This window comes from Pyrus communis, chromosome 6 (assembly GCF_041283825.1).
Source record: "Pyrus communis isolate YQ-2024b chromosome 6, ASM4128382v1, whole genome shotgun sequence".
NCBI classification, from domain to species: domain Eukaryota; kingdom Viridiplantae; phylum Streptophyta; class Magnoliopsida; order Rosales; family Rosaceae; genus Pyrus; species Pyrus communis.
The window spans coordinates 17,989,386-18,061,474 of NC_142570.1; the positions used below are offsets into that span (position 1 = coordinate 17,989,386).

The window sequence follows — 72,089 nt, forward strand, 5'->3', positions numbered from 1 at the left end:
GAGCCTTTTGGGGCCTTTTGGAGCACTTTTGGGCTAAGGATGGATAGCTTATGCTTGGAGCCAAAGTGTTGGACGAAATTGAAGGCCTTGTATGCACTTTAGGACATAAAACAAAGGGCCTAGCCCATTCTCTTCCCAAAAACCATCCTAACTCGTGCATAACCTACCAATTCCAGCACCATCCACACCTTGCCGTGGCCTCCCCTTGCATTTCCAGCTTTCCCACTTCATCATTGCAGCACATTCTCTTCCATATTCCCTCTTTAATCCACATGCATCTTTAATCATTCACTCACATGCTTTCCCAACAAATAATTCAGCCACATGCACCCAAACAATCCTTTGTCGTGGCTTTCACATTCATTTCCAGCACAATCCTTGGTGTGCCGTGCACTCCCATCCCATTTCCAGCTTTCCCCCTTCATAAAACAATCAGCCACACTTCCACATGCATTCCCTCTTTAATCATTCCCTCCTAACTGTCATTCACATGCTCTCCCATCCATTCTCTCCCTATAAAAACCATACACACTTCACACCATCACATAATCCTTGCCGTGCATAACATTCCATTTTTCCAGCATTTTCTCCTCCATTGCAGCCACTCCAACCACTCCCCATCCCTCCAAAACACTACCTTACCATCACACATCCATTCCTCCATACCAATACCACCCCAAAACCTATCCTTAGACCTTGTGCCGCAACAAAGAGGAGGAGAAGAGGGGCCTAAACGTTCATACATTTCAAGTTTGAGTTGTTGGAATTTTTAGGTGTTTCCTTTCCTTGATTTCAATGGTTAAATTTACTTATCTTTGTCTTGTACGTATGAGGAACTAAACCCCCTTTGGCTAAGGGTGTATTCGAAACCATGATTATATATGTGAAATAAGTTGATTACTTCCAGTTATCGTTGCATAAGTCGTGAATACAATTTGCTTAACCGTTTGATTTAGAACTTATTCTTGTATGTTGATTGAGAGTGCACGCTTAAGTTGCATGCTTGAATTTGGTGCTAAGATATAAGTTTGTTTCACCTAATCGTTATGAGTTTATATTCACAAGTAGTGAAGGTCGCTAGTCACGATCATGTTAAGTAGATTCCTGGCAAGAGTATCATGCTTTTCATAGTTACAAATGCCTTGTCGATGCTTATGATTTCCAAAGAACGTAATGATTCTAACTTGTATCTTTATCATGTTGTTCATATAGAGAACTTGTTACGAATAATTTGATTGCGATGCATATTCATCCAATTCAATGATTCTAGGGAAATCTGAAGGTTAATTTAAGCAGACCTAATTAACTTGGAGCGTCGAGGTTCATAACTTATTGAATTGATAACTGGAAATTGATTTACGTTGCATATATTTCATGTGTGGAGAAGAACCCCTTAGCTATTCCATCATCCATTGATTCATCACAATTTCGTCTTAAAATTTGTTTTCTTTACAATCTGCCCATTTAGTTTAAATTCATCCAACCACAATCCCCCCATATTTTGTTGAGTCGTAGTCATTCGTATTTGTTTTATTTTGTGTTTTTAAGCATTTGGAGTCATAAACACTTTCAAGTTCGTCCAAACTAAGTTCTAGTTTCTGTTTGAGTCAATTCGATTGTTTTAGGCAGTTTTGAGTGTTTCAAAGCTGTTCTGAGTCATAGTAGTCTTGTTAAGAGTCTTTAAGTTTAGTTTTTGTGTTTTTGAGTCAATTCAAATTAGATTAGCACCCCTAGTTAATCTCCGGTTAGAATGATCCCTACTTACTTCATTACTACAATTGTCACAAATAGGGTTTAATTTGTGTGTCACATTCGTATCGCATCAAATTTTGGCGCCGTTGCCGGGGATTAGCAAAGTTGCTAATCCCTTGTCTTGAGTCTTGTTTAAATTGTTTAGTTTCTGTTTTGTTTTAATTTTTTTTTTTTTTTTTTTGCACCGTGTGTGTGTGTTTTGTTTTTGTGCCGTGTGTGGCACCTTATTTCCTTACTTGTGCCGAGTCTATTAGATTGATTGCTAACCTTGTTTGTACTTGTGTGCAGGTACTAGTTTATGACCCGTGGCTCACAACCTGTTCGTGAGCATATCTCCGACTTTGACGGTGATTTCGAGAGGACTTTGAGAAGGAAAAAGAAATCGCAAGCGTCTAATCCTCCTAGTCCCGAACCTGAATTAAAGGAGCAAGAAGTTGAAATTGAGGTTGAAGAGGAAGTACCAACCATGGCAGTGGACAATCGAACCATCAAAGAGCTTTTTGCCTCGGGTTTGGCCAATGCAGCCCCTCTTTGCATTCAATACCCTAGGGCAGCCCCTGAGAAGACCGATGAATTTGAGTTGAAGTCCAGCTTGCTACATCATATACCCAAGTTCCATGGGTTATCAATGGAGGACCCCAATAAGCATTTAAAGGAGTTCGAAGTCGTATGCTCAAGTATGACACCGGTGAACGTGGACAGCAACATATTGAAGATGAAGGCTTTTCCTTTTTCTTTGTTGGAAAAGGCCAAGGATTGGTTGTATGAGTTGGCTCCCGGAACTGTCACATCATGGGAGAGTATGAAGCGAGCCTTCTTAAAGAAGTTCTTTCCGACATCACGAGTCATTCTTCTTCGCAAGAAGATTAGTGGAATTCATTAAAGCCAAGGTGAATCTTTTCTAACTTATTATGAACGTTTTAAAACTCTTGTTGCTTCATGTCCACAGCACCAAATGAAGGAGGAGCTACTTCTTCAATATTTTTATGAAGGTCTTCTACCACTTGAACGGCAAATGTTGGATGCATCCGCGGGAGGAGCTCTAGTGGACAAGACACCTAGGGATGCCAAAACTCTCATTGCTAATCGAGCACTCAATGCACAACAATATGAAGGTGTTGGGCAGAGAGACACCCCACGGCCACAGCATGTAAATGAGGTAAGTTCTATTTCTGAGTTACAATCCCAGATGGCTAACCTTACGTCTATGTTATCGCAGTTTGTTGAAGGCCCTAAAACGCAAGGAACTACAATCTGTGGTGTATGCTCCATTCAAGGACACCAATCCGATCAATGCCCTCAATTAATTGAGAATGGTGGATGGGAGAGCGCAAACGCAATTGGGTTTCAAGGCCAAAACCAACCAAGGAACGATCCGTATTCAAACACCTATAATCCAGGATGGAGAGACCACCCAAACTTCAAATGGAGGGAGCCTCAACAACCACCACAACAAGGAGGCTTTAGACAACAACCCCCGGGTTTCTTCACTAAGCCATTCGCACCCACACATGCTCCACAACAATCTGCCCCAAATGCTTCAGGTACGTCCCTAGACAATGATACACTTCTTAAGTTACTAACTAATTTGTCTCAGGGGCAAGAAAATCAAGCCAAAGTAATGCAAAATCAAGAAAAAAGGGTGGATCAATTGGAGAAACAAATTGGGCAGATTGCGGAGTTTGTATGCCAATTCCGAGACCCAGGCAAGCTCCCAAGCTCAACCATTCCAAACCCAAAGGGAGGGTTCGAAACCGCCAATGCAATCACCTTAAGAAGTGGCAAGGAAGTTGGAACCACCTCACAATCACCAAAATCAAGCCAAGAAGAGGATGAAAGGTTGCTGCAAAAGGAAGAGAGCAAGGGCAAAGCCACGGCAAGAGTGGAGCAACCCTTGCCGCAACCACTTCAAGCTCCTAGGCCGTCCAACAAATGTAAGGTAGGTCCAAACTCAATTGTTTCTAATGTGATTCCACCAAACGTGCCCTTTCCTAGCAGGTTTATGCAAGCCAAGATAGAGGAGGATGAAAAAGACATCCTGGAGACGTTTAGGAAGGTGCATGTCAATATCCCACTCCTTGATGCAATAAAGCAAATTCCAAAGTACGCTAAGTTTTTGAAGAAGATTTGTACAACAAGGAAACGGATTCGGGAGAAAGATGTGGTACATGTAAGTGAGAATGTCTCTGCAATATTGCAAAGAAAGTTACCACCTAAATGCAAAGATCCAGGTAGTTTCACCATCCCTTGTGTAATTGGTAATAAAAGGTTCGAACATGCTATGCTAGATTTAGGTGCATCAATTAATGTCATGCCATACTCTGTTTATGCATCTATGAATCTAGGAGAGCTTAAAAATGATGGTGTCATTATTCAATTAGCCGATCGATCTAATGCATACCCGAGAGGAGTTTTGGAAGATGTTTTAGTGCAGGTAGACCACTTGATTTTTCCTGCAGATTTCTATGTGCTTGACATGGAGGATTCAACCCACTCTCCACCATCGCCACTCTTACTTGGACGACCTTTCATGAAAACAGCCCACACCAAGATTGACGTGGCCAGGGGAGCCTTAACTATGGAGTTTGGTGGTGATACGATCAACTTTAAAGTTTCTGAATCCATTGAGAATACTAATGATGTTCGTTCTTGTTTTTCCATTGGTACAATGAAAAATATAGGGCAGGAATGTTCAACACCAATCAAGAAGGATGTATCTAGAACCACCATCGAGGAAGGAATTAGAGTGAAGCACAAGGAGCACGCCACTACCCTAAAAACACCCAATATGGCCGTGCCTAGTGATAAAATTGGGGAGATGGTGGCGGCCCTAGGGGCATTGCCACAACATCCTAGTAAGTCTCAAATCCCAATTCCAATTCCCATTTCAACTAATAGGTTGTTACCTTCTTTGGTGCAGGTACCCAAGCAATTTCAAGGTGGTGGGAGCATGTACATGGACTTTCGGAACCAAAACACCATCATCAGGGAGGATCACTATCCCTTCCCATTCATTGAGCCATATCATGAAAGTGTTGAAGTGCATGTTGTGGAGGAGATCCCACTCCATGCCGTGGGGTCTAAGTAATGGGGAATGAGCATACTATCGTCCGGCTGCAAGACGTAAAAGAAAGCGCTACTTGGGAGGCAACCCAATACACTGAATAAAGCATGTCCATTGATCTCCGATAAATTACAAGTTCCAAAAAAAAAAAAAAAAAAAAAAAAAAAAGGTAGGCTGGAGCCTTCACAAAGGTTGTTTACGTGAAGCCCCACTACTTGGCAAAACTCCAGGAGCGGGAGGCATCGAAGATAGATCATTCGAGGCCTCAATACTTGGTGGAACGCTAGATGACGCAGGAAAAAGGTGCCTCTGGAAGAAAGCCGCAAGCCTTTGACGGTCACTTTGAATTCGACCTTCAGATTCTTGCAGCTGATCAAGCTTCCTCTTCATGCTTGTCGAATAATTATTTGCAAGCACGTGCAAACCTCTATTCTCGTGCTTAAGTTGTTTGATCTCTTGCTTAAGATTTTCCACCTCCGCCATCAATGATTCAACTTGACGGGATCGAGCAAGTAGGCGTTGGCCCATGTTGGACACAGAGCCCACACACTGAACACTGAGAGCTAGGGACTCTTGAACGGTCAACTCATCGGACCGTCCTGAAAGCAGCCTACTATCTTTAGGAGTGAGGAGGTTCCTAGCTACTATCGTAGCTGTTGTTGCATCCTTCATCACGGAGTCTTCACCTGTAAGAGGGCCATTAGAAGATAAGAAAGACGGGCACCATACATTAACCTGACGCGGCGCACCCGGATCACTGCTGAGACTCAAATCTAAGCAAATGTTATATGGGTTAGCCATTTTCAAAGATGTTAAAAGAGAAGGGTTGGATGGAGTAAAATCTCAAAGGGCCGGAGATGATTTTCACGAATGGGCAATCTTCAAAGTGTGCATGTTAGAGGTGATCGATACCACTATAAAAGGAGAGGCGACACAACCACCGATTCAAAAAGCTGGATTTTCCTGCGCAAAGCCGGATTTTCCTGCGCAAAGTTCGTCAACACTCTTCAGACACAATCTCGGGTTTTTAGATAACGCGTGCAACTTTGTCAAAAGATCTCTGACAAAGTTGAAAACGCGTGGAGGTCATTATCCCAACTACACACTTTTGCCGACAAGCGTGGGTGACAGAGCCGCATCCGCACTACTACTTGCCATTAAAATTCCTATATACGTCAACATTCATGGCAAGACATACATCCAAAAACGCATTACTTTTCTTCTCGGCCGAGAATGTAGCTGCAACCAAACCTCTCAACATGCTCAGTTTTCTTCTTCCCTTGAGAACACCTATTCAACCATTGATGTACCCCCAAAGAAGATACCAGATGCCTGGAGTACAGATAAGGCAGGAGGAAACGGTAGATCGAAGCATGTGGAGACAAGCACAACAAATACATGTGCTGATTCATTCGCTGCTTCTTCAAAAGCAAAAGTATCTCATATCATCAAGGGGCGAAAGCAAAGGTATCTCATATCATGCTCTTTTCCTGTCTTTTCCTTTGTCCTTGTTCTTACTCACATAGCAAAGTGAAAGAGAGCAATCAGCCGGCACTTGGAGTCAGTCTTCCGATCTGGAACCGACTACCTGGAATCTATTCCCTGGTTGCTTACCTAGCGTTGCTCTCGAGTAGTCATCTTCAACGGTTGATACACTTCCAGAGAAGGGACCACATCTGCTTGGAGAACAGCTAAGACGAGTGACAATGAAACATCAATCTTGTGGATAGTCAGCAAACGCAACAACTGCATATGCTGAGTTATCCTCTAACCCTCTTCAATACGAATTGGAAAGATTGAACAAAAGAATCCTCCAGCCCAGTTCAAGATTAAGCCTGTGGAAAATCAACGATTAGAGGAAACCAAAAGAATCCTCCAGCCCAGTTCAAGATTAAGCCTGTGGAATCACCAAGATCAAGCCTCAATGCAATCACCAAGGAGAAGATGGAATTTACACTCCATAACCAGATTTGCGTCCCTAAACTCTTCTCTTTGTTAGTTACATTCTGCCATGTTTAGTATGTTTAGTTGTTGTTTATGTGTTTACTTTTGTTTGGTGTGATTTTAGGCTTAAAACATTGAGGACAATGTTTGATTGAAGTGTGGGGGGGTAACATTCTGTTTTGAGATATTTTTGCATGAAATTCGTAGGGTATTACCACCTAACATGTCTAAACTTGTTTCCCACTGTTTTAAGTGTTTTTAACATGTTTTGAAGTCTTTTTATGTGTTACTTTGAAAAAATCCGAAAAACAGTTTGAAACAACTAAAAAGAGTCAAGTTGAGTCAGTTTTGTGTTTGTTTTTGTGTGTTTGTGTCTTAGGATACCTTCCAACACAATGATGAGGATTTGATTTTTATGTGCATGGCTGTTAAAGAGACTTATAAACATGGATGGAAGTTTGATATATTCTTGGTTTATACTTGGTTATAGTTGTTATTTATGAATTCATGTTTAATCCCAAAGAAAAAAATAAGTTTTTGTAATATGCTTGAAGGAAGGAACTTAGAATAACATTACAACCCTGAGAGACTTGAGCTTTAAACATTCTTTGGAGAGTATTAATTTGTGATTCTTGTTTTCAAACTCGTTGCATGATCTCATTATTCTTGCTTGGTTGCTAATTAGAAGGCGTTTCATCATTTAGTTCCAAATGCTAGAACTTGCATCCATTCCATTCAAAGCATGATTGCATAATATATATCAAGATGAAGTGTGTAGTGAAGCCATCAACCAAACAGCCAACCCATGCACTATATATTGTAGATCATACCCCCATTGATCCATTGTTAGCCTTTGTTCTTTGTTTACCCATATCATCCCTACCTAGCCTAGATTAGGACCACCCATACCCTTGTTCTTGAAGCATAGTAAGCATGACTTAGAGGGAATCCTTTCAATTTTGCAAAACAACAAGTGTGGGGGAATTTGTGTGTGTGTGTTGATATGCCACGAAAAGAAGTAAGGCATGATTAAAAAAAAAAAAAAAAAAAAAAAAAAAAAAAAAAAGGATGAAATAAGTGAAAATAAGCTCACATGTTTGTGGTAGTTGAAGAAAGAGTCCAAAACGTTGAATATGGCCCTAAGAGTTGTGAGAATTGTTCCCTTGTGTGTCTAAGTGAGTTTCTGCAATCATAAGTGATTCTAAGTGTCAAATTTCATTACTTTGCTTGTTATTGCTTAAAAGAACGTTTGTTATCCTTACCTTTCATTGTTAGCCAATCACCCTTACCCCGTTACAATCCTTATGCTTCAATCTTGATCATTATGTTTTCAATAATGTGGAGTTTGGAATTGATGTAAGCATATGGTGTCTCTGGTTCTCGCATCTAATTAGTAGCATTCCTTTCATGAGATCATATTCATATACATTCCAGAAAAGTGCTTTCCTTGTTATAAACATATGTGAGTGTTTAGTTCCATATTTACATCAATCTTCTCACATATACTTAGTGTAGGGTGTGTAATCAGAAAGTCTGTGTGAAAATAAGAGAGTATCTTGTAAGGAATTAAGTGAATTCTCTAAGGCATCTTACTACATTCAAATGTTGTTTTAAATTGATTAAATGAGAACTAGTAAGGAGTGGTTATGATTACGTATGTGCCTAAGCATAAGGATGACTAAAATCTATGTGAGTAATGTTCTTGAACATGTCATGTGCATTAAGAATCCCTGAGACCATTGTTGGAAGGTTTAAGTTTTGTTTTGTTTTTCTGTTTTGCTCGAGGACTAGCAAAAGCTAAGTGTGGGGGAATTTGATAGGAGCATATTTATGCGACTTAGTTTGCTTGTTTTCGTGCATTTATGTTATTAATTCTTAGTTATTTTAATTCTTCAAGCTTCTTTTGTGTGTTTTCAGGATCATAAGACGTATTTGACGAAAGGATGCATTTTGGAGCCTTTTGGGGCCTTTTGGAGCACTTTTGGGCTAAGGATGGATAGCTTATGCTTGGAGCCAAAGTGTTGGACGAAATTGAAGGCCTTGTATGCACTTTAGGACATAAAACAAAGGGCCTAGCCCATTCTCTTCCCAAAAACCATCCTAACCCGTGCATAACCTACCAATTCCAGCACCATCCACACCTTGTCGTGGCCTCCCCTTGCATTTCCAGCTTTCCCACTTCATCATTGCAGCACATTCTCTTCCATATTCCCTCTTTAATCCACATGCATCTTTAATCATTCACTCACATGCTTTCCCAACAAATAATTCAGCCACATGCACCCAAACAATCATTTGCCGTGGCTTTCACATTCATTTCCAGCACAATCCTTGGTGTGTCGTGCACTCCCATACCATTTCCAGCTTTCCCCCTTCATAAAACAATCAGCCACACTTCCACATGCATTCCCTCTTTAATCATTCCCTCCTAGCTGTCATTCACATGCTCTCCCATCCATTCTCTCCCTATAAAAACCATACACACTTCACACCATCACATAATCCTTGCCGTGCATAACATTCCATTTTTCCAGCATTTTCTCCTCTATTGCAGCCACTCCAACCACTCCCCATCCCTCCAAAACACTACCCTACCATCACACATCCATTCCTCCATACCAATACCACCCCAAAACCTATCCTTAGACCTTGTGCCGCAACAAAGAGGAGGCGAAGAGGGACCTAAACGTTCATACAATTCAAGTTTGAGTTGTTGGAATTTTTAGTTGTTTCCTTTCCTTGATTTCAATGGTTAAATTTACTTATCTTTGTCTTGTACGTATGAGGAACTAAACCCCCTTTGGCTAAGGGTGTATTCGAAACCATGATTATATATGTGAAATAAGTTGATTACTTCCAGTTATCGTTGCATAAGTCGTGAATACAATTTGCTTAACCGTTTGATTTAGAACTTATTCTTGTATGTTGATTGAGAGTGCACGCTTAAGTTGCATGCTTGAATTTGGTGCTAAGATATAAGTTTGTTTCACCTAATCGTTATGAGTTTATATTCACAAGTAGTGAAGGTCGCTAGTCACGATCATGTTAAGTAGATTCCTGGCAAGAGTATCATGCTTTTCATAGTTACAAATGCCTTGTCGATGCTTATGATTTCCAAAGAACGTAATGATTCTAACTTGTATCTTTATCATGTTGTTCATATAGAGAACTTGTTAGGAATAATTTGATTGCGATGCATATTCATCCAATTCAATGATTCTAGGGAAATCTGAAGGTTAATTTAAGCGGACCTAATTAACTTGGAGCGTCGAGGTTCATAACTTATTGAATTGATAACTGGAAATTGATTTACGTTGCATATATTTCATGTGTGGAGAAGAACCCCTTAGCTATTCCATCATCCATTGATTCATCACAATTTCGTCTTAAAATCTGTTTTCTTTACAATCTGCCCATTTAGTTTAAATTCGTCCAACCACAATCCCCCCATATTTTGTTGAGTCGTAGTCATTCGTATTTGTTTTATTTTGTGTTTTTAAGCATTTGGAGTCATAAACACTTTCAAATTCGTCCAAACTAAGTTCTAGTTTATGTTTGAGTCAATTCGATTGTTTTAGGCAGTTTTGAGTGTTTCAAAGCTGTTCTGAGTCATAGTAGTCTTGTTAAGAGTCTTTAAGTTTAGTTTTTGTGTTTTTGAGTCAATTCAAATTAGATTAGCACCCCTAGTTAATCTCCGGTTAGAATGATCCCTACTTACTTCATTACTACAATTGTCACAAATAGGGTTTAATTTGTGTGTCACATTCGTATCGCATCACCTTAAGTAGATGATTAAATCAACTTCAAAGAGTAATTTATTCTACCCTACAAGAGAAAGAAAGCTACAAGATATTTTTCCCCCTCCACTAGCAATCTTCTACACTTGCCCGTGCAAATGACTGTCTTTTGTTGCTTTCTTCGTCCTTGTAATTTTTTAGGGCCTCGGGGGCTTGAAATTTGGCTCAACGAAGGTCGAGAACGTGTCAAAAACTGGTCGGGGAGCCACAGCATAGCTGCAGCAGTAGGGCTGCTTGGCGCGACAGTTGCTGGCTAGGCCAGGTGCGGCTCGGCTTGGGATGAGCTGATGGGCATTGAGCTAGACCTGGCACGGGCCAGGCTGGCATGATGGATTGGACCGAGGAGGCGTAGGCCTCCTTTTTGCTAGGCTGGGGCCTGTGTATGATAAGAGAGAGGGAGGGAGGCGTGGGGGTGCTAGTCCCCCCTCCATTTGGATTGGGCCATAGGAAGGACCATGCTTGGTGCGCTGGGCCGCCTAGCATGTTGGACAGAGATGAGAGATGTGAGCTAGCACGGCTAGGATCTCTTGGTTGCTACCTTTGGGCCATAAAGTTTGATGTTTCCTTCTTCTTTTTTTTGTGCAGTCGTTTAACAAATTTTCCTCGCGTCTTTGTAGAATTTCCTCGAGCATGTCTTCTTCAAGCCACAAGGATGATGATGGTGTACCACCGTTGTATCGTCAAGGCAGGTCTTTAAGTAAAGTGGGCTACTCTAAGGCTACTCACTTCAAAGTTAGCTCCAATAACTCGTTCAGAGATTTCCTCGAAGTGTATAGGCATGCTATTTCGTCTCGGGTGCATGTGAAGCTTGTCAAGGAAAGTAGCAGCCTTAGGCCGAGCTGATAGGCATGGGCTAGACCTAGCATGGGCCAGGCTGGCATGATGGATTGGGCCGAGGAAGCATGGGCCTCATTTTTGCTGGGCTAAGGCCTATGTGTGAATTGCGATTAACATGTGAACCAATTTCTAGGATAAGTAAGACAATGCCAGTACTTGCGATGCCTTGTGATAACTTAAACTCTTTTCGTTCTTAATGATTTCTACTTGTTAAATCTATGAACACACCGTTCTAGATTGCATGCTAGGGACTAAGTTAAGTTGAAGACGTGATTCTCTTAACATACTACGTAAGAAAGAGTAATAGTTTATGTTCTAACATTGAACCGACCTGAGCATCTTCATCCCAAAAAAAAAAAGGAATTTGAATGAAACATAACATGTTTGCATGATTATTTGGTGGTGGATAGCAATTTCCTTAACTCGTTTTCTAAATTTGTGAACTACAATCTGTTTTTATTATTTAAAATCCGTTTATGTCATGTTTTTGTTTGATTTAATTAAAATAGAAAATCAACTCCAAAAATCCCATGTGAGTGTACCTCTGTGTGTCTAGTGTTGGCATATAAAATTTCGTTGAATTTAGATAAGTGTAAGTTAGTCTAATAGTTATTTGTTTGGTGGTTGGTCAGTAGGGACATTAGCTCAGTTTTTGTGACATTTTAAGTAGTTAGATAAAACAATCTTCTGCTGGAAAAACCCTTATTTTCGTATGCTACAATTGACAAATCCTAGTGTTAAAAAGGAAAATCAATAGGACATTTGTGTGATACTTTGTGGTGTGCTTTTAATCCTATCATTTCACAACATTATCTTTTAAATTTAGTGAATTATTAATTTAGCACGTTATGTTGAAGTCGGGACCGGCCAAACCAACTTTTTAGCCTAAATAGTCCATGAGATTAGCATAACTCCTGACTTCGGTTCCTGAGACTTGAAATCGATCAAAGTGGTCCCTAAGTTTGTTCACCCTCAATCTTTTGGGTCATTCTGTGAAAAATTATGTTAAATAAGGATTAAAATAACAAAAATACCCTCAATTTAATAAACAATATCCTTATCTAATGGAGATTTTCTACAAAAGGACCAACGCAATTGATGGTGGCCAAACTCAGGGACCACATCGATCAATTTCAAATCACAGGGACCAAAGTGAGGAGTTATGTCAATCTCATATACCATTTTGAATAGAATGCACCAAAAATATTATTAACCAAGGTTATTAATTTATCGGGTACTAAATTATCGAAGTTCTACTATAGATATGAGTTTTATTAAGTATGTGAGATCTACTCAACAATATGTGAGGTGAGGTACTAATAAAACAACCCTACTACATTTTTTTTTTTCTTAGTGTGTGTAATTGATTTTTATTCCTATCTTAATGTTCTTAAGTTTCATGATTTCACCGATAGGACCTCGTAATATTATTAGACACTCTCACAAAATGCTTAAAATGATCAAGAATGCAAAGATTTCAGATTTCACACATAGAAACAATGATGTTGTACTGAAAAAAGTTGAGGTTTCACTATAAAACCAATTGACAATATGGGGAGTAGCGATGTTACTTATAAGTACATGCAAGGTCCCTCCTCATCAATGTGGGATTCATTCTCAACATGCCCCCTCAGCTAACAAATTTTCAAGCCTAGCACGTGTGACAAATTTGGTGATGTGGAGCACGTGTGGCCATTGAGATTCCTACATGGGACAACTACTCTGATACCATGAAGAAAGATGAGGTTTCACCAAAACCAATTGACAATATGGGAAGTAGTCAAAATACTTATAAGCACATGCAAGGTCCATCCTCACATCAATGTGGGATTCATTCTCAACACGCCCCCTCGTGTGTGACGAATTTTTAAGACTAGAACTTGGACAGCACAATCCAATGATGTGGAGGATGTGTGGTCATTAAGATTCACACAAAGGACAACCTGCTCTGATACCATGAAAAAGATGAGGTTTTACCATAAAACCAATTGCCAATATGAGGAGTAGCCCAGTTACTTATAAGCACATACAAAGTCCCTTTTTCCATCACTATGGGATTCATTCTCAACATGTACACTTTAAAAAGTCATATTGCACTATTTGGAAAATTAATTTCTCTTATATTATCATAAGAAATGAGTGCATAAAATTTTCTAAACATGAACATTGAAGAAAAATGTAAATAACAACAACGATAAGGTAATTCACACATAGAATAACATGCTCCGATAAAAGTCATGATCACTTTTGTTGAGAACATGTCTGATAAAGTGATGATCACTTTTGTTGAGAACGTAAATTGTGGTTGCAAATTCGATTTAAGATTCTCAAACCCTTTGGTTGAGCAAGGGGAAATTGTGTGGTCTTTGAGTCCATTGTCTTGATCAAACCTTTTTACTTTTAAACTAAAAGGCCGAAACTGTGCAGCCTTCTGCACCATTTATTACCAACCTTTATTTTTACAGCAGATTCTATTTGTGTACTTGTTGCCAAGAGTTTCCTTTCGCAACGGTTAAGATAAAAAATGCCCACTTTAATTAGAAAAGAGAAAGTTAGGATAATATCATGAAATTTTCTATGTTACTTGAGAGTCTTGATACTTCGGGTTTTTTAACACTTAAATCTTTTGTTAAAAGTACCAAAATCGAAACCTGACTGTTAAATTTCAGGTAGACGGGCCGAGGGCTTGCTCCAACAACACCGATATTGTTCCCACTTGGCCACCTGCTCAATCCGTTAGGTGTGGGGTTTTAATACAAAAGGCTTAAGTGTTAGTTAGAGTGGGGTAATTCTATTTAAAAGGCTTGTTCTCAAGCCTTCTGGCCAATGTGGGACAAAGGAATTCTAACACTTCCCCGCACGTGAGACCCCATTTTATGGGTCACACGTGAAGTTCCACACATCAGCAACCACGTGGAGCCAAGCCGGGGCTCACCCGTTCTCGCGGGGCCAATGGGGACCCACCCATTCACGTGGCATCTCTTGGCCTACGTGGAGCCAAGTCGGGGCTCACCCATTCGCGCAGGGTCAAAGGGGACCCACTCGTTCACATGGCAGTACAGGCCCGTCCTTTGGCTCTGATACCATGTTAAATTTCAGGTAGATTGGCTAAGGGCCCACTCCAACAATACTGATACTGTCCCCACTTGACCACTTGCTCAATCCATTAGGTGTGGGATTTTAACACAAAAGGCCTCGGTGTTAGTTAGAGTAGGGTAATTCAATTTAAAGGGCTTGTTCTCAAGCCTTTTAGCCGATGTGGGACAGAGGAATTCTAACACTAACAGTAGTCTAGAGTATAAATACTCTAGATCATCATAAAGTTTTTGTAGTATCATGCACATGTCTGCAATCAGCATATATAATTATTTTTTTAAAGAAGAGTATGATGTTTCCTTCATTAAAAGAAGACATTACAAATAAATATCATGAAGAACTCGGGCCCAAAAGGGTCCTTGCAAACTGGATCTAAAACAATTTCAATAGAGCAGCACCAATCGCAAAGCAATGAGTAGACTTCAAGCACTCGTTGAAAGTCGAGTTCATTGGGAATCGTAAGCTTACACAGATGAATAAAGTTGTTAAACCTCGTGTTACATGGAGATCATGAGAGAACAAAATCTCAAATCATATTGCGACAGAGAGTACAATGCCTATGGGTCTAATCGCATCACCTATTCACCACGATCCTAGAATACCAAGTGAAGTAGATCAAGAAAATCCAGCTTCACCTTTCACAATAGATCCAAAAGAGAAGTAGCACACCAAGATAAAAATTAAAATGAAGCAACTCTCCTATACAGAGAAATCAAACTAACAAACTCCCATAAAGAGAGAAATCAAAACCAAACTCCAAGATAGTTTCTGAAACATATTAAACAGAAACAAAATCAAAAGACCTACGGACATCCAAGAGTCATAGCACTTTATTGGCCAAAACCATAGCTAAACCTTATGGCAACAATTCTACACCAAAACAAAATAAACCGAAAGAAAAGAGGGAAGAGACCAAGAATTATTGTGAAGGGGTAATATTAGGGAGACCAAAATTTTAAACCAAATTTGAAAACCAAATGATGTGCTACCGATAGGAAATAAGCACGTTAACCAACACTTAAATAATAATCTAATTATCCATAACAACATTATTTAATTTACAAATTTGATTTTTACAAAATTTGATCTTTGTAGTATTATTCATTGTGAAGAAGATTGTCAGTGACTTCAAAAGAAAGCCAAAGCCAAAGGTATATGTGAAAACATGATTTGGGCATCGTTAAGTTTGGGCTAATTAGAGTGAAGTTGATTCGGATACAATAGCCTATGTACGTATACTTTTTATTAGGGAGTAAGATTCTCTTCCCCACTAATCTCTCTCCGTTTTCATCCTTTCCTATTTAAATAGTTACAATTACGCCACGTCTACATCATGTTTTGAATTTTTTATATGGAGAATAAGGCAAGTGGCCCTTTACCACAATGGTGGAAAGGTGTTGAGCCCTTGTATGACGCCATGACTTCAAACCCCGCTGGAATAAAAAAATAAAATAAAATAAAATAATAAAAAAAATAAAAAAAGACAAAAAGAAGAGTGAAAGAAGGAAATGGTAATAGGAGATGAGAGAATCCTACTCTTTTTATTAGGGTTCCAAAAATCTACCGTCTCTGCTTTTAAATTTTTACAGTTAGGCAGGTGCTCTACTTTGACATTGCATGGACCAAGAATGATATTTGGGTTAAGTGAAAGGGACAAGACTTGCCCACAGAATATTACAATGCAGATTTGAAAGTTTGAAAGCAACCTCTGATACACAGAGATAGAGATATGGGGGGGCAATTTGTCTGGGAGTTGTTGTAATTTGGGTTTTGTTTCTTCTGACTTGAATATTTTATTTACATGTATTGCAGATTCCAGCTTCACAGGGAGGGGAGAGGGGAATCCAGACACTGTAAAATTATTTGGTCCATGAACCAGGTCCTTTCCCCCTATCTTTGACATGCAGATGGCATGGTACAATGAACAATTTGTTATGCAGATGGCATGGTACAATGAAACAAAGTCTTTCTTTTGGGGGAGTATGGGGACGGTGGGGTTGAGGACGTATGAGTTGTGTTGTCTCCAGCCATGGTACTAATAAGCATCGTCATGATGTAGTTTTACGTCATCTTCTATATTTGTATGACGAGACCACTAGACCTGTATTCTTTTACTTGGATTGAAGAAGATTGGCAGCTTGAGTTTTCTCTTCCTATTCATAAATCATCTCCCTATTCTTAAGAAAATATTTTTGTATTTTAAGTTTCAAGATTCGAGTCTTTACATTTGAGTTTTTAATTTCACTACATGTATTGGAGATGGTTCAGTTTTTTTCTTTTTTCTTTCTTGTTCAATATATTTTTTTTTTAATTTGCGTGGGGTTCCACTTTGACATAAAATTTCATATGAAACTCAAATTTAGTTGCCACTTTGGCTAGAGATTTATATATGAGTTTTATGTGAGTTTTATGTCTCCAGTGCATTGACAATGTGACTGGATTTACAATTTCAGTATAAGTTACTCAAAAGTATCCAACATGCAATGTATTTGTAGACGTCAAAATTTCGATAAAATAAATGTTCACCAACACATTAAACTTTTGACATGTCAAGGCTTACGTGGCATGCACTGTGTGTCCCACAAATCGTACACATGGTTGACTCATCAAAACTAGACGAGTCATCAAGAGTGAGACGTGTGACATTTGGCAAAAAGTAACTAAGGAATTATCTTTATTAATTCTTTAACTAATTTTAATTTCATTCAAAAAAATTAATTGATTTAAATTTAAAACAAATGAAATGCCAAATTGGAGAAGATTGGCCAAATCATGGATGGTTAAGGATGAAATGTGACTGTTTTATTTGATTTAAATAAAAGATTTTTTTGACTAAATCAAAGATTAGTCAAATGATGAACCAAACCAAAAATCAGGTTCTTTTGTGAGTTAATTAAGTCCAAATCAAGCCTCAGTCAAGACTTGGAGAGCCTATAAATACGAGGCTCTAGGAAAAAAAAAAAAATAGGTCTCCTCTCATACACACATTCTCATACCCATACGCTCAACTCCTCAACATTCTACCCATTTATAAAACTCAGAAATCTCATTGCATTTTTTGCCAATCATGTTATTTGCGTTTCGATTTAACAACTTGAGACTTTTCACTTACAAGTAGGAAGACAAACCAAAGAAACCCTAGTTCTAGCTATCATTACTCAAAATATTGCATCACTTAGCCACTATTTAAGAAGCATGATGCGTGCTTTGTATCTTCAAAGCATAGAGAGGACAATGACATTCACATGCTGCTTAAGAAGCATCGGACTTGGGGATGATGTTGCTGCCTGAACACATTTACATCTGCCTTGTTGTTTTTACAGTTTTTATCTACCATACATCTTAGATTTCAAAGTAGCTAGGGTTGTCCCCACAGATATTTGGGGGCATTTATATAGATATAATAGGTAGCTAACAGATCAAGTTGCCCATTTTCTGTTGTAGTTATGGTTGTAACAAATGCAAATTGTAGTTGGATGTTGAAATAACATTCATCAAAATGGAACAGACTAATGAAATCGACCCGTAAGTGAACAATATGTACTACTAAAGCTTCTTTATAATAACTACTATTTCTGGGATGCAGTAGCATTGGTTTCAAAAAGCCAGAATATGGAGCTACCAAGACTTTTTAAACACAAAATTTTGGCGTGGCATCGGTATTTGGTAAAACCTATGTACAAATTACATTAGCCACCCATTTCATGACCATAGCTCACCAGTTGTGACTGTTGTTGTACTCAACAGCTAGCTGCCTACATTTTTTTAGAATGTAACATTGCAACTAAAAATCTTTTTTTTTAAGGTTTATGTGTCAACTGATAAGTATATGATGACGATTCCCAAAACCAATTAAGAAAAATAACAGCAAAGTCATTTCATTATGACATTTGCAAATTTTCAAGGATTACTAAAAGTATGTAAACCAAGGTGTGTATTTAAAAAAGTAAGTAAAATGAAATTAGACTCGAAAAACCACCATTTACAGAAAGAAATACATATCAAGCTTGCACTTCAGTTGGTTTAGAATATCTATATCCAAACGCGAGATCTTAAAATTCAGTTGGTTAAGAATATGGGTGATTTTGTATAAAATCAAAAAAATTATCATTTTAATTATAAATACGTCAATGAGACTTTCAGGTGCACCATAATACCCCAATCAAATAAAATTTACAATTCATACCATTAACAATCAAAAGTCTCTACGGCTCAAACAACTCTACTCTTCAAACGCATCTACGCTTCACACCACGTGACTACTCCTCTCACACCACACTAGGTAAATGGTGACTGTGGAGCCTAAAATAATCCCAAAAATTCTAGAGGCAACGTGTGGACTTTTGCTCAAGAAAGACAAGATTGCCATCATTAAATGGGCAGGCTCCTCAGATACTCCCACGCGCAACTCACACCCTTGAAGGTCTCTGCAGCTGAATATGATTGCGCACAGCTCACCTGCCCTTGTCAAGGAAAAGTCAAAGCATTAAAGATAAGGATTAATTACCCCAATCCTATCTTTAATACATTCCCAATTAAAGATTGATTCCAATCAAGTAAGTATTCCCTATTTAAGTCAATTAGGGATTTACTCCATTATCTCAAGATATTATCTCTTATTTAATATATTGAGAATATTTCTCCATAAAACCTTGGCATATAGGATGCCGCCATGTGTAGGGTAAAACCCTAACACCATGACCGGCCACTCCCTTATATATATCCCCAATTCTACCAAATTTCAATAATCTTTTACAACCCTAAAAAAGCTCTAAACACTTACTCTTCTCAGAGAAAAAAAACTTAGGTATCAAAGATCCATTGGCATAACCCCCCCCCCCCACCCCCAACCTTAGGTTTTTGACAAAGGTGTTGATTGTTTTGCAGGTGCATTTTCGTCAAAGCTAGAGACGGCGGAAGTTTGCATCAACAAATTGATGCTTTCATTGAGAGCCAATTCAAATACTCGAAGAAGCCTCTTGGATTTGGTTTCTTCAATTTTCTGTTACATTGAATTTCTCACACATCGTATCAATTAATTTTTCCTAGACAAGTTTCTTCATCAATCCCTGGAGAAAGGATACAATGGTTAGAAATGCATAAACCACGACGAACAGAACCCCATACCTACAAGGATTTAGATCAGAAAGCGGAGACGAGGATATAGCCCCACGACGGCGATCCTCATGACTCAACGCGATGGCAGGAAAAGCCTTACTGTTACGAAGCCACACCATCGTCGCGGTCACCACTTAGCAGCCCACGGTAAGGACCATCGCAATAGCAGCGGTCCAAGTTGAGGCCCAGGCATGCGTTACAGTGACCCACCGCACTGCTAGGGCACCAACAAGCTACAGGCAAGAGGCCCAACCCACTGCAGTTGTAAGCCATGTTGCACAGCAGACCCAAAACCAAGCCCAATGCGCCTAGTCAACAGGCCATGCCATAGCAGCCCAATGGCCAGAAGGGCTCAATCTCGTGCAGGCTGAAGGCGGGCAGGTGACGACCCAGTGCGTAGCGTACGGCCTAGCCACCCAGCCGGGTTAGCCAGCCCCGCGACCCACTCTGAAGACCCAGTCCAATCCGAGATCACCTCTGACGATCGTGATGTTGGCCAACGGTTTTACGATCGACCCAGGGTTATTTTCACCCTACTTTTCTACAAAAATGCCTGTTCCAGGCTCAAGCTTTGTACATGCAGTCCATTACACTTCCACCACACATGGAAATGCCCATTATCCAAACTCTTCCAACCTAAATAGCGAGCATCACCTGCCCCAGCAGGTTGCCAATTTGACCAGCACCCTCGTCCAGCAGACCACTCCGGTAAACCAGCTTCTTTAGCCCATCGAGTCACAGTGCACCCCAATCGAGGTGTCCCAAAACAGAACAAGGGCAGATGATCGTGACTTATTCCAGCAACGTCCAGACAAACAGCCGCTCAGCCCGCCACGAACCATGCATTTGGGTAGTGTGCACTCTCATTTAGACCCTCAGGAAAACATCTTCTCATGCTTCAGTGCGTAGAGACATTCATTCCAAATTTAGTCCACGAGTTGGTGTGCATTCAAGGTTAGCTCCACACTCTGACGAGCACTCCGGACATTCCAGATGAAGCGTCCACATGAGGCTAGGCCCATAAGGAGATCCTCATGCGAGGCACCGGAGTAGACAACCACATAACAGACCAAGGAGAGTGTGACAGCAGTCCAACTCAAGTTCCACTAGCAGCACCCGCTAAGAGCGATGGCAAGCAGAATAGACTGAACCACATGCACCGTGACTAAGGCACAGACGAGTAGGACATGCAAAAGAGCATTATAGACTATCAAGTCAACACAAGGGGCAGCCGAAGGCTCCGCTGCCTCACCAGGCACAAATCCAAAAGGAATTCACAGTTTTCCTTAAGGAAAATCATGACGTTTACGCATGGGCACCCTCTAACATGCCTGACATTGATCCAGCGATAGCTTGCCATAAACTGCACGTCAACCCCACTACCAAAGCTGTGATCCATAAAATGCAACATTTCGCACTCGATCAAGTAGCGATTATTGAGGTAGAGATCGATAAGCTAATAGAGGCTAAATTCATTGAGGAAGTGGCGCACTCAACATGGCTAGCCAATGTCATGCTAGTGATGAAACAAAAGAAAGGCAAATTGAAAGTATGAGTGGATTACACCGATCTCAACAAAACGTGCCCTAAAAATAACTATCAAGTTCTCCGAATCGATATGTTCGTTGACTCAACATCCGGGAACCAGCTGCCCAACATCTTGGACGCATACTCAAGCTACAATCGAATTGCCATGCACGAGCCTGACAAAGAGAAAACCACATTCATGATCGAGCAAGGCACATACTGCTACAAGGTGATACCCTTTAGCCTCAAGAACGCAAAAGCTACCTGCCAACGACTTGTCAACACGATGTCAAGAAACAAATTAGAGTAACCATGGAGGTCTACGTCGATGATATCATGGTGAAAGGCAAATAGCGGACAGACCACTTTGGCAACTTGGCAGAGACTTTTAACATCCTCCAATAATACAAAATGAAGCTCAACCCAGTCAAGTGCACATTCAGAGTCTCCTCAGGCCGGTTCTTAGGGTGCCTTGTAACCTAACGAGGAATCGAAGCTCATCTAAGGCAAATTAGAGCAATCCTGGACATGAAGTTTTCCACAACTTTGAAGGAGATCCAAAGTCTGACCGGACGAGCAGCTACACTCAATCGTTTCCTTTCACGATCCACCGACCGATGCAAGCCTACAAAGAGACAAATGGGACAATGAGTACAAGAAAACATTTTAGAACCTGGAGCAACTTGACATCACCTCCAATATTATCCAAGTCAAAAGCAACAGAGAATCTATACATCTATCTGGACGTATCGGATGTAGTAGTGAGCTTTGACCTCATACAAGAAGAGCTGGAGGCCTAGCTGCTTGTATTCTACACATCCAAAGCTCTCCTCGTTACGAAAACCAGATACCCGAAGATTGAAAAGCTAATTTTGGCACTAGTTGTTGCAGCTTGGAAGCTCAGACCTTACTTTCGGGGACACCCGGTCATCTTCATCACCCAGTACCCACTGTGATCAGTTTTCCATAATCCAAAAGTTTCTCAAAAAATAATGAAGTAGATGTTAGAACTTGGCTAATACGGATTAGCATACCAACCCTGCACAGCGATAAAGGCCCGGGCATTTGCGAACTTCATAGCAGAGTTCACCCTGAGCCTGAATGATGCAGCAACTCAGCCTTGAAATGCCCCAAAGGCACATGAGCACACCGTGTACCAACCTCACTTGCAAGAGATTTCTGGCACTTACATGTCGACGGATCATCCAACTACAAGGATCAGGAGTAGGCCTAGTTTTCACTACCCTAAACGGTTCTATGCTCGAGCAGGTGATCACTCTAAGCTTCAAAGCCTCAAACAACGAAGAAGAGTATGAAGCCCTACTAATAGATCTCTGACCAAACCTCAACCCTACTAGCGGTGAAAAAGCTCGTGATCTATTTCGATTCATAGCCGATCACCAACCAAACCCCAAGGGAGTATGCAGCGAAGCATCCAATGATGGCTCGATACCTAGAGAAGGTACGAGAGCAGCTAATGACGTTCTAGGCATACACACTCATTCAGGTTCCACAAGCAGAAAATGCCCACGCAGACGCACTATCAAGCATAGGCTATGCCCTAGACCATTAACTTAAACGTTTCATCCCAGTCGAGTACTTGGAAAAGTCGAGCATAGATGCAAAACAAGCAGTCGAGGTGGTGCAGATTAACATAACTCTGAGTTGGCACGATCATATCATCAACTACATAGTCAATGAAACGTTCCCCGCAGACAAACTAGAGTCTAGGAAGCTCCAAACATATACAAGACGTTACTACATGTGGAACGGTATACTCATTCATAGATCATTCTCAAGACCACATCTCCGCTGCCTATCGCATCCCGACAACCTGAAAGTTCTTAGTTCAATCCATGAAGGTGTATGTGGAAATCACTCTAGAGGTCACTCTTTAGCACAGAAAGCTCATAACGCATGCTATTACTGACCAACCATGCATCAAGATGCCAATAAGTATGTACAAAGGTGGGATAGCTTGCCAGCGCTTTAAGCACATGCCCGCCCTACTTGCCAGCAAACTCTACCAGCAAATGAGCCCTTGGCTTTTATGCAGTGGGCGATTAACCTCACCAATGTCGTCTGCCACTGAGGGCAAAGGCATGATGATCATGGCGACTGACTACTTCACGAAATGGGTCGAAGCTGAACCTATGACAACAACTACCCAAACGGACATAGAACGCTTCATATGGAAAAACATCATCTGTCACTTTGGCATCACAAACAATGGTTCCTAGTTCGTGGGCAAAGACTTAGCCATGTTCTTCGAAAAATATGGCATCAAGCAACATATGTCCATGCCCCGATATCCGTAGGGCAATGGGCTAGCCAATGCGTCCAACAAGACCATTCTCGAATGCCTCAAGAAATCCCTCTTAGACAAGAAGGGCAAGTAGCCAGTAAGCTCCCTGGTGTTCTATGGGTGTACCGCACCACGAAGAGACAAGCAATCGGCGAAACTCTATCCTCCTTGGCATTTGGTTATGAAGCAATCATTCATTCCAACATCGTGGTGTTCAACACCAACACTGTACTGCCGAATTCCGAGCAAAACAAGAAAGAAATGGCCAAAACTTAGACTTGGTAGAGGAAGATCACAAAAAGGTTATCACCCACATTGAAGCCTATCAATAGCAGCTCTTCTCCAACTACAACAAGAAGGAAAATATCCAGCAGTTCTAGCCAAGAGACTTAGTCCTTAGAAAACCCTTCATAACAGCCCACCAGGAAGGCTCCAAAAAGATGGCTCCTATGTGGGAAAGTCTATACAAAATCAGCCAAGTAAGTAGGAAGGTCAACTACACCCTCACTACTATATATGACAAAGATATTGAAAAGTAGTGGAATGCCTACAACTTGAGAAAGTACTTATGTGTAACCTCTCACCATTCCAATAAAATTCAAAGACTCAAGCAGCTTGACGAACAAGACCTTGCATGCCGAGGATTATCATTTGTTAGGTTATGTCTGCCTACAAGCAAAGTTAATACATTTCTCTATTTTCAATGAAGATAGAAGGAATTATTCACAAGCATGGGCCAAATGCATCCTAACTGACCCCCTCGCCAAAGCAAAAGACGCCTTTGCCCTTACAGACATGGTGTGTGCTCTCCCATCAGGAGAGAGTAAACTGATCTGGGATATCTAGACATGGATGGGTTGTTCGACTACTCAGTTCCCTTGAATGCATCGACTACCTACACTGGACAGCTTCCAGAATTAACCACAATAGACTTTTTCCTAAAAAGTCTTAGCCAATTAAAGGATTCAATTCTGCGAAAGCCTGAGTCTCTAACCAGAAAAGACGTTAAGTGTAGGATCCCTGCCCATGAAAGAATTCGCGGGACTAGATGGTTCGTCCTCGACGTGCAATCTTCATGAACGTAATTCAACTCTAAAGTGTTGCAATACTAGTTAAGCGATCTGCAAAATCAATTACAATTGTTGCCCAAGAGATTCGTATCGAGCTGGGATTTCGCATAAAACTTAAGCCTAAAACGCTTTCGAGAGCCAAGCCAATGCCTAAAGTGGTCACGGATGTAGTCTTCTTTTGTAAGTAAAACGCCCGGCCGACGACCCACTACGCGAACCCATCTGCTTATTCAAAAGCAGGTTTTTGGCCAATGGTCTACAATTTAAGTTTTGCAAGAGCTAAACCGAAATACACAACTATAACAACTACGCCGACTCCTCTACTTTCTACGAGAAACACGTGTCTGATCGTTGACTCTATGAATTAGAAATTTCACAACATGCCCTGGGAAGGCCAAGGCTCGTGAAGCCGCTAAAGCTGACATTCATAACTATAGCAGCTACACAAACTCACATACTTCCTACAGAGGCTACGAGTTCGGCCGTCGGCTCTATAAGTTAGAAATTTTGCATTTTTTTCCTCATGCAGGTAAAGCTCCTTGAGCATCAAAACCAAGACTAAAGCCTAAAGTGACGATGTGGGATTGATCGCTTCATCAAAGTAGTCAACCCAGCCGCCCATCCTATGACAAAGTTTTGGAAGTTGCATCAAGCAAGCAAGGCTCTTGAGGCCCTGAAGGCAAAACTACAACCTAAGTGACGACATGGCATCAACTGCTTCCTCGAAGCTCGCCTAGCTGCCAGTCCAACGGTAAAGTTTTGCAAAAAAAACATGACGAAATAGCAAGGATGAAGCAAAGTAAGGAAAGTTGTTTATTAAATTTCTAGCAAATTAATCAATTGGCTTGAAAGCCAACGAAGTTCAAATAAGGCAAAACGAAAAAGAAAAGAAGAAAATTCTCGAGTCTAAGCAAAAAAACTACTCATTAGCAGCTTACACAACCACTGGTTCCTCAACTGCCACGCCTCAGCAGCCACACCGCTCTTAGCAACCAATGCTTCCATCAGCTCATCTTCAGCTGCCCCTGCCTAAACTGCCTGATCCTTAGTTGCTCAACCAAAGGCATCATCAGACGAAATGTCAAGCAGATCAACTGGAGAAATGAAGAAATTCTCGAAGTCCTTCTCGAAAAACTCATAATCCGACGGCCTACCTTGGAGATGGTCTACATAGCTTAGCTTGTATAAATTGACCTGACAATAAGCAAACACCACTTCGGAACCGACCTTCTCATTCTTCAGCTGCACATTCTCCTCAACAAGCCTATTCTGAGCTTCATGCAGCTCATCCAGTTCCTTTTTAAGGTTCTCACTATCAGACCACGCACCTTGCAGATCCATTTCCTTGGACTCAAGCTTACTGGCAACATTTTTGAGACGAGACACTTCAGCATACATGAAGACAAGCTACTCGACCTTGGTGAAATAAGCAAATCGTAGCTCCAAATTCACACGCTCAAGGTCCTTAACCACTAGTGCAACGAGACTAACTTATTCTCTACAGCTTCCAACATCGCCTGAGTCACACTAAGCTTAGCCTTCAAATCGACGACCTCCTAATGAATGGTCTCCAGCTGCATAGAAGTAGAGGTAAAGACATCATACCCTTTCAAAATGGCTAATTCAGATCTGAGCCTCTTGATATTTTTAGCAACTAAGCAAAGCTGAGCCGTCAACGCCATTTCGGACTCCTTAGCACACTTGACAACATCCTGATCAACGCGTATAGACTCAGCTGGCAGGATCAAAGTCTTATGCATTGTAGCAAACAGGGAGGACCTCCTCAAGTAAGTAAGATGCTTCGCAAAAGAGTTTGAGCGGACGAAAACTTTCCTAACGCTATCAACAAACTTGGCGCATGGATCGATGTCCTCAAGCGGTCAGCCTTTAGCAGCGCATAAACCTAAGAAAACTCCCTGGCTCTAGACTCAATGGATTTCTCACAATTGCCCATACGAGTAGACTTCGTCTTCTCAGCAGACGAATCAGTCATAGCAAAAGGAAGAATAGGCCCATGCACCACTTTAGTAGCAGAATCCACATTCCTGCTCTTCATAGAGGCGAGCCTCTCAGAAGCAGAACTAGACTTAGCTCCTGACGCGCGCTTCAACACAAACCCAGACACTGGGGGCACCATCAGACCTTTCTGCTAGGCAATCCTCTTAGCAATGGTCGTGGACACCTTCGAAACAACAGGTTTCACAGGCTCAGACTCAACAATCTTTTTCTTCCCCCTGGAGAATGTCAGATCAATGACAAGCTTTTTAGCAACAAATGAGCCTCCGCAAGCAGCAGAGGAAGTCATTGGCTTCTTCTTAGCCGAAGGCTTACTAGCAGGTGAGAAATATCTCTTTTTTCCACCTTCATTGGCAACAGCCTCTACAGTAGCGATCGAACTAGCAAACGCCTCCTTTTTTATCCACATTATTTCTTTTTTCGAAGGCAGCCCACCTTTCTCCCAACGAAAAGGATTAAGCAGCCAGCGCCACTCACAGTACTCAGCAGGAATGCCCATGGCAATGTGCACTTTCTTCATATCAGCCGAAGTTCTTGGAGTTGAGCCAAAATTCGAATCTACACAAAGAAAGAAGGACAATCAATAAATTGAAATCATGGAGCAGCTCAACAAAAATTTAAGCAAGCTAGGAATGAAGCAATTCACTTACCACTTATAAAGATTGTCGAAACATGCAACTCAGGGGAGGAGTCAAACTCCCACTTTCCACTTATCTCCAAGGTATCTTTCGCCCACTCATGATCACATTTGCAGGAACATCGAGCAACCTATGGTGAAACCTCAGCTGCCCCATGCCTTCCTTGTGGCCAATTTCAAAGAAGTACCAGAATTCATTTATGGTCAAGCCAAGATCAAAGAACCTACTTAAGTTCGAAAACCCCACCATCGTAAAAACTGCATTCAGGGAGCAGTGAACAGGCATGCATTTCATGGAGCATATCACCTCCTAGAAAAGACATGGCATAGGAAAATTAAATCCCAACATAAAGCAATAGGAATGAAGTTTGATAGCCTTCTTCCTAGTAGTGGCGTCTTCGCCACATGGTTCATAGTCGCTATCATCCTTCACTTGCTTCACGCGAACCCCTAACAAAATCGCATGCTTGTACGTCTCAAGAAAATCCCGAAACAACTCATCAAAATTGATCTTGGCATATGCAACCTTGAAGTAGCCCACCTTGCCGAAAGAACCACCTTGATGGTACAAGGGTGGAGGATATTCGGCATTTTTGCAATCGGAGAAAGTCATCTCAAATTTTTTGTAAGAAGGTAAGAATTAGAAGACAACTCGCGAAAAAAAAATAAAAAAAAAATTATATATATATATATATAAAGGACCGCAAAGCCTAACACCCCCGCGCCAGGCCCCACAGCCCAGCTCACAAATATGGTGAGGACACAAAGAGCCCGGACCCCTGCCACCTCTCTCTCACTCCTAGCACGCCCAATAAGGCCCAAGGCCTCTCAGCCCAACCTGCCAGCAAAAGAGACCCGACCCATGTCGGTCTCTCTTTCCTTTCCAACCTCCATAGCAGGCCTGAGCCTACTCATCCATGCTTAGCCCATGCCAAGCTCGAACCCAAATAGGCTAGAGTCTTTCGACTCGCCCAACTCCACGCCCCTACGCTCCAAGTCGTGGCTTCTACCACCCGTCACCTCGACCCAGCCCAGCCGAGCTCCACCACTGCACCCTATGCACATATAACAGCCATGTGGCACCCTTGCCACGTCCCTCACGCCACCTCGGCCTTACCAAGCCAATTTTTCAAGCCCCAAGGCTCCAAAAAAATTAAGAAGAAGAAAATTCAAATTTTTCTTACATTGGTGCAGCACAGAGAAGAAGAACAATAACGAGAGATAACTCTTTACAAGGGCAAGAGAAGAAAAAAGCTAAGGAAAGGGGAACAAATTTCCTGTGGCTTCTCTGTTCCTTGTTGGAATAATGATTGTTCTCCAAATTCATTTAATCCACTACTTAAGGTAGAATTAAATAGGTATTGGGGGCAATTGGTTTCCTTTTCCTAGAAGAAGTCTATCTCCAAATCAAGGAAAGAAATCTAGTTCAAATTAGGAAACAACTCTACAAGCCCATGCAGCTTGGGATTTTTACACCTACCACCTTTTTCCTACATGCAACCCAGCAGGCATAGGGGCATCAGCTCACACCCCTGAAAGTCCCTGCAGCTGAATACCTCACACACAGTTCACCTGCCCTTGACAAGGAAAAGTCAAAGCATTAATGATAAGGATTAATTAGCCAAATCCTATCTTTAATACATTCTCAATTGAAGATTGACTCCATTCAAGTAAATAATCCTTATTTAAGTCAATTAGGGATATTTACTCCACTATCTCAAGATATTATCTCATATTTAATATCTTGAGAATATTTCTCCATAAAACCTTGGCCAATAGGATGCCACCATGTGTACGGTAAAACCCTAACACCATGGACGGCCACTCCCATATATATATATATATATATATATATATATATATATATATATCCCAAATTCTACCAAATTTCAGTAAGCTTTTACAACCCTAAAAAAGCCCTAAACACTTACTCTTCTCAACGAAACTAACTTAGGCATCGGAGATCCATTGGCCTAACCCCCTCCCTCCCCCCCCCCCCCCTTTTATATCATGGGTCCATGAGGCTTAGGTCTTTGATCAAAGGTGTTGATTGTTTTGCAGGTGCATTTTAGCAGGAACCGAAAAGCAAACTCTTCCTCTCGAAAACGAGCTAGAAATGGCAAAAATTTGCATCAACAGTGACTAGCTGCTCGGGCCTGGTTTTGAAGAATGAAACGATCTCAAGAAATTCACACTTCTGCCTGAGAAATCACGATCAAGGTTTTTTTTTTTCTTCCTATTTTCTTCTTGTTCTTGAATTTTTACATTTTGGTTGTTTGAGTCGCGTTTTTGAGAGATTTGGGGTAATTTTGCACACTACATCTTTTGATTTTGAATTTGAGTTTGTTGGATACTAAAATTGGTTTGGAATATCAAAAAACATATGCAAAGCACACTACACCACATATTTAGTTTGAATTCCTTGTGGTTTTGCTTGAGTTCATTGTGTTTTTGAGAATTTGTACTTGTTTGAATGTTAAAATTAGTTTGGGTATACCAAAAAGCATATGCAAAGCACACTAGGCCACAAATTTAGTTCGAATTCCTTGTGTTTTTTTTATGGATTCATTGTGTTTTTTGAGAATTTGAGCTTGCTTGGATGTTATGGTTTGGACACATCAAAAAACATATGGAAAGCACACTAGACCCTATATTTGCTTTGAATTCCTTGTGTGTTTGTATGGGTTCATTGTGTTTTTAAGAATTTCGGTTTATTTGGATGCTAAAACTGGCTTGGAATATCAACAAACATATGTAAAACACACTACACCACAAAATTCATTTGAATTACTTGTGTTTTTTTTTTTAATAATCGATATTATCTATGCTAAAGGGGAGGGAGATGGGCTTAACTTCACAATGGACGAGCAATAATGTGGTTCAAATTTGTCTTTGGCGAGAATCAAACCTAAGACCTCTCACTTACAAGTGAAGAGGAATATCACTAGACCATAGTACTAACTGGCAATTATTTGTGTTTTTAGGAGTATGAGTAGTTTAGATGTTAAAATTGGCTTGGACATATCAATAAATATGAGCAAAAACACACACCACAAATTTAGTTTGGAGAATTGAGTTGTTTGGATGCTAAAATTGGTTTGGGCATATCAAAAAACATATACAAAACACACTGTGTTAGTATATGTCGATTTAGACATTGCGTTGCTGTGTCTATTTCTTGGTTTATTTTTTACATTGCGATTCAGATGTTGTGTTGCAATGTCTTTTTCTGGTTTATCTTTTACATTTGGACTTAGGCTCTACATTTTAATTAGTTTCCACCTGCTTTTGCTTTTATATTTGAATTCAAAATCTGCAATGTAGCATCTGTTTTTATAGTTATATGGATTGAGCTTCTGACTTTATTAGATGAAAAAACAAAAACATACAATATTCATATCACCAGCACAAACTTCATATTTTTTTCGTTTACAATTAAAACATGTCCCCAAAAACAACTAAAGGGAAACAAAAACAAGTGAAAGGCAATATTTCAAAAACGAAAGCAAAAGGTAAAGAAAATAAAAAGGCATATTTTTTTTCCCATTACTCACACGCCTCATACGCTTCACACCCACTCGTCTGATTTTGCATTTGGATTCAAACACTGCAACACAGAGTCCATTTACTGGTTCTATTTTTATATTAGTTTTACATTTGAATTCATACACTGCAATGTAGTGTCCATTTCTTGGTTTTATTCTTTCCATCACTCACGCGCCTCCTACGCTTCATACCTCACGCGACTCCTTTTAGATTTAGATTCAAACACTGCAATGCTATGTCTATTTCTTGATTCTGAATTGTAAACCATATAACTCTTTGCAAATGCACTTGTAATTTAGCAAGGTTTTGATGGACACTACCCTTAAAAGAATCTCCACAACCAAAGCCTTTGAAAGTTGTTAGAATATGTTACATCTGTGGATGCAAATTTCTTCCTCATTGTTCTTGGACAAAATTGCACCTACAAAACAAATAACATCTTAGGTCAAGGCCAAGAACCTCACACGCCCATGATGAATTTTTGGGGGGGGGGGGGGTGAGGGGCCAAAGTTAGAATTTAGAGAGAAAAAGTGTTTGGAGAATTTTGAGTATTTAGCAAGAGTGTAGACCTAGGTTTTTAGAGAAAATAGGGTAGTATATATAGGGCATGGGGGGAGAAGGTGGCCGGCCCTTTGTGGTGTTTTTGAGTGTATTTTATAGTTAATTGGTAATTTAAATAACCATTAATAGATTAATTAGGTAATAAATCTATTAATTAGCTAATTAACATAATTTAAAGGGAATGTTTTGGGGGTTACCTTGTGGAGAAGATGGATGAAATAGGTTTTGAATAAATACCTATTTTGGGCACTTTTGACTTGATTGTAGGATGATTGTCCGCTGCTCGCGCGTAGGAATTCTGGTGCTCCTCAAGGGTAATTTTGTCTTTTCTGTCCAAAAATCCACGTACCAACCCTTGATTAATTTTTGCTCCACAACATCCTTTTTCTGTTTAAGAATCTTTTTTATCTGGATAATTTTCAAATGAAGTTTAAGAAATTGAATGGTTCTAATTTATGCAGTAAATATACGTTATTCAAAAGAAGTATTTGTATTGCCCGGGGAAGATTTCAATCCCCTTTCTTTATAAAAACAATAGCCTACTCTAAACTAGTCTAATTATGAGAAAAATGATTCGACTTCAGATATACTACCAATTTAGCTCAGTTAAATACAAATTAACTAGAAACTATAAATAATGCGCGAAAAATCTTGGAATATTTACATCATAAGTCAGTTACTCAAAGAACGCGCGAAATCGGCCTAAAGCAAGCCCCGCGCGCAAATGCCATCGTGATTCTTCTGTTTTTGTTTTGGTTTTTCACCTTTTACCTTCTCATCTCTCTTTTAAATCACTCTCTCTCTCCCTCTCTCTCTCTCTCTCTCTCTCAAAGTTAAAACTGAAAGCACGCTGCACACTTTGGCTTCTCTCTCTATAAATACAGTTCTCTCTCTTATCTCTGTGTGCCTTGCGCCCCTTCTCTCTCACTCTGTCTGTTGAAGAAATACCCTCTCGCACGCAGGGGTTTCAGAAGAAACTGAGTTTTTGCGAAGGAAACTTGCATAAACAGAAACCAAGTTCTTCTGGGTCTCCTGCATAAACAACAATGTCGATTTTGAAGGACGAAGATCCTCGCATCCACGGCATTAAAACCAAGATTCGGGTCGTCCCAAATTTTCCCAAACCTGGTTTGTTTTTCGCTTCCTCTCTATATATTTTTCATCCCGTTTAAACATTTTGCTGTAATTTTTTTTTTTTTTTTTTTGTGTATTTTTGGCTCATCAAGCTGTTTAAAACTTTGATAAGCTGAAGTGGGTTTTCTTTTTAGTGCAGAAAGTGATGACCTTCATCTATTTTTCTTACCAAATAATCAAAGGGTTGTTTAACTATGGGTTTTGTTTGGTTGATTTACTGGGACTGGCATATACTGTGCAGGAATTATGTTCCAAGATATCACAACTTTATTATTGGACCCAAAAGCCTTCAAGGACACCATCGATTTGTTCGTTGAGAGATACAAAGGCAAAAATATTTCAGTGGTTGCAGGTAAAAAAACATGAAGACTAGTTTTTTTCAGTAGCAATTTGTTTGTAAGAAGTATAAACGCAATTGGTGGATTGCCCTTGCCCTTCTTCTTCATCTTGCTGCATTCTGGGTTCAAACTCGCTACCTTCCCTTAGTGCAAATTAGAGTAGTGATGTCTTTTGTAATAAATGTGCCAAAGGCCTAAGCTTTTGATGAACTTTTGATAACAGTGATTAACTTGAAGGTGGTGGGGTCCATGGTTAGAAGAAAAAGTAGGTGTGAGTGATGAAGAAATGCTGTCTACTGTTATATTTGCATAAGTTTCTCCTTGTCCTTTAGAATGCTTCTAAGAGACATTATGGAAATGGAAGTCACAATGGGTTTTGGGAGTGATTTTTTGTTTGACTCTAAGCCTTGTTAGTGGGCTGTGCCACTGATGATAGCTCTCCCTCAAGCTCGTTTCTTTATTCTCCTTTGTAAATTTCTTCACATTTGCTCTCTCTCTCTCTCTCTCCCCCCCTGGCATGTGGTCGGGTTCAATTTGCGTGGATGGTGGTTGGTGATGCTGCCCACCTTGTTAAAAGTGGACCCCCCATCTCAATTGGGCCGAATTTTTTGGCTTCATTATAATGTGGGTTTGCCCAACTTTACCGTTGGATGATCCTAATTTACTCTCTCTTCATGTTGCCTTTGTTTATTTCCTTAAGGTTGTGTTTGGTATGTCGTACTATACTGACTATTTCAGCCATACATACTAATCTTTGCGTCGAGCATTGTTGGAGTTTATTATCATGATGTGAATAGTTTACTGTAATAAGGTATGAATGATTTGCTGTCTTGGCTTGTTTCTGTAGATAGCTTTTGTTTTGGCCCTTCAAAAATTGATAGAGGAAGTATTGAGGGTTCACTTTATGGATTGGAGTTACTTTTGTTTGGCCCTACAAATTTTGGTAAATATTACATTGTGGAAGATTATGAAGAAAATTACACTTTGCGTATATGGAGATTGTAAAGTCGCATTGATGTCTCGAGGAATCCATCGTGATTGACTTCAGTACTAATTCATCATAGCTAATGTACTACTTTAGGTCCTACATAGTTGAAAATCTAATGTCATCTCATTATTGATGGGGCTTGATTCTCAGTTATTATATTCATTTCCCAAATGATTTGGTCCAAAGTTGTTTATGTATGTTTTGTCATGATTTATGTACACTAGGATTTCTCTATTTGTGCGCTTATGTGGACTTAGGCTCTCTTGTTGTGTGAAAGCCTTTTTATCTATTTAGTAGTCTTCTCCTGTTTATGAGTTCGTAATTGTATCAGAGACATGTTAATTCCAGGTTTTGCATTCAGGAATTCTGTTCAAAATACCTTCTTTTTTCGTTTGACATCTTTCTATATCCTTGACTACTGTTTCTGTCAAGCCAGGGACCTGGATATAGTTGGACAATTGAGAAATTGTTTGTCTCGTTTCTCACATTCTGCGGTACATTGTGATTATTTGTGCTGGTGTACGTCTATTACTCCGTTAACAAAGCTAATTATTGTCTACACAGAATTTGTGTTTTTTGGGGCCTTTCTAAGTTAGTGGTGTTAATGTTGTGTTCTTTTAAGTCTCAAGCTGTCTATTAGAATGACAATTTGCCATACCCTGTGATCTTCTGAAATATGATGTTTCTGTTTTTGTTTATTCCAGGAATTGAGGCGCGAGGTTTTATCTTTGGTCCTCCAATTGCATTGGCAATAGGAGCGAAGTTCGTTCCCCTGAGAAAACCAAAAAAGCTGCCCGGTAAATTTGATTCTATTAGATATTTTGTGTACGTCTCTTGGTATAAGTGACTGTATTTTGACATGTTTTATAATAAGCAATTTTTCAGTTTGTCGATACAGCAAAGTTTGCTAAGTCTCTTAGTACAGTGACCGATATATGTCTTCACATTTTAAGATCAAGTGCAAGAGAGTAGTGATATATACACCTTAACATTTGGGTTTGTCCAGTTGGTCCTTCGAACACACTGCTTGGAATTGCCTTCATTTGGAGCAATTCATAGTCCTTGATAATTTAAGATGCTCTGTGTTCTGTTGTGGTTTTGTTGTCTAATCTTGCATAAAATATATCTGTTTCTGTCCTCTCCAGTTCTTGCATGTCTTTCACTACGCCATGGTTATAACGTTAGATATAGAATCTCTCGGATTAATTTTGTTCTTAAAGGGTCGAGGATTATCTTTGCTTTCTTGTTTCCGTGAACTATAGGGCTTATTTGTTTGTTATATACTCTACCTAGATTGTTCATGATGCTCTTGACAATTAGGAGCATATATATTTCAAATTCTAACATTCCATTATGGTCATCTGGCATCAGTTACATATAGTTTTGCATCTCCTTTTCCCCTTGAGATGAAGTTGTGGCTAATATTAGGATTGTTGTAAAACTTTTCTGTTGGGGCAGGTGACGTTATTTTTGAAGAATACACTTTGGAATATGGAAGGGACTGTCTTGAGATGCATGTTGGAGCAGTGGAACTTGGTGAGCGTGCTCTGGTGGTAGATGATTTAATAGCCACAGGAGGCACACTCTGTGCTGCAATGAATTTATTGGGTAATCACTCTTTTGATAATATAAACAAGATGTTGGTTAAGTTATTGGAACAACTGATAGTTTATATGGGACTAATGACTGGTGCATCCGTTGGTGATCTGCGTCTAACTTTCGTATTTCAATCCACGTTCCAGTTGTGTTCTAAGTATCAATTTATTATCTCTGCTTGACTTTCTTGAAATACATTATTTGGATTTGTGGATGCTCGCAGACCTTTGCGGTGATTCTGTATGTTTGATTTTAAATGAAATGTTTATCTCAGAACGCGTTGGAGCAGAAGTGGTCGAATGTGCATGCTTAATTGAATTACCAGATTTACAAGTGAGTTGGTTTGACTCTTGGCTTTCCTCAGTTTGCATTGCTATTTTTTGAGCCACCATTGTCCATTCAGTGACTTCATGTTTGGATGTTGCAGGGACGTGAGAGGTTGAATGGAAAGCCATTGTATGTCCTAGTTGAGTACCAATGACCGTGGCGAGACTATAATTCATCTGCATCGGTGCTGCATGACAAACATGTACATTAGAGGCACATTGCGGGCTCTCCTATCTCCGGAATCTGATTTGATTCACCCCATCCATCCCCTTTTTCCCAGTTTCAACGACTAATGAATTTTGATAAAAACTTCGGTTATTGAGACTCGTTGTTTTAGCTAGTACTAGTAGCATGAGGGCATCGATTTAGGGAAAGCGTTTCTTTTGAGCACTGCTGTAGGACTCTGTTTCTTTGTTTTTCCTCAAACCGAATTGATGTTACCCTTGCCCTATGATTCTCGCAGTTCAGAGCTGTATGTATAGGCATGGGTTCTTATTATTCTGGTACTTAAACGGAGTTCCGCTGTTAACCACTACCAGTAGAGGGAGTTCGGTTATTTGCCAGCCAAAGAAAAAAAACTAGAGAGTTTGGGCTGAGTTTAGATATCAGTTGGGAGAAAACGGTGAGATGTCATCCACCACGGGATGGACCAATGGTTAGGATAAATTCTAAGTCCGTATTTCATACGGTACGTTCTGAGTTTGATTCCTTGTGCTGGTAGATTACACGATGGTCGTTAGGAAGAGATTGAAATACCTCGGTGAATCTTTCTAGCTCCTGGAATGGTGGACTGTCATGGTAAAGCCACCAGCTAATTCTCTTTTTTATTTTATTTAAAAAAATAAAAAATAAAAACAATGAAATGTCTTAGTCATGATTTAATGTTATTTTTGAATTTCTAACCCAAATATCAAACCCTTGAAACTGGCTACAGGACATGTCCAGTTTGACTTCTAAGTATTTAGTAAATACATATACCGTAACTAAGCTCTAAAGTTTCATGTCCTAATGTAACTTGTATTTTATATTGATTAGGTGAACTGATGCTGATTGACTCACTAGGTGTCCTGTAATTTATGTTCTCCACTATTTGTAAAAGGGTTAATCACATTCTCAATTCGGTTCCTGTGATTTAAAAATTCTCAAAAATAAACTTAAATTTTATTTTCGTTAAAAATAATCATTAACTTACAATGGGTAAAAACGTGATCCTTAAAGGAAACCTTACTCAGGAAAAAATCACATAGGAAATTCCGAGAGCATGAACAAGGCCCTAGAGGTGCCAAAATAAACACCACAATGCACAATGGCAAATTCAATAGAAACATAAAACAATTCTCAAGAATGGAAAACCTACACTCAACCAAGAAGGAAGATAGCACTCGTGATGGCTAAACCTTGAGAGTTGGATAACTACCATAAAGACACCATGAGGAAAATGTCACAACATTCTTTGACAATTGCAAGAGTCAACAAATAAGCACCGTTACGATTCAATAGAAACAAGAAAAGCTCTTGTAAGGATCGCTTTTTGGCCTTGGTTTTGAACCGTACTTTCCACTCTATTTTCAACTATGTATACAACAAGGACTCGAGCTGGAGAATCTTCCTCCCCGGCTAGGCTACTATGTCTTCTTGTTTGAAATTCCACGTCCGGTCTTCATTGGTATTTGCTTTTTGCTCACCCACTATGCTTTTTTTTTTCTTTTTAGCTCTTCTCCCGCCTGATCGACTTGTCTGAGGTCAATGGTGCATCCGGTAAGCTCTTTCGATTGATCTTAGAAAATGAGGCATTTCAAAAATTTTAGGTGTAGAATCAATACATTTAGCAGACGGAACAATATTTTATTTTTGCTTGACTTGAAAAACATGCATGAAATTGGAAATGGTTAGAGACTTTTGGTAAGTGGAATTAAATTTTATTGGGCACAAGGTGCACATCAAAGATTGTGATTTGTGGCCGTACCTTTCATTTTCTCTTAAGCCAAGTAATAGTTTTGGCAGCAAAACCGTTGCGTGACTCGCGCTGTACTTTGCCAGTCAACCAAATTAGGCTTATTCAGCAGCATCAAATCTGCTGAGGCGACTCACTGTGAGGGATAGCAATGGACCAAGACAAACATATGAAAATGAAACGGACGCCTACCTCACAAGTTTGACTCTGGAATGATTTTACTATCACGTGAAATGTACATATCTCATTTTTTGTAAATAGCGTATCTTAATTGTTATATTTTATATGAAAATTGTTCAATTTCTTAATTCTCATTTGAAAATCATCCATACAAAAAGTCATTCAAATCGTAAATCGTTTTGTCATCCGAATGTATTAAATAAATGAATGGTTAATCATGACTATTTTGTGAGTAGCCATTCAAATCGTAAATCATTTTGTCATCCAAATATATCAAATAAATGAACGGTTCATCATAACTATGTTACTAGTACTTGCATCGTCGAGTTGCTTGATGAATTTCGATCACTAATTGGTTTTTTATTCAAATGATTTTTTGGACATAATCTTTGAATGAAGATCAATAAGTTGAAATGCTCCAAATCCCGATTTTAAAATTTACACAATAAAAATATGTTATTCGAAAATAGTGGGATATGGCCACATGGGGCTGTTGCATTTTTTTTTTTTTTAACAAATGATATTATCTACACTAAGTGATGAGCAGGGTCGGCCCAGGCCCAGTGCTAGCAGGGCGACCGTCCGAGGCCCAAAATAATTGAGGGCATCAAAATTATTAGGGTGGTATATTTATATATATTTTCATAAGAGTATAAATTTATAAAATTTGGTTCAATGACAGAGAAATTTAACTACAACGGGTGGTTTTGTTGTTTGAAATTAATGAGGAGGTCTTGGGTTCAAAACACCATGTGTGTGCTTATTTACTTTTCAATTTTTACAAATTTCTTTTCATAAGAGTATAAATATATAAAATTTGGCTAAATGATCAGGAAGTTTAATTAGAATCAATGGTTTTTGTTGTTTTAAATTAATGAGAGATCCTAAGTTCGAAATGCTAAGTGCATATTTATTCTTTTCAATTTTTACGAATTTTTGTTTGGTTATTAGTTTATTTTTAATTAGTAGCTAGTAGATAGGTGAGTTGTTATTTTTAAACATTTGTTCCAATTCAAGTATAATCTTCAACAAAGAGTACTGCGTTGACCACATTTTTAGACCAAATTTGCAAATCATATGACGTGTCATCAAAAAGTTTAAGTTAGTACCCGTTTATTACTTGTACATATCAATTAAAGACTCAAAAACATCATTATTTTTTTAGTCCCATATTGACAAAGTTGGTAAATAAGAAAAAACACCTCACGATTTATACAAAAACAATTTAAAAGTTCAGATGGAAAACAAAACTCATATCTATCTACTTGTAAACCCGGAGTTTTTTTTGTTTTCTTCTCACGATACAAAATAAATTAGCTTTTCTGTGTTTCTAAATTATTAAGTTTGAAGTGTTTTTCTAAGTATAATTTTATCGATGTCTTAAGTGTGAAAACAAATAATTTTCTTATATAAAATGAGGGCACATTTTTTGGCGTCGACCCGGGCCTCAAAAATCTCTAGACCGACCCTGGTGGTGGTGAGAGATTAGGCTAAGTCTCATTATAGGCAGCCATAATAATGTGGTTCAAATTTGCCTTTAACGAGAATCAAACCTAAAATTTCTCACTTAAAAAAGAATACCACTAAAGCGTAATACTAATCGGAAGGGCTGTTGCATTATTAAACCGTGACGGTATCCCTTTCATCTTCAACAAGAAGGGAAAATGTAAAGCCTTTTTACCAGAAAGCAGAATGCTAAAAACCTAAATAACAACACCAACTAACCATACTTCTATTGGAAAAACAACATCTATGCTTTTCATTCCTCGTCTCTTCATTTTCTATCCCTTTAACAAAATCTGGAAAAGTTCAGTCTTTCTTTTTTAAAGATTGTACTTTTGTGTTACACAAGTAATTCCTTCATCAGCATAAAGAAATCCTTCTTGTGTAACATGAATATTACGCATGGGCAATGAGTGGGTGGTGCTCAAGTTTACTTATTTATGTTCATGTTGGGCTTATTTATACTATTCATACACATTTCGAGTTTTGTAACAAAGGTTTTAAAAGATGTTAGGCGTCATTGAGGTAGAGTGGGGCCTAGCACCTAGGCAGGTTCTAGCGCCTAAGTGGGGCCTAGGCGAGGGTCTAAGTGAATTAGACGGATTTAAAAATAAATATATTATATATCGTATAAATAAGTATTTGTTTATACTTAAAAAATACATAATTGACTTGGAATACATACATTCAAAAATTGAATGACAGATTAGAAAGTATTAAAACATATTGAAAACATGGGGAACCATAATATAATGAGTATTCATCTGAGTATTCAACAAGTCTTTTATAATTTATTAAAAAAATAAAATGCAAAAAAAGAAAGTTATCTATTTTCTGTTTATGTGAGAGTCGCGACCTAAGTGGATGCCTAGTTGGGCATCCTCTCTTAATTTTGAAACTCCTAGGAATTAATCAAGACGTTAACTAGCTTCTTAGCGCCTAAGAAGGGCCTCGACGACGTTAAATGAGAATTTTTAGAACAATGCTTGTAACATGTTATATCTGAAATTACGTATCTATATATTATAACCGACTAATGAATTTAGTTGGTGGCGACTTAATTTAGCTGTTGAACCAATATCCGAAATTATAATTGCTCAGAATTAATACTTAGTTCTGAAGTTGTAATCATTTGTGTGTGTGTGTGTGTGTTACAATTATCCCACAATTGTCATCATTATGTTTGTTGGTGACTGTTATATTACCAGTTAAAATTCCATATCGTGCTCATGAAATATATGAACTCCTGCCCATAATAACGACAGATTAATGCTAATTACTATAAAAAAATAGATTTCAAGTTTTATAATCCCAACTGATGCAACCGTGTTGAAAGAGTTCTAAATTCGAAGCTACCTTCACCATTTATATAAAAGAGAATAGTAACGTTGTTATCTCACGAGCAAAATAATTTAACAAAATCATGCAATAAAAACCCATTATTTACATTAGTAAAACAGTAAAAAATATGAACATGACAGTAATCACAGATGAATTAAAACCGAAAACTGGTTAATTCGGCATTTATCAACTCAATTTTTCCATAAATCACACCCAAAATATCAAAAACCCAAAACAAAAAAAAGAGAAAAAATTGAATTGATAAATGCAAGAACAAGGTGTGATAAAAAAAAACACAAAAATAAATAGAAAAAGGGACAAATTCTTTAAAAAAGGACATTGTATTTTTACAGTTTATAGATGATAAGAAAGCACGGCAACACGGCGCGTGAATCAAACACCAGCAACTCGCCGCTGTCTCCGCTCACCGAGTCGAACTCGACCCGGCCATCCAACAACGACTCCAACTCCAACTGCTTCGAAACCCGACCCGCAACGACCCGGCAAACCAGCATCGCCCTCCGTCCCCTGGCCCCACCAGCACCTGCTCTCTCGTGGGCCACGCCGCTATCGGAAAACGTGCAAATCGCTTTTCCCTTTCCGCCGTGAAACCCCCACATTCCGCTGCAAGCGTCGTACACCCCGACGCCGGAGCTGGCGGGACCGAGGCAGTGGAACCGCATGACCTCGTTTCCGTCCGCGACGCACCGCGCATTCTCCTCCTCGCACTGGGCCCCGCCTTTGGACCCGACCCGGGACCGCGCCTTTACAACCTCCCTGTACTCCTCGAACCGGGCAACGGACCTGGACCCGTTCTGGACCTTAAAAATCATCTCGATCCGACCCGAAAAGGCCTTCGGTCCCCAGCTGGTGTGGAAGATAATCTCGACGACATTGCGCGAGGGGTGGTCCTCCGGGAGCTCCGTCAATGACGGCAAGAACGGGTAGTGGGGTCGCGGCTGACGAGTTCGGACTGGTTGGGTCGGGCTCGAACTGGGCTCGGGTTTTGTGGGTCGACCCAGGTGTTTCGGTTTGGACCGCTTGGGCTGCGGACCCGGCGGAGGCGACGGCTTCGGCTTTCTTGGTTTTGTAGTGTCCATGACGTCCTTGATGTTTTGAACGCTCTTTCTGCAACTCGCGCTGTTCATCAGATTTTTCGGGTTCGGATGGTAAACGTCTTCGAACGCTCTCGACTTGCATTGCAGCGACTTCACCCACCCACTCGCCATTACGGACCTCTCAATACGAAACCCTATCTCTCCACACCTTCTACTTCTCTCCGAGCGGGTTTTTTTGGGGAGAAAATAAAAGAAAGAATTTTGCAGAGAGAGAGAGAGAGAGAGGGGGAGAGAGAGAGAGAGAGATGGCGCGTTTATTTAATGGGGGGTTTCCAACTTTGAGGGGTACGGAATTACGGAAATACCCTTCTGAGGAATTTGGAATTACCCACGTGGATTTCTGTCTCTTTCTTTTCATGGGAAGGGGGGAGAGGAGGGGGAGGCACGTTGATAAAAAAGAAACAAATTTCATCATTAATTTGGGTTTTAATTTGTTGGGACAAGAGAGAGAGAAGGATCGAGAGAGAGAGAGAGAGTGTGTCTGGTTAATTTGCCCCGTGTCTGGTTGTGGTATTGGGATTTTATATGGAATTGCAGTTGAAATTGATGGAGTTAAATATTGTTTTTTTTTTTTTTTTTGTTCAATAATACTGTTGTTACTGAAATTTGAACTCAAAATCTGTTTCAATAGTCTTATATATTAATACTTAATTATTTTAATTTTGTTGGAGATAAAATTCGTTCGTCATGTTTGAGAGTTGTTTTTGTTTATCATAATTTCAATTTTATTCATGGTTTTATGATCTTATTTAGTTTTAGAGACACAGTAAGAAGATTCTTTTAAATTAAGACTTTTCATAAATTCTATGCCATATCGCAATTTAATGTTAATTTTTGTATCAACATTATAACATTGTGTGAAAAACATGGACTCTTTGTCATCCGCTTTTGAGGGAGTTATGCATTGAGAGGCTTAAAACCTGGTTAACGGTCGAATTTGCAATTGTAAGGAATTTAATTTGTTCATCATGTATTAAACTTGTTTTTAGAAGGAATTCTTTTTATTCATTTTTCCGAGGAATATTAATGAGAGGATCTTTGAACTCCTAAAGTATTACTAATTTACTTATACTATATCTTAAAATATTATTGTGGTGTATTACAATTTAGGTGGATTGGTAACGTTATGAGCATTGTTATGGCCAATTTAGATGAATTTATTGTTAATTTTTTTATTTTTGTTTGATTTGTTGTTTTCATGGAGAATAGGTATCACAAGTAAGGGGCCAGAAAATCTAATGACCGATAAATACAGAAAGTGAGGCCAAAACATCCGGATTCAGATCCTCTCTTGGGCTAATAGAGAGGATCCTCTTGATCAATTATCGTGGACCGTTGGACTTTTATCCAACGGTTATAATTATTATAACTTTAAAGGGATCCTCCAATTTGTAGCCGTTGGATAAAAATCCAACGACCCATGATGATTGGTCAGAAGGATTCTCTTCGTTAGCTCAGAAAAAGATCCAAATCCAAACAACCCACATCAATTAAATTAAATAAATAAATAAAAAGGACGAAACATGTGAGGTCAACAAAATCATTCAAAACCGTTCTATTCTAATCATGAAATGTGTTCTTTCTAAGGATTATGCAAATTACACTCTTAAATATATAAACAGAAATAATCACTTAGTACTGCGGTCTATTAGTATTTTTTTTCACTTGTAAGTAAGATGTTTTAGATTCAATTATCGACAAAAATGAATTTAAACAATATTATTATGGCTAATTCATTGTGAAACTTAGCCTACTCCCTCATTTCTTTAGTGAAAATACTATCGTTTGTTTAAAAAAAAAAAGGCTTATTATTTGAAATGCCCCCTAAAACTGCCATTGAATCTCAGCTTATTCCTGAAACTGGTGTTGTCTCACTTTGCTCCTGAACAAGCTCATGTCTTGTGGAATCATTGCTCAATAATGTGAAATTTTTTGTTTCAAACTGTGCAAATTTTCTTTAAATAATTTATTTTGTTTGGGAAGTATTTTGGTTAGGATAGCTTAATGGTATAATGATTTTGTTGTAATGAATATTTTTCAATGGCTAAGTTTTGAGCCAATACATGGATGTCTTGCAAGTGATGCTCTATGAACAAATGTAACCCTTATTTTGGTTGATACAATGATTTTGTTGCTCATAATTTTTCTATTGATTGAATAATTTATTTGTAAAAATGACCAAAATTTATGCGTTTGAATTAGAGTTGTCAAAAATAAAATTGAGACTTGTTTAATGTGTAGGATAGAGGTAAATAAATGTGTAAAAATTGAAATATCTAAAATACCTTTAAATTTAACAGTCCCTTAACGGAAGTGGGTAAAGTGAGATAAAAGAGTTGAAAATGTCAGTTTCTAAGGCGAAGTAAGACAAAACCAATTTCAGAAGATAACTGAGACTCAACAGTAGTTTCAAGGGATATTTTGACTAATAAGCCAAAAATATATACAAACAGAAGCGGAAGTTATGATTAATTATAGGTACCTACAATTACCCGGCATATGGTTAGGCGGTACAACTCGTTACCATCACCTACTTTTAGTCTCTATTTTCTTTCTTCAACTGTTCGCTCCTCTCCATTATTTTACTGCACTACATTGCTACTCTACAATCATGTCCTACCAAGAAAAAAAAAACCGCCACTCAATGCCAAAAACATCTTATAAAGCATAATTTGAACTATATATAGGGGTGGGCAAACGGGTATAGAAACCGCGGGTCGGGATGGGTGATCAAGGTTCGGGATTGGTACAGGCCCATTCCTAATTTTTTAAAAAAAAAAAAAAAAAAAAAAAAACAGGACCGTGCTGGCCGGGTCCAGAAGTATAGAAAAACGAGTACCCAGACCGACCCGTTTTTAACATTTTCCCATTTCTTTCCTATTTTCTCACACCTTCTCAAAGACTCTCATCTCCTCAGTCCTCCCTTTCGGATCTGTCGATTCTTAATCTCCTCGCTCTCGATCTCTCTTTCCCACAATCTCTCTCTCTTTCTCTCTCCAGATGCCTCTGTCTTTGATATGCGCAGCTTCACTGGTTTTCGCTCCCTCCCAAACTTCTCTGATTTTGTCCTCCAAATCTGCTTCGTAATCTTCGAGTTCAACTCGGTTTCCGATTTAGGATCCGCCAAGTTCACCTCCGAACCGATTTTCTTGTCCTAGTACACAACCTCCTCCCCTCCACGTTTCCACCCACACTTTGTCACTCTCCGTCTGTCATCTCCTCCACCATCTCGACATCACCACCGTCACAAGTCCTCGACGACATCCCAGAACCTAGGCACCCGCACCATCCATCTTCTCAATTTTGCGATTTGGATTTCGTCGAATCTCCCATGTCTCTCACCTATGTCCTGACGACCACCACTTTCCGTCAATCATCTCATCCACCACCCCCATCATCAGCACCTCAAGATTGTCAAACACCACCATCGTCAGCGCCATGCGAATCGAAATCGACCACCGTGCCCTATGTTCTTAGTCTTCCAGTGTCTCCTTTCAAATCTTAATTTTCTACAAGATTTGGTATTTGGCCCATCTAGGTTTTCATTAATCTGCAGGTATGGTGGGAAATCTGAGATGGTTTTTTTTTTTTTCTTTCTTTTTTTTGAATTTGTTTTGGAGTTTAGACCTTAGAGCATCTGACTCTTTGTGGTTGTGAGCATCTGTATTTAAGTTTTGATTTCAGTCAGTAAGTTTAATGTATGATTATCTAATATGGATCTTTGTGGTTGTGGTGACAACACAACAAAGACTGGTTAGAGACTTTTTACAGGGTTCTAAACCAAGTGAACACTGAAGAAATCCCAGCTAGTCTAAAGCTTCCAGATTCATTTAATCAATGAACTGAGTTGTTATTTTTTCATGGCTTTTGATAGAAAATGCATTTAGAACAGCAAGGGGCGTGGAATCTGATGGGTACATTTATGGGATTGTTTTACTTGAGCTGATAACTAGAAAAAAAGAATTGGATCCATCATTTATGGAGCAAATTGACATTGCAGGATAGGCTAAGTCAGTTTGGAGCACCACGGAACAAATTGATCAGATTGTCGATTCAAGCCTTAAGGAGGAACTTCTAGATTCAACAACCATGGATCAAGTTATCGACATGCTTATGGTGGACTGAAGTTATCGACATGTTTATAGTGGCTTTCAGTCTCCTGCTTCAATCTCATTATGCCCAAAACCCAAAAAAAAAAGTAATTAGACCCGTGGACCTGTCCCGAACCAGGTCGTTTTAAACGAGCCAGGTTAGGTCTGGTTCCCAAACTCAAAATCCTTCTACCCAGCCCAGCCTGCCCCATTACATTTTAAAACGGGTACGGTCTGGTTCTTCCAAATTTGGGGCCAACCCGGCCCGTGCCTAGCCCCAACTATGTATTACAATTTAACCCTATATATATGTATGTATGTATTTATGTATGTATGTATGTATGTATGTATGTATGTATGTATGTATGTATACATATACATATACATATATATATATATATATGTGTAAAGGTTAAGATTTGATCACACACGCTTTTAACATGTATTTTGACACTCATTTGTAGGACTCACTTTGTAATGTATTTCAATCATTCGAACCGTTCATAGATCATCCTTGCAAATACTTAGATCAAACGCAAAACGATTAGGACATTAATTTTTAGTGAAGAAAATGGACGGTTCTACAAAGAAATACTCAATTTAATCTAAACGGTTATATTATTTCAGATTTGGTTGATTATTATTATTATTATTTTTTTGTGGACATAGTCTCTATGGCAAGATATAAAGAAAGGCAGTTACGGAGTGGACCCTACACAATCGTGTGTCAAAATGTGTGTCAAAAGCGTATGTATCCAGATTCTAATCCGATATATATATGAGACCCTTAAGGGAAGAAATTCCTTTTTTTTTTTTTAATGTGGATTAGTTGTGGGGCTCATACTACATCGAATTTCAACGATGCAAACAATTTATTTTTCATGTTTCACTTCATAAATCATCCTTGCAAAATATTAGCCAAATTGGAAATATTTGAGACATCTAACTGAGTTCAAAGCAGTTGACGGGCATTTTGTAATATAAGAAATAATGAAATTTTATCATGATAATTAAATAAGCAAATATGATAATTAAATAAGTAAATAATTTCAAATTGAATTTTTTTAAGAATAATTTATGAATCGATAATTACAAAATAGATAGTTATGATTGTTAAAGTTTGATGTAGATAATTAATTCCCATATACATAACTATAAAATATATATATATATTTATTTATACATATATATTAAAATGGTCACTCCGAAAGTGGCTGATTACTATAAGTTGCAAAGGTCATCAACTTTATTTGCATTCATTTGAAAGTAGACATTTCAGTTGGTAATAATACCTAGTCATGTCAAGTCAAGTTATCATCTAATAAAGGCTTCCTCTCTCTCTGACATCTAGCCCTGATCAGTGCTTAATTTCTGACTTTGTTTCACCTTCAAATGTAACAAAACCAGTAACTTCTTTTTACATTTCTTGGTGTGGTCGTTTAATTCCAACCAAACACAACAAAACTATCCACACCCTATTGGGAATGAGAGATTAGGAGGAGAGATAATCCTCCTCCTTACCTGTGGATGTAAATTTTTTCCTTCTTACTCTAGGATAAAATTATACCTACAAAACAAATAACATATTAGATCAAGGGTAAGAGCCCCACGCACCCATGATGAATGGGAGGGCTTTGGGCGAAGAACCTCTAATACCAAAGTTAAGAATTTTGAGAGAAAAGTGTTTAGAGAATTTAGAGAGTTTAGCAAAAGAGTTCGACTTCAGTTTTGGAGAGAATAAGGTAATATTTATAGGGGTGTGGCCGGCCTCCTTGGGTGGGAGAGAACCGGCCATTTGGCTCCTTTTGTGGGCTAGGTTCTTGATTTGTGTTCAATTGGGAATAATTAAATAATTAACTAATTAATTAGCCAATTAATAGAATAATTGCCTAATTGATTAGCTAATTAATATAATAAAAGGGGAAAGATTTTGGGAGTTACCTTGTGGAGAGGATTTGATGAGGATAGATGAAATAGGTTTTGAATTGTTACCTATTTTGAGCACTTTTGACTTGGTTGAGGGATGATTGCTCGCTGCTAGCTCGTAGAAATCCTGGTGTTCCTCGAAGATAATTTTATCATTTTTTATCCAAAAATTCACGTGTCACCTTGTGATTATTTTTGGCTCCACATTACCTATTTCATTTCTCCTTCCACATGATGAGTTAGTCTAGCAACACCTAGTATTTAGTTAGGAAACGACTTAAGTTCAACTCACATGGATGGTAGCTAGCATGATATGTATGCTTTAGTAAGTTTGATACTAAGTTGTTGCGAGTGAATTAACAGTTTGTTGTAAAAGTATAAATTAAATCTCAATTGCTTAACTGATCAAAATCAAATATCGACTACATATCAATTAATTATTGACGATATAATGATGATATATTGACGACATACTAAACACTGATATTTCAGCAACGGAGAGTTAAAATGGTAAAATGAGATCATTTAGTAAAAAAACTCAAGTATGTTTCTAAGTATCTTATTGTTTGCACAAAATTTTAAAACATTTCTCCCTCCCTTGAGTTTTCTCTTTCATAGTTTTACCCAAAAAAAATGGATCATCATGAAGTAAAAAAATAAAAAATGTTTATTGGTGAAAGATATTTTTGTCCGTCCACCAATTGATGATGAATAGAATAGGTCATTGATTCCTCAACTAAATAGCTCGTTCATTCCACAATTAATTGTTGTAACCGTTTAGACCATTCATTTCTAAATTGATTAGGCAATTGATTCCCCTATTGAATTAGGGGTATTTTTTATAATTTATCAAGATCGCCACACCACTATATAAAGTTGGATATGCCTTACATTGTAACACACCATGTTTCTAATAGAATTATCTCATTCTCTCTCAAATTATTTTTCTCTACAACACCTAATCAGCACCTTATTGAATCGTCACATGTTCAAATCAATCATTCCAACACCCTAAGATGTAAAAACCCTAGGTTTCAAATGGGTATTCATAAGGAGGGTAATGAGAATAATAAGGTCGTACGATATAAGTAGTGTTGGAAAAAATTCCCGAAAATCCCGAACAAAAAGATAATCCCTATCCCAAACCAAAATTCCCGAAATTTTCAGGGTGATATCTGAACCGATTCCGAAATTTTTATACGGGAATCAGTATTGTCTCCTCAATTTTTTGGTAACCCATACCGAACCGAAAATAAATATTATATATATATATATATTGCTAACTACTAGTAGCAATATAATTGGTGTGGTCTACATGCATTAACCATAGCCCTTTATCATCACATCTGCCGATATGAACCTCCCACACACACTCACCTTGCACTGCTATTTCTTAACCAAATGTGTCTATTTCTTCAACACGAAATCAAAAAAATTGTATTATTAGTTTTTGAACATATTAGGTTTGTAACTTATTTTTTTGTTTTTGGGTTTGTTACTTATTTTATTTTGGTTGCATGTTAATTTGACTTGGTATGAATGATTGGTATTTCAATTTGTATAAAATTTGGGAATACCTAACCATCCATAGAAAATATTTCATGAATCCCGAAAATTGGGAATACCGAAATTTTGGTTATGGATTGATCTTTAAATTTTCGTCCCGAACATTTTCAGTTTGGGATTCGAGATCCCTATTTCCGTTTGCGATCCCATACCAAACCACCCCTAGATATAAGGCCCACCTTTTGGCGCAATGTTTTTCACAACGCCTTGGGATTGATTACGAGAAGACATACTCTCCCATGACGGACGTTATTATGTTCCGCTACTTAATCAGTCTAGTAGTTTCTGAAAAACTGAGTATGCAACTTATGAACGTAATCACCACGTATCTATATGGGATCTAAGTATAGAGATTTATATGAAAGTCCCTGTAGGACTAGTAACACCCGAATCAATGCGTTCCCGACCATGGAATACACTTTCCATTAGGTTGAAATGTTCGCTATATGGTTTGAAATAATCCAGATGAATGTGGTACAAACGCCTAAGCAAGCACTTGACCAATGGTGATATGTAAATAATTGTGGGCATATGTTCATTAAGACCACCAATTCTGGTTTTACGATAACTGCAATATATGTCAATGACATGAAACTGAAGAGATCCAAATGATTGCTACACACCTGAAGAAGGAATTTGAGATTAAGAATCTTAGTAAAACTAAGTATTGTATCAGCCTGTAGATCAGGCACTGTGAAAAAGGGATCTTACTCCACCAATCGAACTACACTCAAAAGTGTTGCATCGATTTAACGTCCTAGAAGCAAAGTCATCTAGTACTCCTATGGTCGTTTGATCTTTAGATCCTAAGAAATTTTTTTTTTTCATCCTAAGGAAGATGAATATGAGATCCTGGGACCAGAATTCCTCTATCTTAGTGTTATTGGAGCTTTGTTATATTTAGCCCAATATACTAAACCAAACATCTCATGTGCTATGAATCTCATGGCAATTACAGTTTCGCGCCAACACGCTGCCACTGGTATGGCATCAAAGACGTATTTTGATACCTTAAAGTTACTACGAATATGAGCCTATTATATACCTACACATCTCATAAGTCTGATGCACTGCATGTTGGGTTTGCCAATGTTAATTAAGCACCTATCAGACCCGCACAAGGCACTTTCCTAGACATGCTATGTCTTTACTGACGGAAACACTGTTATATCCTAGATATCTACAAAACAGACTTTGCTTGCTACTTCGACTAACCATGTTGAACTCATAGACTTTTATGAAGCTACCCGGGAGTGTAGTCGACTATGAGCTATGATGTAGCATTTTGAAGCACATGTAAGTTAACCTCTGCTACCGATCACATACCAATCATCTATGAGGGCAACACTGCATGTATCAACCAGTTAAAGTTAGGTTTTATCAAGGGTGATACCACCAAACACATAGCATCCAAGTTCTTCTTCTCACACAAACAGTCGCAAGAAAAGAAAATTGAGGGGCGTTATATTGGTTCCCAGAATAACCATGCTGACCTATTTAACAAATCTCTACCTAAGAGCCCATTTTTGAAGCACGTTAGAGGTACTAGGATACACAGGCTTTCAGAGCTAGCATAAGGCATCTTGTCGATGCTAATGTTCAGAGAAACACCCAATCATGTGCTAATGGGAAGGCATCCCTAAGACTCTTTTTTTCCTTTGCTAAGTTTTTATCCCATTGATTTTTACTTAGATAGGTTTTTAATAAGGCACCAATTCTGGTCTTCCGACCAGACAATAACGGTTATATGTTACTTAAGCCATGCCTAAAGTCATGAACATCTAAGGGGAAGTGTTGCAAGACATTTATGACCGTCCACTAATTGGTATGAATAGGCCATTGATTCCACAAATGAATAGGTCATTCATTCCTCATTTGATTGTTGTAGCCGCTAGGCCATTCATTCCTCAATTGATTATGCAATTGATTCTCCCTATAGAATTAGGTGTATTTTTGTAATTTTCTAGGATAGCCACACCATTATTTAAATGTGGCTATGCCTCACATTATAACATACCATGAAATTCTCTAATAAAATTCTTTCATTCTCTCTCAAATTATTTTCCCTACAACAATCATTTCATACTTTTGTTTTTGCAAATAATTGAACATAGACTTTAAATGGTCAGAATCGTATAGTGCCAAGTGCTGATAGCATTTTTATTCAACATTAATATTTGCATATGGGTTTTTATATTTTATTTTTTCTAAATTCCATAATAATAATAATAATAATAATAATAAATATTATAGAAAGTAAATATTAAGGGAATAGAATGAGAAGGAATCTTTTATAGGAGTTTGAAGTAGGAATAGAATAGAAGAATAGAAACTGGCAGACTGAGTGCATGACATCTAAAAAATGCTCTGAAATTCAAACTATGCTAGTAAAACGACAATCTGGCCAAAGAAAAAGCTAGTAAAACGACAAGCACTCTACTACTAGTTTTATCCTTTTTGTACTACAGCCAGCTAAACTTAATTTAGGCACTAATTAAGTGGGTTTAATTAGCACAAAGTTTGATGCTCACTGGGACAATGCATTCTCTGTAGTTACACAAGGGGACAATTTTACCGAGATAATCAAAACGTAATCAACAAAAACATGATTAAACTATGGCTTACCAAACACCAAAAATGGTCCAAACCTCAAACCTTGAGAAAAAATGGGCAAAATTCAAATTAATTCAAATTAATTCAAATTAAAAGGAGTGTTAATGTGGTAATTATGAGATTCTGTATGGGGGTTTAGTTAAAAAGAAGTGCATTGCATTTTGTTTTAGGGTTTAGGGAGTCCAAAAAGCAGCAACCACGTTTGTAGTGGCTGGTGGAGTTTTGACAGCCTTTGCTCTCACGCTTGCTGGGAACTGCGTTACGCAAAGCGTGCTATACTTGGTTTGGACCTCCAAAATTTCTGCTTTTCTTTACCACGGTAGTCCATCATTCCGAAGGCCGGATAGACCTACAGAGACATTTCAGCTTCTCCTTGGTTATTATTGTGCGATTTACTAGCGCTAGAAATCAAACTCAAGACATGTTGTGTGGAATATGGGCCTGAAATTCTCAATCACTGAGTCACCCCGTAATGGGTCCAAAATTTCCACTTTACTCTTCTCCTATCTTTCAAATTATGTACATATATTGGTTTTTATTTTTACACCACCATATTGGATGTAGAACAACTTGCTGATTTGGACACTAATGTCTGATTTGGGTCATGACTAGTCGTTCTAAAAGAAAACAGTGTCACTATCATGATTAACTTCTACGATGTTGTGACTAGTTGGAATTTTAACTGAATTCCTTCGTTTATTATCAAAAGTAGAATTCTAAGATTTCACCATATTTTTTAGATTTAGGTTTCCAAGCAAGTCTAGGGTTGAGATACCTCTTAAAGGAGCTAGTGTTTGCTATCTTATAATTATTATTCAATCAATAAACTTGAGCTTTGATTTTTCAAACTCTATTGGATTCCAGATTGCTAATGGATTTTGGCTTAGGATTTTATTTCGATTTTTCTGTTTAATTTATAATGTTGCGTCAAAGTTACTCTATTTTATGAAAAAAGAGATTCAAACTCAAGTACACGGAGACATACACATTGTCTTGGTTAAGTTGTCTATTTATATGAATTGCCACATATATAGTATGGTTGAGTGTTATTATTTATAGGCTTAATTGGATTAATAGTCATCGCGGTGATATGGTAATTGGAAGATAGCCTATGTGGATAAAAAAAATTAGGATTTAAGCCCTGTGATGAAGTCTGATAGGATTTAGGCTCAAAATTGAAAATTTCGTCAATTCTCCGTTAGTTGTTAGCACATGGCTTATGTGTGAGGCTAAAAAAGATAACAAGAAGAAGGAAAATGATTGAATAGAGAAACTCCCGAACATTTGGCGATCTCAGATGTGTCGATATCAATGATGACTCATTATTTCGATGAATCATTTCTTCTAGCCTCATAGGTAAAGTCTCATGTGCTAACAATTAACATAGAGTTCCGTTTTAGCTTCACATGTGAGCCTCATGTGCTAATAATTAACAGAGTTGACGAAATTTTTAATTTTGAGTCTAAATCCTAACATTCACAACATGGGCTTAAATCCTAATTTTTTTTTTTTTTAGTATAAACGCTATCTTCTGACTACCTTATCACAACGAGAACTAATAATCCAATTAGACCTTATTTAAATGCAAGGTACCTAAGTTATAACTAAGCAAGGTAGTGAGGTAGTTGACAGTGAGCATGCAAGATGGAGAGCTTGTACAGAAAAGAAAATAAAGAAAACAATGACGGGAATAAAAGAAAAGGAAGGAAAAACAAAGATGTTTGTATTTTCTTCTCTCTCTCCATAATTAAGGGGCCGGGCCGTGGTGTTTAATGGCATATCTTTTAATCATTTTTTAAAAGGAATTAATGGGTGGTTTTGTTATGATAATCTATTTTTTTAAGAATTAAAAAGACTCGCATAAATATTTTAATCTCTGCTTGATCTCCATCATCATATGGTTTGGAATGGAAACATCAATGCTACGTTGGTTTGAGTTCAGATGATGGGTAAAGAATTCAACTCTCCTCCTCAATCTCTCCCTATGCTTTCTTTAATACATGCACAAATTCTTATACACCTTCATCATTTAAATCTGACGTCAATGTGCAGCTAGGGAATGGGACTTGTGCAATTGGCAACTTACATTTTTGTAGCAAATTTTTAATGATGCTCCAGAATGTATATTTCAAGTTTTGAATTATTTAAAAATTTATAATAAAGAAATGTAAATTTAGGATATGAAAGTTGTATTTACATTTTACCCCCTTTTTTTTTTTTTTTTTTTTTTTTTTTTTTTTTTTTTTTTTTTTTTTCCAAAGAAGAATATTATTAGATACGAACATAAATGTTTACATCAATAGCTAGGGTATTAAATAACCACTCCGGCTTAAAACAATCTCACAAGTGAGAACCCCCCATACACGTGACATACTTCGCCACCAAATGCGCAGTCACATTACAGAGCCGAGAAATATGAAGAAATTCCACATAACCCAATTGCCGTTTGCTATGCTCAATGTCCCATAATAAGCCTTCAATGCTAGCCTCCGGCAGTAGAAGACCATTTAACATCTCCACAAGCATTTTCGAGTCAGTTTCAATCTGAACCCTCCCATAACCTCTCTCTGTACAAGCCACCAACGCCCCCCTCACCGCTTCCACTTCAACCATCAAACTAGGATACCCCCCCCGGGAGGGGGGAAAATCCCTACAAAGTCTCTAGCCACCCACCCAAATGCACCCATCCCCGTGTGAGAACACCAAGCCCCATCACAATTAACCTTAATAGTTTGAAATGGAGGCTTCACCCATCTCTCCTGGAACATCCCCCCTACCCCACACTGCTGCCCACTAGCGTGTCTCTAATCCTCCCCTCCCACCTTCTCCCTCAAGCTCACTCCATTGACGATACAAAAGATCCAATACTGTGCCAGGCTCCACTATAGTCTTCTCAAAGATCGCGATATTCCTACATTTCCAAAAATGAGTTCTTTTTACATTTTACATTTAAGATATAAAAATTGTATTTACATTTTACTAAATATGAGTTCTTTTTTAATTGGAAGAAATAAATTAGGATTTCATTTATTTTCTCTCTTTCAAGGCCAGAATTCACCTCCTAAAAATGTAAAACAAAAAATGTAAATATACATTTTATTTACATATTTCGACGAATATGGACAATTTGCATGCGCCATTGAAGAGCTCTCCGGCCCAAGAAAAAATGAAAAATTCTTATTTCAAGGTATGTTCCATCTCTTGGTAGAGATGCTTTTAAATCTTGATTAAAGATATAATAATCAAGATCTAATGATTTAAAATTTCAAAGTATACTCCAAAGCACCATAAAATTTTCGTTTTGGTGATAGCTTTGTGGGTTGCCATTTCCATGTGTTTGGTTGGCGATGTTTAAGAATGTAGTTCCCATGTAGCCTATTCTGTTGAATTTCGATCCCATCTGGATTCTTTGTGAGGATTCTAAGGAGGACTTTTATATTCTATCTATTCATCGTACATCGTATGGTCAAAAATTATTTTGAATTTTTATTGAACATTAAACACAAATAGTACTTAACGAAAGCTGATTCCACGATGTACCATAAATAGATGAATGTAAGAATCTTTAGAGTCCTCACAAAGAGAATCCGGAAAGGATCTTGATCCCATTCTGTTGTCTCCTTCTATATATGACTAATTTCTACTCTTATATCCTTGATATATTAAAATCAGATATATGCTCATGATAAATGATTTAGGGTTCATTTTCAAATACGCAAGATTTTCATATGCATGGATTCTGGATTTATTATATTTCAGGGTCGGCGAGGTTCGGTTTTGTTCAATTTCAAACCGCACAGTAATCCAACTAATATAATATCACGACGTTAGATTGGTGTTAGTCTCAGATTAATACGTACTATTTAGCTTAACCCAATCAAACTAATTCATTTAGTAACTGGTTTGGTTTGTCACTCATCAGCAATTATCAAATACTACGACTAATCTGCGGCGCATGACATCATCTTAGCTCTTTATATTTATTTATTTATTTGGGACTCAATTTAAACAATAATTACAAATTCAAGGTATCATGTTGGACAAGCTTTCTATGTCATAAGTATGTCCATCACTTTCTTAAGCTTTGAACATCATTCCTAAGGCTACCTCATAGTGCAACTGTTTATATTTTAGGTATTCAATCAGTACTCTTTCCTACAATTAATCATTCGAACCCAAAGTCTTTTAGTTGTTTAAAATGATAAAAAAAATAATAATAATAAAAAAAAAAAAGTTACTCGTGATATAAAGTTGAAATGAAAGTGCAAATATAATTATGAATTTAGCAATTTTTTGTTATGGTTAATCATTTAAATAGTCTAATTTCAAAACACATTTCACGTATTATTTTTGTGATTCTTTCAACAAATGTAGCCCTAATTGTGAACAAATGGATCCTTCTAAATGCTTAATAATATCCAAATCGATAACAATACAGTCGTAGCATATGACTCATCCCATGCATTCACAATCTTTTGATCTTTTCAATCATCATTATATATATGTATATATTTTTTATACAAATGATATTATCTACACTAAGAGGGTGGAGGAGTGGCTAAGGTCTGGTTTGGTACTGAGGTGATTCTGAAAAAAGTGGTATCAAAAAAAGCTGGGAGCTGTTTTTGTGTTTGGTAAACATTCAGCTTCAGTTTTTTTTCACAGTTTTGGATGAAAAAAAGCCAAAAACAAGAAGTTGCAAAACCCAGCTTTGAAAAACCGACTTTTTTTCACATCTGTTTTACATAAAAATTTACCAAACACTATAATACTGTTTTTTTTTTCAAAAGCACTTTTACAAAAAAGTTTACCAAACACTCTGCTGCTTTATTTCACAGCTGTTTATTCTCACAGCACAGCAGAAACAGTTTTATTCAAAGCATAGTAATACCAAACCAGCCCTAAGCCTCACAATGGACTAGCTATAGCCCTAGTTTGGTATTGAGGTGATTATGAAAAAAAAAAATGGCTATCAAAAAAGCTAAAAACACAAAGTTTCAAAACTAGCTTCGAAAAACCAGTTTTTTTTTCACATCTATTTTACATAAAAGTTTATCAAACAATATAATACTGTTTTTTTTTTTTTTTTTCAAAAGTACTTTTACAAAAAAGTTTACCAAATACGCTGCTACTTTACTTACTTTACAACTGCTTATTCTCACAGCGCAGCAGAAACAATTTTTTTTCAAAGCACAACAATACCAAATCAGCCCATAATGTGGTTCAAATTCCCTAGTGGCGAGAATCGAACCTAAGACCTCTACTTACAAGTGAAAAAGAATATATTAAACTGTAATACGAGGTGGCTTCAATCATTATATGTTATGTTTTATATTAGTCGTAGTGCAAATTACAAAATGAGAAAAATTAGGAGATGCAAAGTGGGTGGGGAAAGGTCATGATCATGATGATTCAAGATCACAAGTCCTCAGTCAGTTGGAGAGTGATTCTCGGATCATTATTGAATCCAAACAAATATAACATTTGGCTTCGACTGCCCCATTGACAACACGCCTAATTGGATGGATGATCATATATAAATATAACATTGTTGGTATATAATTTAAGGACGGCAGAAGTTGGACTCAGAATGTGGTGGTCCTCCGATGTCAAAGATTCAATTTGTTGGCGTTTTCTGGTTTGAAAAATAAAAACTCCAGACAAAAACTTACTAGCCCGTGAGCCTTGAAAATGGCCTCAGCTTTGCAATCTCGATCGTTGTCTGCAGAATAGGACCAGGACTTGGCCTTCGAGTTTAATTGTAGTATTCTTTCACTAGTTTTAACTTCTAGGTTTAGAGTGTTGTGATGAGTTTATAGCTCAACTGGTTAGGAGCGTTTATTCATGCACCCGAAGTCTTGTGTTTGAATTCCAACTCCCCCAATATCACTATGTTTAGAAAGAAAAGAGTTTTGAGGAGTGTTATTTTCGCTCCCCAAGCACCTCTTACAGCACTCCTTCCAAACTAGGGTTTTTCGTTTTTATTTATGAGATGGAATTTTCGACATAACAATTTAAATATTTGACAATGTTATTTGCACTCAAATATATGTTGGAGTGCACGAGAGCAAACTCCAAAAGGATTAATGCTTGTTTTCTCAGTTTAGGTTTTCAATTTTTGTTTAATAGTGGAGAGATTTGAATTTGTAACATCTTCCATTTATAAAAAAAATGAAATATAATACGACGTACTCTACCAGAAGTGGGAGGGCTCTAGGTTTAGGTTTAAGGGTTTGAGAGAAGGATTATTTGAACTTGAGATCTTTTTCCATATTAGGAACAGAAGTAGTAGCATGAAATTGAGAGCTAGTAATTGGTAAAAATATGAACAATAATGTACATAAAGCGCACAAACTTTGGTTATATAATTACTAGTAAAATCAAAACCTTAATGAGGGTAACACTACTACGTAACCATTCATTAGTGGCGGTCTTAAAAGTGACGGATATTAAGTAAAATCTAACAGGAATTGGTCATAAAGTTATTCCATCCAGCTATAATTGTTTTTAAGGATTCAAGTCCAATGAGAAAGACCATAGCCGTAGCAGTAGCATATCATAGCATGGGTTTATTTATTTAAATCAAGAATTAAGAGGCATTGCACATGGTTAAAGCTCAATAATTAATATCTTAAATAACACATTATTTAAATTGGTTTCTTCTTCACGATGCAAAAACAACATATTTCCTGTATGAAGTTCTTATTACAGTATTTGATATTGCCTGGATTACTGATCCCAACTTACTAGCGATTAGCCATGAGCCAAGCAACTCTACTCTCTACACAATAGCTTTGTCTGTCCGAGTGAACGGTTGAGATTTAAATAACGTGCGGGCCCATAGACCTTCCCATGCTGTTGGGCAAGAACCCACATGGGACTTTCCCAATTGGCATTTTTTTTGTCCGCTTCTTCTCCGCATTTGCCAAGATTGCCAACAAGGGCGAGAAGCCAGGTTAAAGGCCGCCATGGGCTAAAGCCCAGGTGTAGGGGCAGCTGTCGCTGAAAATATAAAAGTTTATATGTTATTTCATTGATTTTCGAATGTGGTCCACTATGTGGCAAGACCGGTCAAGGCCCCACTTTTAACAAAATCAATATTGGCCCCAATTTGGTAATACCACATGCGCAATCCGTCAGGATTTTTTCACAAAAGGCATCGGTATTTCAAAAATACTTGGCCGATAAGTCTAATTGTCTAAGTTCAATTATACAGTAGTATATTTCAATTTATAAACCATCTCTTTTTCTTAGTTCTTACACCTTTATTCTCATTGCATCTTGTACATATTTGATACAAGTTTGACTTTGTTTGAATTACAAGTATTTATTTAATGATATAAGATATAATATTAAGTTTTTTTGTTTATAAAGATTTAAATCTTTAGCTCACTCAGTGAAAAATTATTGGCTCTATCCTTGTCGTTCAAGACTCGTAGCGATTGAGCAAGGTAATTAGCCCACTCCCTCATCTCTTTAATGTCCATAATATCGTTTGTCAAAAAAAAAAAAAAAAAAAAAAAAAAAAAAAAAAACAGAAAAAACAACAATATCAAGTCATCCGAAGAGTAATTTGAATCCCTTTTTGGGCCATGAATTGAGAAAAGAAACTTCCTTCAATCTGTATTTGGGCCTCCAAACTAAAATTCACTAGATTCTAGTCCAGTCCAAATATTCCTTAACTACCTCTTTGGTTGGTTCCCAAATCCCAACTGTCCAACCCAACGGCCTAGCCATCTCTCACACACACACACACTGACATTCAACCATGGAGGCAGTACCACCACCACCGCAGCGCCACCTCCACAGCCACCAATGCTCGGCAGCTTAGTAGCTCTAGATACGACCGTCTCCCAACATCTCCACGTCCTCGCCAAACCCTTCCTCCCCCACTCCCTCCTCCTCCTCCTCGAACTCTCCGCCGACTTCCGCTTCTTCTTCCCTCTCTACCTCTCCCTCCTCCTTGCCCCGATCCCAGACCCAAGCCCAACCCAAATCCTCCGCCCACTCCTCTCCCCACTCATCTTCGGTCTCCTTCTCGACCTCGCCGTCGTCGGCCTAATCAAACTCCTCTTTCGCCGCTCCCGCCCTCTCTACAACAAGACGATGAGCGTCGCCGTTTCGGTAGACCACTTCTCCTTCCCCAGCGGACACTCCTCTCGGGTTTGCTTCGTCGCCTCCGTCTTGCACCTCTCCGCCGCCGCCCTCACCGATGCCCTCGCCAACCTAAGGTCAGCGTCTCCCTTCGTTGATCGTTGGATCGGCGCGGACGAGGTCAATGCCGTGAGGATTTTGGTCTCGGTTGCCTGGGCCTGGGCCGTCGGCACCTCCGTCTCTAGGGTTTGCTGGGTAGGCATTTCGTCACCGACGTTTTCACCGGGGCGTGTTTGGGCGTGCTTGAGGCTCTGGTTTCGTTTCACTTGCTGAGGTTCTAAGGTATGAATTGTTTAGCACTGAAAATTGAACTGCTAATTATCGTGTATGCATTGATTTCTGAGTTGATCATACTATAATTTTGGAGGTACAAGTTAACAATGTTGGGTACAATCACAGAGAATTTTAGTGAAATGTGTTATTAGGAGTGACCAAAATTGTGGCAGTGTCGATGATCGGGGAATCGAATGTTGAATTATTACCACTAACGTTACGAATGCGGAAACTTATAACGATATAAGACTAGGAATTAAGCAAAAATTTGGTTAATAGCTATTTGAGGCAATCTCATCACAAGTCCAGTTTGCTTAATGATGATCGGGGCGGGGATGGTGATGGCTTGTTGGCTTCCTGCGTGGTTTTGAGGGCAATGGTAATACTAGTGGGAAGGACAGAATTAGGGTGCTTGACAATGGTGATAGTTGCAAGTATGGTGGTATGAGGGTACTGGTGATTGGAATTGGCACGGTACCATGTGCATCGATAATAGACAATATTGAAATTGTAATGAAAAAAATTGAATAGATTCAATTGTAGTGTCTTCACCTACAAAATCATGTACAATCCTAGTTCGATATATGGGGCACGTGGTTGAGCAGCAATAAAACAAGATCCTATTATTGCTTCAAAATTTATCAAGCTGCTGCTCCAGTTCAATTTCTTCACTAACATAAAATCATGTAGCATTTCTACTTCTATAGTGTACTGCCTTATTCATTTCTCCAATATACTTTTCAATGTGCTTTAGAAATAATATAAATAGGAAAGTGTAATTTAGGTCAATAAAGAATTTCACAGTTAATGGTCTTTTAATTATCTAGCATAGGTCCATTGTTAATATTAGTTTTCAGCTTTCAAAAAAAATGAAACTGAAAACTCAACTTTTGGTTTTCAGTTATTTTTTATTTTTAAAACTAAGCGTAGTTACCAAATAAGGTTTCAGTTTTTAGTTTTCAAAAAAGTGGAAACGGAATGGTCATCAAACGATTTCAAATTTTTAATTGTATTTTGATCAATGGGGGAGGGGGGAAATGGAACTTGTGACCTTCCAACATTTGGGAAGAGAAATACCACTAGAACAAGAGCAAGTTGGTGGATTTGGAGTTCTGTCTTTGTTGTTGGACAAGCATTAATCTGAAGAGCTATAAACAGCCTCTGTTCAATAAAGATTGAGAGCTAATACTTAATGATTATGAATGGAATACTTGATAAATATGTATTGATGGAATGAGGGGAAAATTAGCGTCTGTAGCCGATTCATAATGTGATATAGTGGAAAAAATGATTTAGGAATTCTGGACAGCAGTTGCCCAGTCCATAGGATGTGAAAGGTAAACATTTAAAGGTGGAAAAAAGTACGTAGGAATGTTCAGGTCGTAGTGATTGGACTGCAAAACTTGCAAAAGGCAATTACAAAATGTGGTTTTCTTATGCTTAAACAGTCGCTTAAACAGTTGTTATTTAGATCAGTCAAACGAACACCAAACAAATTTAGTTTCATACTACTACCAGCTGGTATTCCATCTTTGAACTGCATCAGTCTTGCCAAGTGTTTTGTAGTAGTGGGCATGCTTTATACTGATTTGTACGGTCGTACCAGGTGCCAATCAGTTATCTCTCTTTCACTGGCTGAAAATGAGTATTTTGTTCCACAACGTTAGGACTTTACATGTTATATTTAAAGTAGGGTCTTTATCATCCAATGTCTGATGGAGATGACTTCTGACTGGAGGATAGCTTCCGACTGTAAATTGAAGGAGGGTTCCAGACTGGAGCAACCTGCTGCTGTCGGAAAGTCTCTGTTCTCTAACGGTGGTTCTGGGTCGAACACGTGGTGAAAATAACTTTCTCAAGGTCTGGGATACTTCTTTTCATTTCTGATGACCCCTGTTGAATATGGAACTGATTATTTTCTATGCTGCATGGCTAGATTGTTCTTCCATATAACGTCGTTTTGATTATGGGAAGCAGATGAAAGTAAAGATATCCTTGCGAAGTATAAAGAAACTCTCAAGGGGAAGTATCATCCAGATTTAATGAGAATTTTATTGAATTCAGCTGGTGAAAGAGATGCTGGAAAATTCTGTGCTTCTTCAGTGGTACCTTCCATGCTCCACTAGCTCCCATTTATTCTTTCACTTGATTTATTGAGTAGTGTGTTTCTCCAAATGTACTAAGATCTGTATATTTTTGTGATGCAACTACATTGGAATTCAGAGTCTCTTTATAAAAAAGTATGGTCCAAGGAAAAATAATAGTTTGCTCAATCATTTACAAAACATTTGGATCCGTCTAGGAACGTTTTACAAACGATTTTTGAAGAATTGTTTTGTAAAACGAAAATAACAAATTGGATTTAGCATTTTTAGGATTTGAGAATGCGTTAGGTAGTTAATTTGAGAATGATTTTTGCGAAGAAAAATGCGTTTGGTACCAAATGTAATATATATATATATATATATATATATATGTGTGTGTGTGTGTGTGTGTGTGTGTGTGTGTGTGTGTGTGTGTGGTGTTGATAGCAACGGTGGTTGGAGTAGTGATGACAATAGAGGTGTTAGTAGTGGTGGGATATAGGTGGTGCTAATTAACAATAGTTGTGAAAATGGTGGTTGTGAGGTGGGGATGATGGCGGCCATGGTGAGGGTAATGGGGTGGAGAATGTGGTGATGGTGGTGGGAGGTGGCGAAGGTCATGGTGGTGGTGGAGGTGTAGGTGGTAGTGGTGGTGGTGATGGTGAGATGGTGGAGATGGAGGTGGCCATGGTGGCAAGGGTGATGACGATGGAGAATATGGTAGTGGCGACAATGGGGGTGAGAGGTGGTGGTGTCAAAGATGGTAGTGGTGGTGACGATGATGGTGAGACAATGGTGATGGTTGTGGTTTTCGATCAACGGTTTGATTGATTGGCTGACTGCTATTCGTTTCTTTGAGCAAGACATAGAAACTTGAGAAATAGGTGTTGAATACTATTAACACTGTTTGGGTTCTTACTCGTAAAGACTCATTCCTCAATCCTTATTACATGAAAGTCATAGCTTCATGCATAACTCGTTATAAGTAAAAAAATAAAAAAATAAAAAAGTTCCAACACTTAATCTGAGTGATGATTTGTCCGTTTGGAGAAGTTCCTCTTTACGTCTAGAGCCAAGTATTTTTTAACTATTATGTCATAATTTGGTGATTCCATCATTGCAATTGTATTATCAATACTACTGACAATATGAATACTACTTGGCTCCTTGAATCTCTATTACCTGTAAACTATAGTTTTATACTTAAGATATAGCTTGTTATAAGTACAAAAAGAAAATTGAGTGTTAAACAGTGATTGTCAGTAGAGAGAAGATTGAGAAGTGACTCTTTATGTCTAAGACCACCAAGTATTTGTCGATTATTATTGTCATAACTTGGTGAATGCATAATTGCAGTTGTATGCATCAGCATGGAAATGGTGGAAAACATCTGTACAAGAAGTGTTTGAATACTCCACCAATTTTTGTTGATTTGGAAGGATGTCGTATTTGAAGGGGCACAAAACCCATTTTTGTTGGTCTACTTCCTTAGTGTTATAAAAAAGCAGATGCTTGTTGAAGATGGCATTCAATTGATGATTGTCCTATCCTTTTGTTTTACGTCCCTCCCTAGAGTTGGAGGGCCCCTTGTCCTAAATGCCTAGTTGATTGAACTGATTTTGGGCACCACTTGAGAGAAGAAGAGGGGGGGGGGGGGGGGAGGGGGTGTCCTACCATTTGATATTAATCATTGAAATCAAGGGCTTTTTGCTGAGAGATCATCAGATTGTTCTGTGTACAAAGTGGAAATGTGGTTGGATCTTTTCAGTTTGTGGGTCACTTGCTGCATGTGTTCATTTCGTTTTTCCTTTTCCATGATTGTTGTTTGAATCCAAACACAACGGCTTTCTTTTTTTTCTTTTCTTTTGTAATTTTATAATTTGTGATAAAAACTAGGGGTTGACACGATCCAGTTCGGCCTTGTTCCACTTTCAAATCGAAATTGAAAATGAAAAAATCAACGGTTTGGTTCGATGTAGTTTCACTTAAATTTATTACTAAAATCGTACGGTTTGATTTACACCAATTCCGGTTCAGTTTATGCAGATTTATGGTTCTAACCAAAATTATATATATATAATTTTTCAATCTTCTACTTCCAATACCGAATACATATATCAACCACAAATTCAAATAAATTTGAGTTCCCACTACTAGATATACAATATTTGTGAATGGAAGATTGAAAGTTTACATATCTGAACTCCATATTAATGAAACCCTCTTTGTCAACCAAAAGAGGTGAAAAGACATTTTTATTTTCTATCATAATAAAAAAAAGTTAAGGACAGTAACATAACTTTACAAAATAGAACTTTGTTGTTTTTTGTTTAAGTCTCACCTACATGCGATTTTATCATCTCTAATTTTCAAAAAATGAAAAAAATAAAAATAAACTTCACTGTATCTCTCCCCTCTCCCACGTTCTATCTCTCTCTTCCTCTATCCTTCAATTTTAAAAACAAAAATGAAAAATTTCACACACATTTTGTGCGTGGGCATCTACTAGTAAATATAAATCAAAAGATAGAAAGCTTCAGATTAAGACCAAAGTGTACATACCAAAATGAAATTATAGTGTACATAATGCATAAAGATGAATGAGGAAAAGAAGAGAGGCGAGGGAGGGATGGAAATTGGTATGTGAAATGACAGCTATAGTTTAATGGATGAGGTGAGGTAATTACCAAGTGTCACATCCTGGCCTGGGCCCCTATCTCATCCTGGGCTTGACTCCACCGTAGCACGATATTGTCCGTTTTGGGTCCCGACCACGCCCTCATGGTTTTGTTTATGGGAACTCACATGAGAACTTCCCAGTGGATCACCCATTATGGGATTGCTCTCGCGTGCCACTTGCTTAACTTCGGAGTTCCTACGGAACCCGAAGCCAATGAGCTCCCAAAAGGTCTCGTGTTAGGTAGAGATGAGAATATACATATAAGACATATATGATCCACTCCCCTGGGCGATGTGGGATGTTACAATCCACCCCCCTTAGGGGTCCGACATCCTCGTCGGCACACTTCTGGCCAGGGATTGGCTCTGATACCAAATTGTCACATCTCGGCCCGGGCCCCACCACATCTTGGTCTTGACTCCACCGTAGCACGATATTGTTCACTTTGGGCCCCGACCATGCCTTCACGGTTTTATTTTTGGGAACTCACATGAGAACTTCCCAGTGGGTCACCTATCATGGGATTGCTCTTGCGCGCCACTCGATTAACTTCAGAGTTCCTACGGAACCCGAAGCCAGTGAGCTCCCAAAAGGCCTCATGCTAGGTAGAGATAGGAATATACATATAAGGTATAGAGAATCCACTCTCCTAGGCGAAGTAGGATGTTACACCAAGGGTTTGGCTTTTGGGCTTGAAAACTTTTTATATAGAATTTTAGTTAGGGCTTAGTATTTAAATAAAACAAGGGTTAAAGAATTAGATTTAAAAAAAATTAATATAGATGGTCCGGTGCGGTTATCACGGTTCTTGAGAATTAGAAACCAAAACCGGAATCATTTTAAATCGGTTTGGTTCGGTTCCGGTCCAAGTTTGAACAGTTTTGGTCAACCTGGTTTTTTATAAACTTTTTCATTCGATTTGGTTCAGTTTCACAATTTCTCAGTTTTTAGGCCCACTCCTAATAAAAACTAACCGAAAGTTTTCTGTGAAAAAAAGTGGTCCAAAGAGGAAGAGCATCTTCTTAATTGATATCATTGATGCATTGTGAGGATGAAGCTTGCATTGTGGGGATGAAGCATGTGAAGGAATTAGCTACAAGTGGACACCGAAAACTGGAAGATGAGAAATAAGTTGAAAGATGTGCTCTCTCCTTATTTTTCCATCCCCTTTTATCCTTTTTTCTTACATTCTTTATTTTATTTTTTTATTTTTATAAAAAATTAATATAAAATGTTAACGTGGTTTAACCGTAATCGTTTAAATAAAAAGGAAGAGAATCCTACTCCGTTACTTTTACATCGAATAACTTAGTCAAACATTATTGGCCTCAAATTTACCCATCGCTTGTCGTATCATTGATAGAACTTGAAAACTTTAGTGGGTTATCTGTTCATCAACCCCATCATGGTCGAAACTGCAATTTTTCTGAGGTCATTGTCAATGTCCATGAATAAGAAGGCTGTGTAATTCTCACCACTCTCGATTTAGAAATGATAATTAGGTCTGCCTAACCTCTAGGCCTCGTTGGGCATAAAAATTGGATTGCAATAGATAATCAGACATTAAAGAATGATTTTTCCATTTTGTGGGGATCAGAAAAGAATTAGACATGAAAAAAACTTCTTCTTCCTAATCGTACAATTTTAAAGATGATTGAAATGATTAAGTTTTTTTTTTTAAGTAATCAATCTCTTACCTTCAAGTTAGTCATGATTTTTTCCTTTATTCATTCAACATAACTTGAAAATATTGTGATATCCATTCTAAGCCAATTTTCTATACCAAAAGAGGCCTAAAGTGTTTTCCTTTTTCTAAAGAAAACTTAGTGTAAGATTTGAACCTAGAATTTGTTATTTTCTTGGTAAACAGGCCCTGTCTGAACCATTAGATGAATAGAAGGCAATGTTCATTTATCATATGGGTTTGTATGACAGAACTTCCTTTTTTTTTTTTTCATCTCTCTGTCATGGTAACTGCAAAGGTTTTCTTATAATTTCACTTTAATTGTTTTAAGTCGTTCAACAATCCAAACGAGAGATCCAAAATCTCTCTATTTTTTTTTTTGTTTTTTCTACCAACAATTGTTGTCCATGAAATTTAAAGTAACGACAAAATTTCTTCACCATCAAATAAAATTTCTTCACCATCTAATTTAATTTGTTGGGTTGAGAAATTGGTCAAAATGATGGATTTACAAATCTTAACAGCTGAAATTATCACTTTTCTTATTTACAAAATCTCCTCATCAATGTTTGATCAATTACGTTGTCATTCTTTGAATATTTAGATCAGTTCAAATTTGTAAGTTGATCAGTTTCTTCAATATTTCTATCTCTGCATTGAAATTATTAACCAAATTTAAGTGTATAGTTGGTTGTCATGGCCATGTTATGGGTGTCAGATCCATAGGGTGCTTCTATGATCTATGTATCTAATCTACTACCATGGACCTTTGGACCAACCTCCCTCAGATATCCTGATCATCTTCTGAAACGTGGAATGGTCAACTTCAATTGAAAACGACCCAACTTAGGATACAAATATCTGGCTGAGAAAATACCTTCTCTGCTGTAGAATATAAATGATGAACGATGATGATGTTCTCAAAGTTCACAAGCTGAAGTAGTCCATATATATATATATATTCATATATTGGTATATATTATATAATACATACATACATAGATATATATATATATATATTATTTATAGTCCGCATATATATATAGTGATGTATGTAAACAAACATGTGAGGGCTATCTGATTTTTCTGCGGAAATAAGTATTTTTGGAGGCCCTGGCATGCATGCTATCATTGAACTGATTTGGCCACATGTTCATGAGCTCAAATTTTGGTTTCTTTCTTTATAGAAGATACAAAAAGGATCACTGAGCTCAAAAAAAAAACCTGATCAGGATCAGAGCAGATAGATTTCTTTTACATGAATTTCTGTATGACCAGTGTCTGTCAGTCGGTCCTTGAACAGGAGAGGCCCAGAGAGAGAGAGGGATTCATCCATATATTGGAACGCAGCTGTAGAGATGGAGACAGTACAAAGTCATTGTAGTTTTTGTCCTTTAATCCACCAACAGAAACATTTTGTATTTAGCTCCTTGATTTTACCTTTTGGCCTTTCTTTTTTAGGAGAAATTTTTAATTGTGACAGGAATTCAAGTAATACATTACGTGTTTTAATAGAAATAGTGGTAAATTTTATTTTTTAAGTTACTAACTTTTTAGCACACATATCCCATTATTTGTTTAATGACACGTGATGTACCGATTATATTGAAAAATCTCTCATTTTTTACCCAGCCTAGCTCTCACAAAAGGGTATTGGCATTTAATTGGTTGTGTAGTTTTCTGTCTAACGATAAGGTTTGAAGCTCTTTTACGAGCAAACGCACAAACAACTGTTCATGATCAACGTGCCTTTCTCAGTAAGTAATTATCAGCTCCGATTTCTGGTTGATGGATTGCTTCTGTTCAGGCAATGCAAATAGGTCATGCCAATCAAATTGAGAAACATAACATTAATTTGTGGGATAGAATAGCTAATGTAAATTACTTATTTTGATGCCAAAAGTTGGACCAAAGAGAGCCGACAAAGTGAAATAAAAGATTAAAAAAGTAGACACACGATTTATGTGGTTCATTCAAATTTGCGCTACATCTATAGTGTTTGTAATTCTCATTAAGGTAATCAGTGTTTCATAATATAATGGATTGGTTTAAGCATAATAGCCATTAGTTCAGGCCCTTCCCAAGGGGAGGAGTGGTATTTTTTTGCTTGTGAGGGAGTTCCCCATTATTGTCCCTCTTCGATGTAGGACTCTTGAAATTGTTATGGTAATTTGTGAAGGAAATTTTTTTATAAATTAAGCTCATTAAGCAACATAATACATGCATTTAACAATTCAATGGCGGAAGCATCCTTGTATGCACTCTAAAACAAAACATGAAATTCAAAGCCTAGTAATGGTGGTGAGCCAAGACTCAACTCAAATCATAAGGAGAGTTGAGAAACTTTATACCCTTGAAGCACCTTTTTGCTTAGCAAAGGTTAATCATCCATGAGAGGGCCTTCATTCCTTTGCATCCTTACTCCTTGGCTCCATGATATGGATGAATGAACCTTGCTTCTTGGCTCCTCGTCTTCTTGGATTTGAATGGAAGAAGGGATTCTCCAAAAGCCCCAAAGGAGAGGGCCTCTAAGTTCCTATACCAAGGATGGTTGAAGTAAGAAGACTGAATGGGAGGAAGGAAATGTGATAGGATTTTTAGTACCTGCACAAATATGGTTAAAATCACTTAAAAATACTTGTAAGAGTACAAGATTATCGTAGTATAGCTGTAACACCCCAACTCGAAAATTTTATTTCGGAAACAAATTTCGGTGATAGGCCAAAATTAAAATCTTGTTTAACTAACTACTATTAATTAGAATTCTCTATTGAAGTTTCTTAAACACTCACAAAATCTATAAATAGAATTTACTTACCAAAAACATAAGATTAAAATTTTAAATTAATCACCCAATTCATTTTCTTAGACAAATTTTCAACAAAAGATTAATCTCAATTATTTAAGGCTGCATCAAACCCCTGTTAGACTACCTACGTACCCTTGATGCGGGATCAAGCCTTTTGTAGTTCACCATTCATTCATTTATCCATTTCCAAAAATATTCTAGAAATGGAAATGTTCAACATTAACTTTCATAATCAAATCACCTCAAATGGGTACCAATTACGAATTTAAAATATCAAAATTTGCATGAAAAGGCAGGGTCAGCCCACTGGCCACACGCCGTCACAGGTGGCGGTTTCCGGCAAACAGAAACCTAATTTTCCGACTAGAAGTCTCACATGCGGACGAATGAGATGCATTTCTGGTACTGGACAAGCTCTCAGGGAATAATCTCTTTCTTATTTCTGCCTTTCTTAACTCTAAAAATTACCAAGTTTTACAGGCAAGTAGAGTTCAATGAGAGGAATAACTTTCATACTTGGGCTGAAGTCCAATTCGGTCGAAAAACACCTGAAATTGCCCACGAACCGCCGGAACCCTAGAATTGGGTATGCTTCAATTTGTTCTCAAAACGAACTCCAACGTCTCAACCATTGCTTGGGCTTTGCTCCTAAGGTGGAGGGAAGTATTTTGGTGGTGATAATCGAGGGAGTTATGTTCAGAATTCACGGATCGCTATCGTGGAACCCCTACACCCACCAATGCATTTCCCTCGATTCCAAAGCCAAATTGTATGAATTTTTGGGTGGAATTGGTAGAGGGAAGGCTAAGGAGTTGTTTCCAAGTGATGAATGGTGGTGATGTGCAGTGAAATGTCACGAATGGCGTCGAGTTTTGCCACAGGTCGGGTCGGAAAGAACACCTGTTTTTCCCTTTTTTTTTTTTTTTTTCCCCTTCTTCTTTTCCTTCTCTCCTTTCCCTCCTTTCCTTCCTCCTTGATTGGTCCATGTCCCTCCCTTTTCTTTCCTTTCTTATCCATCACAGCCGTCCATCTATCTCCTTTCTCTTCTTTTCCTTTTATCCTAGCCACACACGTGGCACATCTCATTGCTCCAGAAAATCTGGAACCTTCTAGTTAGAAGGAAAATTACCAAAATGTCCTTAACTTTTGTGACATCCCACATCGCCTAGGGGAGTGATCCTTATATGTATATTCCCATCTCTACCTAGCACGAGGCCTTTTGGGAGCTCACTGGCTTTGGGTTCCGTCGGAACTCCGAAGTTAAGCGAGTTCGGGCAAGAGCAATCCCATGATGGGTGACCCACTGGGAAGTTGCTCGTGAGTTCCTAAAAACAAAACCGTGAGGGAATGGTAAGCCCAAAGCGGACAATATCGTGCTACGGTGGTGGAGCGGGCCCGGGTAGTGATCCGCCCCGGGCCGGGATATTACAATTTGGTATCAGAGCCTAACCCTGGCCGTGGTGTGCCAACGATGACGTCAGGCCCCTAAGGGGGGTGGATTGTGACATCCCACATCGCCTAGGGGAGTGATCCTTATATGTATATTCCCATCTCTACCTAGCACGAGGCCTTTTGGGAGCTCACTGGCTTTGGGTTCCGTCAGAACTCCGAAGTTAAGCGAGTTCGGGCGAGAGCAATCCCATGATGGGTGACCCACTGGGAAGTTGCTCGTGAGTTCCCAAAAACAAAACCGTGAGGGAATGGTAAGCCCAAAGCGGACAATATCGTGCTACGGTGGTGGAGCGGGCCCGTGTAGTGATCCACCCCGGGCCGGGATGTTACAACTTTAAACGTTAATAACTTCTTCGTTATAACTCTGTTTCACGAACGGTTTTTGCCTACATGCTCGTATGATTGTCCTCTATCCAAATATATCAAGAAATATGATAAAATATGTGAGGACAAAAGACGTCCTCGTATAATTACATTAAACCAACCAGGGACATTTTCCTCATTTCCACTTATCCATAAATTTTGAAGGAAAACTAATGAAAAGGGCATGAAAAGTTTTAGTTTTAATAAAAAAACCATGTTATAAGTTTTGTTTAATAATTAGTACAAGGCCCATATTAAAGTAGTCCAACTAAAAATGGCCCAACTATAATAAATTATGATTTGTCGATTTTACCCCTAACTTTTTTAGGTTAAGTTCCAGATTTTCGTCGTTAATGGAGTTCATCATTGTTTTGCAAACCTTCTTCTATTTCTTTGAAACAAAAATATACATCCTCATGCTATTTAATTTATATTTTGTATTATTTTGTTGAAATGTGATCGTTGTTATTATTCAGTGTATTCGAGGTATTGTTTTTCAATTTTTCATCGTTTGTTTCTCCATAAAATAAATTTGAGATCTGCATCCTATTCAATAATAACGACTGGTCACTGTTTCTGGACTATAAAAATAAATTGTTTCTAGATTTTAGGCTGTTTCTGGAATCTAATTCACTGTTTATGGAA

General features: G+C 38.2%; 2 protein-coding genes, 1 long non-coding RNA gene and 1 pseudogene across 4 annotated transcripts; 3 read left to right on the plus strand and 1 right to left on the minus strand.

Moving 5' to 3' along the window:
• Positions 1–32,087: 32,087 nt before the first annotated feature.
• Positions 32,088–36,182, plus strand: LOC137711493 (adenine phosphoribosyltransferase 3). Its single transcript, XM_068450736.2, has 6 exons — positions 32,088–32,398; positions 32,646–32,756; positions 34,435–34,527; positions 35,189–35,338; positions 35,601–35,659; positions 35,754–36,182. Exons 1-6 carry the CDS (start codon positions 32,317–32,319, stop codon positions 35,805–35,807), a joined length of 549 nt encoding a protein of 182 aa, XP_068306837.1. The 5' UTR covers positions 32,088–32,316; the 3' UTR covers positions 35,808–36,182.
• Positions 36,183–40,868: 4,686 nt separating this feature from the next.
• On the minus strand, positions 40,869–41,985 carry LOC137711726 (uncharacterized). The gene has a single exon (XM_068450984.2). It carries the CDS (start codon positions 41,858–41,860, stop codon positions 40,979–40,981), a length of 882 nt encoding a protein of 293 aa, XP_068307085.2. The 5' UTR covers positions 41,861–41,985; the 3' UTR covers positions 40,869–40,978.
• Positions 41,986–44,627: 2,642 nt separating this feature from the next.
• Positions 44,628–46,346, plus strand: LOC148696372 (uncharacterized). The gene is made up of 2 exons (XR_015963653.1): positions 44,628–45,305; positions 45,750–46,346. It is a non-coding gene; the product is annotated as an uncharacterized LOC148696372 (long non-coding RNA).
• A 13,321-nt stretch (positions 46,347–59,667) lies between these two features.
• Positions 59,668–62,657, plus strand: LOC137711414 (putative lipid phosphate phosphatase beta; annotated as a pseudogene). Its single transcript, XR_015963654.1, has 2 exons — positions 59,668–60,381; positions 62,116–62,657. The product of XR_015963654.1 is annotated as a putative lipid phosphate phosphatase beta (transcript).
• The last annotated feature ends 9,432 nt before the right edge of the window (positions 62,658–72,089 follow it).

Excerpts from the sequence above, each read along its gene's own strand:
- LOC137711493 (XM_068450736.2), top strand. The coding sequence starts at position 32,317 with ATGTCGATTTTGAAGGACGAAGATCCTCGCATCCACGGCATTAAAACC. Across the intron at positions 34,528-35,188 it reads AAAACCAAAAAAGCTGCCCG|GTGACGTTATTTTTGAAGAA; the intron begins GTAAATTTGATT and ends CTGTTGGGGCAG. Across the intron at positions 35,660-35,753 it reads TTGAATTACCAGATTTACAA|GGACGTGAGAGGTTGAATGG; the intron begins GTGAGTTGGTTT and ends TGGATGTTGCAG.
- LOC137711726 (XM_068450984.2), bottom strand. The coding sequence starts at position 41,860 with ATGGCGAGTGGGTGGGTGAAGTCGCTGCAATGCAAGTCGAGAGCGTTC.